Source organism: Phocoena sinus, chromosome 7 (genome assembly GCF_008692025.1).
Source record: "Phocoena sinus isolate mPhoSin1 chromosome 7, mPhoSin1.pri, whole genome shotgun sequence".
Taxonomy (NCBI): domain Eukaryota; kingdom Metazoa; phylum Chordata; class Mammalia; order Artiodactyla; family Phocoenidae; genus Phocoena; species Phocoena sinus.
The window spans coordinates 1,156,898-1,221,264 of record NC_045769.1 but is presented as its reverse complement, the minus strand read 5'-3'; the positions used below and the strand labels follow the sequence as shown (position 1 = coordinate 1,221,264).

Sequence of the window (64,367 nt, the reverse complement as noted above, 5' to 3'; positions counted from 1 at the left end):
CGTGTGGTGCGCGGGCTTCTCATTGCAGTGGCTTCTCTTGTTGCAGAGCATGGGCTCTAGGCACACGGGTTTCAGTAGTTGTGGCACATGGGCTCAGTAGTTGTGGCTTGCGGGCTCTAGAGTGCAGGCTCAGTAGCTGTGGCGCACAGGCTTAGTTGCTCCGCGGCATGTGGGATCCTCCCAGACCAGGGCTCGAACCCATGTCCCCTGCATTGGCAGGCGGACTCTCAACCACTGCGCCACCAGGGAAGCCCCTACTTAAGTCTTTTACTTGTCTTTTTTTAAATTTTTATTGGAATATAGTTGCTTTACAATGTTGTGTTAGTTCCAGGTACACAGCAAAGTGAATCAGTTCTACATGCACATGTATCCACTCTTTTCTAGATTCTTCTCCCATATAGGTCATTACAGAGTACTGAGTGGAGTTCCCTGTGCTACACAGTAGGTCCTCATTAGTTATCTATTTTATATATGGTAGAGTGTATGTGTCACTGCCAGTCTCCCAGTCCATCCCTCCCCTCCTTCCGCCCTATCCTCTTAACCCCTGGCGAAAGACTTAAGTCTTTTACTTGTTTTTAATTGAACTCACTGTATTTCTTTCATTGATTTGAATTCTGTGTTCATAACTTCAGGTGTTTTTGGTAATTTATTTGTATTACAAGTATATTCTCCACTCTGTATATTGGTATATTCTCCATTCTTCATCCTCTCACTAATTTCTTCTGATGAAGTCCTGGGCACCAGTCTGTCTGGGGGCCCATCCCTTCCCTACTGAGTCCATGGGACTTGGGGCAAGACCACCTGTTCCTAACTCCTGGGAGAGTATTAACTAGTCTAAGCCTGTACACTAAGCGTGGTTGTTACATCCATTTGCCCTCAACAGATCCACAAGAACCCAGAATTCAGAAAACCAGCTCACAGCGTTGCCTTGGAAAGAGTTCAGCTTCAGGTAGACGTGTGACCTAAGTTGGTCCATGGTGCTGATAGAGGGAAGTTACTCATTAATGGAGAGATGCCTTCTCCCTTATCAGTCTCACTCATTCACGTTTTCTTTTAGGTTGGCACTGTTCAAGAACTGTTTGTTCTCTCAAAGTCACAGGGGGTCTCCCGTGTCCTATTTGGGAGGCTATCTGGACTTCCCTCCTTGCAGACGACATTTATGCATTCCTTTGCCCTCAGGTATTATCTTTCTTTCTCTCCATTTGTCATCGATTTTAGTCCAAACTTTTCCACCTTTGCAAGGGACATTAGTTTCAGCCCCTGTGCCACTCCAGAATCCTGGCAGCAATGCCAGTCCAGCAAGGGCCTCCCCCTCAGCCAGCTCCCCCAACATGGGGGGGGCACCCAAGGGCAGAGTCCATGGGCCTCCTCAACCAGCGACCACACCACTGCATTCCCCGCCCGCTCCAATGTTTCCAGAGACAATGGGGCACAATTCACCCCATCTCCCTCGGAAATTCTGGCCTAGAGGTTTAAAGCACCCTTATAGGTTCTTGCTGAGGGGCCTTCCCTGCTTCCAGTACCTGCAGTGGCAGCCCTGGTCCCAGGACCACTGCACAGGAAAAGGAAAGTTGAGAACTGCATCTCCCCTCCCCCTCCCCCAGCAAAGGAGGGGGCTACTGAGTAGGGACCCTCTCCTGGCCTCCCTCGTGCTGAGAGGGAGCCAGTGCTACGTACCCTTTAAACGAGCGTTTCGACGACCCATCCAGCTCCCCATCAAACCACTCCTCTGAGGATGAAATGCTACACGATGTATCCACCGGATACGGTGTCTCTTTGCCACTGTTGGACACCGTGGGCTGTAAGCGTGTTCCCTGGTTTGAAGAAACGTAGCTCCGCGGTCCAATCGGGACAGTACCTTAGTTCCAGTCTTTTTACAGTGTCTCAGCATTTTCACCTACCGTCAGGTGTGCAAAGCCTTGTCCGGAGTGTCTCTTCCCATCAGGACCCGTTTACAGCCTCCTGGAGTGCCGGGACGGGATGCTGCCCTCCCTAAACCAAGATGCTTATGGTTGGTCAGTCAAGCGATGGTCATAGGACGTTGTCCGCGCGGCAGCGGTATCTGGCCACTCTGCATATGGCCCTAAAGCCAGCCGTAGGCAAAGAGGCTCCCAGCGCGTGAATACGAGGAACCGGTCCTCCCGCCCCCAGGCAGCGTGCTCCTGAGGGTCCATTTCCAGGTCATCGTGGAACTCCCTCCGTATCGCAGTGTTTCTCTGACATCGCCCAAGACATTATGGTTATCTCCGGCTTCAGGACTATTTTACGTCCTCAGTCTCAGGGACACTCGCACTCAGTGCCCAACAGCAACTGGTGATTGGCTCTCAGATGGTGTGTGCCATCACCGCTGGGTCTGGAGCCGTCCTGGTCCAAAATCCCAGTGTTTGCCACTGGGCGGCACTCACGGGCTTCAGCCATGAGCTCCAGCCTGCCAAGTGTGACTTACAGATTCTTCCAGAGTCATGACTGAGTGGGGATCATCAGGGCCAAGGGCATGGCAGAGCTACTGCTTTTTGCGACTCAGATGTAACCTGCTGTCGTTTAGTCCCCCAGTCAAACATGGCCTTCTTTAGGGTGTGGACTGGAGCTAGCCGGATTCCCAAATGTGGCATTTGCGTCCTCCAAACAACCCAACCATGCACGGTGTTTCTCCTAAGTTCCAGGGATAGGCAAGGACTGCAGTTTGTTTTCAGTTGCCTGTGGGCTGTCAAGAGTGGCTTCTCCCAAGAATTTCACTGTCTGGTCTGGCCCTTCCGTCTTTGCTGGAAACATCAGCCAGCCTCTGTTAATCACGTGTATCAGCATCGCACATGTCAGGCCCAGCTTGCCCTTCAGTGTCTGATGTTATTTTGGCGATACTTGCTCTTTCCAAACAACCCTGGCCATCCTACCCAGACACTTTGGTGGGACTCTCTCACTCAGGCTAGTGCCCTCTGGGGGGCTGTTCTCGTCCCTCATCTCTCTGTAATCATTTGCCCTCCCTCGGTGACCTCCAAGATCACTATCTCCGTATGAGGTCGTCCAGTCTCCTCCAACCCCATCCGTAACGCACAAATACTAAGTGTGCAGCTCAGTGATTCTCATGAAAATCCCCGTGAAACTACCATCCATGTCAAGACTGAAAACACTTTCAGAACCAAAGAAGGCCCGCTTTTTTGTGTTCCTTTCCAATTAATACCTTGCTCCGAGGGTGACGACTATTCTGATCTCTAACAACATAAACTGCTTTTGTCTGCTTTTGAACATTATAAAAATGGGATTACATAATGTACACTCTTTTGTCTGGCTCATTGGTCTCACCGCAGAGCCCGTGAAAGTCATCCACGCTGTTGCATGTAGCAGTGCTTCATTCTTTCCCACTGCTGCCTAGCATTCTACCACATAGATATACAAAACTTATTTATCCTCTCTACTGTTCATAGCCATTTGAGTTGTTTCACCTTGGGAGCTATTATGACTCAAGCTGCTATGAGCAATCTTTTGTATATCTTTTGATGGTTGTAAGTACTGATTTATATTGCAAATATACCAAGTAAACTAAAATTGCTGGGTCACATGTTTAACTTTAGTCGATAATGCCAGTTAAGAAGACTTCATGACTGTTTATACAGAAAATTTCAAAGAATCTATAAAATATCTCTTAGAACAATAAATAAGCTTGGGCTTCCCCGGTGGCGCAGTGGTTGAGAGTCCGCCTGCCGATGCAGGGGACACGGGTTCGTGCCCCGGTCCGGGAAGATCCCATGTGCCGCGGAGCGGCTGGGCCCGTGAGCCATGGCCGCTGAGCCTGCGCGTCCGGAGCCTGTGCTCCGCAACGGGAGAGGCCGCAACAGTGAGGGGCCCACGTACCACAAAGTAAATAAATAAATAAATAAGCTTAGCAAAATTTCAGGATACAAAGTAGGCATACAAAATATTTATATACTAGCAATAATATTTATATATACTAGCAATAAACAATTGGAATTGAAATTTTAAAAGTACCATTTACAATAGCACCAGAGAAATGAAATGCTTCAGTGTACATCTAACAAAATAAGCACAAGACATATTCGCACAAAATTATAAACACTAATTTTAAAATTAAAGAAAGCCTAAATAAATGGAGAGATAATTTTTGGTCACGAATTGGAATATTCTATACTGTTAAGACATCAATTCACCCAAATATGATCTATAGATTCAGTCAATGCAAACCCAATCAAAATTCTCACAGATTTTCTTTTTTGGGGTACATATTTATGAGCTAATTCTAGAATTTACATAGAAACTCAAAGAAACTAGAATAGCTCTGTTATCTATTACCGATTAATAAATTACCCCAAAATTAGAGGCTAAAAAAACCAAAAACAAACAAAACAAAACAACAAGACATTTATCATCTTACAGTTTCTGTGGGTCAGGAATGTGGAAGCAGCTTAGCAGGGTTGTTCTGGCTCAAGGTCTCTCTTGAGGCAGAAATCAAATGTCGTTCTGGGCTGTCGTCATCTAAAGGCTCAACTGGGGGAGTATCCACTCCCAAGATCACCCGTGTCCACAGACAAGACTCAAAAGTTCTACTTCCCAGCTCATTAAAAGAAAAGCATCTTTTCGACAGTACTAATGACATTGCAGTTGACTTCCTCCAGAATAAGCAATAAGAGACAGAAACAGAGAGAGAGAGAGAGAGAGAGAGAGAGAGAGAGAGAGCGGGAGATGGGGAGAAGAAAACCCCAAGGTGGAAGCCAGAGTCGTTTCATAATCTAATCTCAGAAGTACATCCCATATTTCTGTGTATTCTATTCATCTGATTCATTTCTATCCCACATGAATAACACACTCCTCATTCCGTCCCAGGGTTCCCCAAATCTCATCCCATTACGGCATCAGCTCTAAGTCTAGAATCTTGTCATTTATATTAGGCCCACGTGCGGATGAGGCTCCTCAGGTGTAGTTGCTTCATTACGGCTCACTGAGTACAGTCTTTCTCCATCTGTAGACTTGTACAACTAGAGAGAGAAGTTATTTGCATCCCCGCACACCAAGACACAATGGTGGGTCAGGAATAAGACAATGTCTACAGACATTCCTGTACACAAAGGAAGGAAACGGAGAGCACGAAGGTGTCACTGGACCACAGCAGGTTTCAAATCTAGCTGGGAAATTCTGCAAGTTCCTTAATTATGTCTGGACCGCCTGGGAATCATCCTCTCCGGCTCTCCGCTCTGCCCTCTGGGTTCTCAGTTCTGCTGTTTGACCCATCTTTCCTTTCACATGAAAGGTGTAAAATGTTTTTAGCTAAATAGCTCTCTCATCCTGACTTCTGCCAATACCCACAGTTCCGGGGACCGGAAGGCCTCTCCGCGTTCTGATTTATCACCGTCCTCCTCACGGCTAGCTGGTGCTGCTTCCACATACTTAACTCTTTTAAGAACCTGGAAGGTGTCCTGCAAATCTTGGGGCTCCTTGAGGCAACTCCTTCTATCCTTTGGCATTCTGCTGGCAGACAATGTCCTTGTGCCTCATAGAGGTACCATCGTGTGAGTAAAGGGGGCTTTGGGGCGTAGCCTTACTCTCTTCTGAAAGAGTGTTTATGACTGAGGCACCACTTTAGATCCTTCTAAGATCTTAACAAAGGATTTCATGGTCACACCCTTGGCTTGATTTCTTTCCCCGTTTTCCTAGCAGTGCCCTGGATTTGAGTTTTTCTTAGAGCTCATCTCTTTTTTTTTTTTTTTTGCAGTACGCGGGCCTCTCACTGTTGTGGCCTCTCCCATAGCGGAGCACAGGCTCCGGACGCGCAGGCCTAGCGGCCATGGCTCACGGGCACAGCCGCTCCGCGGCATGGGGGATCCTCCCGGACCGGGGCACGAACCCGTGTCCCCTGCATCGGCAGGCGGACTCTCAACCACTGCGCCACCAGGGAAGCCCAGAGCTCATCTCTTAACTGAAGCACCATTTGTCATCTGGAGAAAATGAGAATTTTCAAAACCACAGATTCCTGGCTCCTTTTTGTTTAATAGCATTTAATTTAGTTTATCTATATCCTCTTGCATTTTACCACAAGGATCAAAAAGAAAACAGGCGGCACCTCCAACGCTTTGCTTGGAAATCTCCTTAGCAAGACACCTCAATTCATCAACCGTAACTCCTACTTGCCCCATTAACGCAGGTAATAGCAGTAACAAACTTTCTGCCACCACAAAACTGGTGTCCCCTTCTCTACAGTTTCCAAGAAAACACCCCTCATGTTCCTGTAGGCCCTTATCAAAGACCATGCGGCTTCTATAAATAGCTTTCTCAAGGCACCCTAGACTTTCACAAATACCTCATCAAAGCTCAATGCCTGGTTCTAAAGCCACTCCTACATTTTAGCATTTTGTTATGGAAGCACCCACTTCCAGGCGCCAAAATCTGTTCTAGATATCTATTAATGCACAACAAATTACCCCAAATTTAGTAGCTTAAGACAAACACATTTATTATCTCACAGAGTTACCGAGGGTCTCCCACCTGGGAACAGCTTAGCTGTAACACTTCGAATTCAGTCTAAGTTTTGGCTGAAGCTGCGATCAGCTGAAATACCCACTTCCAAGCTCACTCATGTGATTGTGAACAGATGTCAGTTCCTCACTGGATAACTCACTTCCTTGCCAAGTGGATCTCTCTATATGGTGCTTGAGTGTCCCGACACTATGAAAGCTGTCTCACCTCAGAGAAAATGACGAGGGAGACAGAGGAGAGAGAGATAAAGAAAGAGATCAAATGAGAAACCACAGTCTTTACATAACTAACCTATTCTTGGAAGAATCACATCATCACTTCTGCCATGTTCTACTCATTAGAAGGAAGTAACAAAGTTCTCAAGGGAAGGGAACTGAACAAAAGCATGAAACCAGGAGGCAGAGATCTTCTGGGGGCCTTCTTGGAAGTTGCCTACCGACCACACAAATCATAGACTGGAAGAAAAAATATATATACACATATATATTTTGCTACCGGTCCTTATTTAAAATTATAAACATATATAAATATACATATGGAGAGAGAAAGAGAGGCATTACATAATGATAAAGGGGTCAATTCTCTAAGAAGATATAACAAACTTTAATGTGTATGCACCAAACAACACAGCATCAAAATGCATGAGGTAAATGTTGTAGAACTGCCAGGAGAAACAGATGAATTCATTTTTACAGCTGGAGATGTCAACACTCCTCTATCAGAAATGGGTGAATCTAGCTGGCAGAAAATTAGTAAGGACATAGCTGAAAACAACGCTATCAATCACTATAATGGACATCTACAGATTACTTCATCAACAACAGTAGAAGACACATTATTCTCAAACTTGCTTGGAACATTCACCACGATAGATCACCCGCTGGTCTGTGAAAAAAACCTTAACACATTTAAAATAAAAGAAATCTTACAGTTTCTACCTTCAGCCCACCATGGAATAAACTAGAAATCAGTAACAGGAAGATAGCTGGAAATTTTCAAAATATGTGGATATTAAACAACCTACTCCTAAATAACATATGGGTCAAAGAAGAAATCTCAAGAGAAGTTTAAATATATTTTGAACTAAATGAAAATGAAACACAACTCATCAGAGTTTGTGGAGTACCGTGAAAACGTACATTAGAATACAAGAAAGATCTACTATCAATCATCTAAGGCTACACCTTAGGGAAACAAGAGAAAATTAAATCCAAAGTAAGCAGGAGGAAAGAAATAATACAAGTTAGAGCAGAAATTAATGAAATTAAAAGCAGAAAAACAAGAGGGGAAAATAATGAAACCAAAAGTTGGCACTTAGAAAATATCAATAAAATTGATAAGCCTCTATCCAAGCTAACTAAGAAAAAGACGAAGAGGACAAAAATTACTAATATCAGAAATGACAAGAACAGAACTACAGATACCATGGACATTAAAAGGATAACGAAAGACTACTAAAACAACCCTGTGCTAAACAATCTGACAACCCAGGTGAAATGAAATGGGCTGATTCCTTGACTCAATCTTCCAAAACTCACACAAGAGGAAACTGACAACCTTGTTATGGCTGTCTCTTTTAAAGAAATTAAAACAATAACTGATAACCTTCCAAAACACAAAGCACCAAACCCAGATGGGTTCACTGGTGAATTCTACCGAACATTCAAGACAGAAATTGTGCCAGGGCGCACCGCAAGGAACACTAGCCCCCGTTCGCCACAACTAGAGAAAGCCCGCATGCAGCAACGAAGACCCAACGCGGCCAAAAATAAATTAATTAATTAAAAAAAAAAGAAATTGTGCCAATTCTCTGTAATTTCTTTCAGAGGATAGAAGCAGAGGGAACAATTCCCAACTCATTCTATGAGGCCAGCGTTTTTCTAATACCAAAACCAGATGTAAACATTACATATGAATGGAGGGTGGTGGCAAACTTCAGTACATAACACAAAGAGCTTTTTTTCCCATATAAATTCGTTTATTTATTTGCGGTGTGCGTGGGCTTCTCATGGCGGCGGCTTCTCTTGCTGTGGAGCACGGGTTCTAGGCGCACGGGCTCAGTAGTTGTGGCTCGCGGGATCTAGAGCGCAGGCTCAGTAGTTGTGGTGCACGGGCTTAGTTGCTCCGCAGCATGTGGGATCTTCCCGGACCAGGCATTGAACCCGTGTCCCCTGCATTGGCAGGTGGATTCTTAACCACTGCGCCACCACCAGGGAAGTCCCACAAAGAGTTTTAAAGAAGAAAAAATATTAATGATAATACCTACCTTGCAGAGCGGTTGTAAGGATTAAGTGATAAAATGAGGTAAAGATCTGAGCAGGGAGCCTCACCCACACTAAAGAAGAGCGAGCCACAATCCTCGCTCACAGTATGCTCTCCAAAGCCATGTTGCTTTGACTACACTCTTTGGGCCTGTTAACCAGTAGTACGCGTAGGTCACGGCTCACGCTGAAGTGAAGTTACTAGGGAGGGGTGGGGGGACTTTATCGATTAATGCGTTCGTTTTTACTCTGGATTTTGGCCCTTCAAGTCAATGTGAAAGGACGTTGCTCTGTCATTTCCCTGATTGTCCAGCATCTTGTCGGACGCTCAGTGGCCATTTGCATGTTTCCACGTATCCATTTTTCATTCCTGTCTTTTGCCCACATTTGCATTAGGTTGCCTGAGTTTTACTGTCGGTTTGTAGGAGTTCTTTATATATTGTGAATGAGTCCTTCGTGAGCTACATATACTGCAATACTGCCACAATTGCAGTCCGACTATTCCTCAATGGCTTCTTTTGCTGAGCAGAAATTCTTCCCTTTTTCTTGAGCTGGGTGTGTCTATCACCTCCACTCGTGCAGATGGGAAATGCAGAGGCAAGGAAGTTCACGAATTTCGAGATAGAACCACGACCCGGGCCTGAGTGTCCGAAGCAGGGCGCTCCACTGCGCTGCTCCAGGGTGAAGGCCGCTCTGTCCCCTCGGAGGGCCGGTCCAGGCAGGTCTTGTCACCTCCAAGAGCCTCAGCTTATTCACGCGCAAACTGAGCACATGACCCTCCCCTCTGGAACATTCTGAGGACTGGATGGATATAAACGCTGCGCTCTAAGTTGGCTTTCAATGAAAGGCATCTTTGGAGCATTCTTCGGCTCGTCAGCAAGATGCTAAGTAAAGGAAAACTACAGCGGACTGTCCAAATGCTCTTCTCACAGCAGGTTTGGTGGTTTTCCTGTCTCAGCAGCAAAAGTTCCAGCAGGTTCCTTCAACATTTATTTAACTGCGCTGGGCACAGTTGGGGACAGAACTGAGCCTTACAAGTGACAGGATAAATTAAGTCTCAGCAAAATAAATGTTAAAGTTGAAAGTCAAAGGAAAAAAATAAAAAACAAACGAGAGCAACAGCAGCAGCCATGGACTGCCGGCTGGAGCGATCAGCTGGGTCCCCACACGGGCCCCTTCCGACAGGAAGCCTCCATCTGCCGACCCCAGGTGCCCTTCGGCGGTGCAGAGTTGTCTCTGTGCTTCCAGGACGTGGGCCAGTTCTCAGGGGAGCAGAAAACGCTGCGGTGCGGGGCAGGCTCCCGCTGAAGACGGCCCAGCGCGCCTTCCTCCAGGCAAGGCCCACCCGGCCTGCAGGTCTCAGCCAGGCCCTGACAGTCTCTCCAAACTCAGGAATTCAGCCATGAAATCCATCCCTCCTTTAGAGCTAATGTCCCTGACCTCGAAGGCCAGGCCTTCCTTCTCTGCTTCGGCTGCAAACCGAGGACCAGAGGAAACGGAGTGGGACCCCAGCTTGGGGCGGACGTAGGAGACAGGAAGAGCCGTGTGAGCGCTGTCCTCCGCCCCAGCACCCCTCACTGCTCGGGGGGCCCCCTCGCCACCCTGCTGTCGGCCCACCTGCCCGCCTCTGGGCCCTGCACACACCTGGGCCGCTCTCTCCCTCCTCTCCTGAGGTTCCCTCTCCCATTTACCTCAAGGAACGGGGATGGCCCCTGGCTGCCTGCCCTCACACCTGCCTGCACACCTGCCCTCACACCTGCCCACACACCTGCTCTCACACCTGCCCTCACACCTTTACGGTGTTTTCACAGGCTCTTTGCTTGTTGTCCTTTCCCACAGGGCTGTGAGCTCCATCTTTTGTGAAACTTTCACACACACACATCTGATCATATATATATACACACAAGTATCATCATAACCCGTGGGCTACGGTGGGTGTACAGGTGTGCACACACACACTCACCCCCAAAATGCACCTCTTTACACACCCGAGAGGCAAGTTCTATACATCAGATGAACAGGTATAAACGTGCCCGGTAACAGCCCACCTCCTGCATCTCAGCTTCCCCATCCACAGGGCCCTATGGAACCCCCTCCAGGTCAAAGGCCACTCGGTCTAGGGGGTGCAGGGCTCCCCGTGGTGTGCATGCACCAATGCTTCTTCAAGCGACGATCGTTCACTCTTTCCATGGTCTGTTGCCAGGAGGGAAAATGCTGGGACCAACCTCCTGTCCTGGTTCCACCGGGTCTCCAGTCTTCATCATGGCCACGTCCCACAGTCCCCCCACCCCGCATCAGCGTGGGCAGCCTTCCATCACTCAGAGCCCTTGCCCTCCAGTGAGTAAAGCGGCGCCTTGCTGCCTTAATGGACGTTTACCAACCTCTTGTGATTCTGAGCACCTTGAAGTACTTACTGGCCCTTTGAACTTGTTCTGCAAACCGACTTTTCAGTAACCTGTGCCCATCATTTTCCAACGCGTCACCTCCTTCGTGCCACTTTGTAAAAGTTCTCTACATCTGCAAATGCGATCACTTCAGCCCTTTGTCCGGGAGCCAGGTTTCCTGTATTCCTTCCAAATCTGCTGGTTGTCTCCTGGCTTTGTTCGTGGTCTCTGCGGAGAGAGAACGCAGCCCTTGACGAAGGGCCACAGTCCAGCACCTCTCTGCCTCCCAAACGCTGAGTCACCTGGGGCAAATCACTCGCACGATGAGAAGACAGTGTTTGTTCAAGGATAGGGACTTAGGGAAGGAAAAAACCCAAGCACAGAGCACAAGGCGTTCCTGTGACTCACGAACGTGAAAACAACACTGCAGCTCATGTTCAAGGCACCTGCTCCACCACACACAGGGCGCTGTTTCAGGTGCAACTCGAATTCACTCAGTGACCCCTCTCGTACCCGCACGGGGAAGGTGTTCACGGTACCCTCACTTCACAGGCTCAGAGGCTGCGGGTGTCCCAAGACCACCCAGGGGGAGTCGAGCTCCAGGGACGCTGTTCGCCACGGCCTCGGCTTGAGAGCTCTTCTTCTCCCCCCTCCCTCTCCGCATCCCCGTCTCAATCAGAGCTGAGGCCAGGACATTTCTGGGGGCAAAGGAGGGGGTGGTCTTGTTTGGCAGGGCCTGTTTGACCCCGGTGAGGTCTGGCCTGTCCCACCTCCGGGGTCTCTGAATTGAGGGTCTCACACGGCAGCCTCTCTCTGGCCAGATGTGACCTGAGTCCCAGGCTTTCCCTGTGAGTCACGTGTGGGCAGTTCCTGGGGCCTGGAGTTCGGTGCCCCGGCCCTGAAGCCACGAGGCACCGGCGTGGAGCTCCAGGCAGGCGCTCTGCACCCCTCTGGGTCAGGCTTCTCCCCTCCCAGCAGCACCAGGACTCAGTTATTACACCGCTGTCTGTTTACATGGATCAGACACGCACCGAGCACCTGCCACGTGGGGGACACTCTGCTCAGCTGCAGGGACAAAGGGACCAGCTGTCTTCTAGCGCAGTCACCCTGCAGGTCAGCTGACTGTCCTGGACATCACTCCACTGTCCCCTCCCCTGGACAACCTCTCTGACTGCAGAGCACTTACTGTTTCCACGGAATCACACTCCCTCGTGATGACAGCCATTAAAGCCACTTACGAGCAGTTTATTTTGTGACTTATCAGATAATAATTATTCACACACAACACAGGCACCTAAAAGGCCCCTCAGCGCGGCCGTGACCATTCAGTACTGACCCCGGCTTGATGCTGGGGGTGGACGAGTGACATGGAGGCCTCAGGACACTCGTGGGGAAGCCGCTCGTCCCGTGAGCCTTGTCGGGGAGGAGCGCGGGCAGAGCTGTGCGGGGCACTCGGGGCCTCGCCCTCTGCCCCCTGCTGAGGCCCGAACTCTTGAGACTCAGGCTCCAACAGCCAGTGGAAAGGCCCAGCACCCGAAGGCCCACCTCTGGCCTCTTGAGAGACAAAGGAGCTTTTTATTTTAGCACCCTTTTCTCAGCACTTTCTCATCTTGGCTCCGAGCAGAATTCACAGCAGTAAATTTTCTAAAGTCAATAATGTGGCTTCTTAAAAATGTGACTTGTTTTGGAAGTGCCCCTAACCCGGCTGCTCAGTGTTCGTCCAAGAATTCAGAGGCCTGTCGCCTCTCCCTGGCGGCTTCCTGAGCATCTTTCTACTCAACAAGCGGCCAGTGCAAAGGCTGACCGTGAAATGAACGTTTTCCCTCTACCCGGGAAGAAGGAGAACTCTAAGGGCAGGGGAAGTAGATGCTTTCTTCAAAGGCCATGACTGAAGTCCTCCAACAGTCCAAAGCATCAAAACAGTTCTATTCTCCAGTTGCCCCCCCAAACCTAGATTCTCAAAAACCAAAGCGTATAAAACCCATGCGCTTGACCACGTGGCTTAGGAACGGCTCCCTTCACTGGAATCCTAACTTCCAAGAGCCCGCAGCTTCACGAGGCTCCACAACACCCCACCTTAGAAGATAACACTCTCCAGGTCCCCACCCCAGCTCCCGAGCGGCGGCCCCCCATGTGCACCCTCCCCCGGAGGAAAGGGCCTTCCCAATCCTGCGAGCTGTGAGTGGGCGCTGCCCTCCTGGCTCACAGCGAGAAGCGTGGACACTGCCGACGGGCCAGGGAGTGGGACGGACAGAGGGTGCGCCAATCAGAGGCCTTCCCGAGCGCTTGCTGTGGACCCTCAACCCCCAACGGGGTGGCGCCGGCAGCGGAACAGCTGGGCACCATGGGGACCACATTCCCGTGTGGATGAAGACCTCCTGGGCCGAGAAGCCAACAGGCGGGTGCGCCCGCAGGCGGCCTGAGCCCCGGGGCCCTCTGCTCGCCAGCCTTCCACAGCTTTCCGACAAATTCTTCTTTCACTTCCAAGGACTCCAATGCAAGATGCTTCCTTCCTGTCTCTTCTCCAGCCCCCAGGAGTCTCCCTCGCCTTCTGCCCATTCTTCTCCCGGTGGCCGCAGGCACTCCGGCCAGAGTCGTGCTTTGCCATCCTCTGTTCTGCAACCGGCTGGCGGCCGAGCTTGCGGGGGAAGGTGGCACAGCTTCCCTCTGCCGTGGGCTTTCCAGACCGGCACGCAGGCCAATCTCTGTGACCCTGGCAGTTAGGAACAGAAAGTGACAAAAACGTGTTTCGTCACTGTGAGTGAAAACATACTACGGACAATGGCTAGAGCTTCTTCGTCAAAGGTATGAGCATCTCCTGAGGTAGCCACCGCTCCCCAAGGGTGCCGGCCAAGCCACAGCGAGAGAAGGAAGAAAAGAAGTGACTCTGAACCTCGGCCTCACGGTACTGAGGAAGCTGCAAGGGTTCTGTGAAAGCAAAGGAGGCCTAGAGCCTAGTGCGTAAGCAGAGGCCTAAGTATGTGCAGAAGACCCGCGCGCGCGCGCACACACACACACACACACACACACACACACACACACACACACGCACAGCTGACATTCACTGAGCACCAGACTGGTCTGAAACTCTGAGGCCAACACGGAGCCCGCTGGGGTTCTACAGCCGCGGCCTGGCAGGGAAAGGCCAGCTCCTCACCCGGGCCCACGGCAGCCCTTCCTTTGCCTGGGCTGCTTCCTCCCTGCTGAAGACCACAGACCCTGAACCGGAAGGCCCCGCGGGGACCAAGGGCTGTGTCCACCAGCGAGGAACAGAGGCCTGAGGCCGGGGAGCTGATGGGGCACGACCACCGCTCCTCGGTGACATGCTCGACGCAGGGACAACTCGGGGCACCACCGGCCCGAGACATCACCACGCCCTTGACACGGCGAAGTGCAAGCCCCGAAGGGCCGTGTTTCCATAAACCTCAACTGCGCCGGCTGCAGGGCAAGCGCCTGCTGGCCAAGGACTCACCCAAATGCCCAGATGCTCCCCACAGAGCCTTCCGGGCCTGCTCGGAGGAACCCGCTGAGGAAACGTAACTGCCTGTGACTTGACCTCAAGGACAAGCAGACGTCTCTCCCTGAGGTCAGACCGTGCAGCTCGCCTGGAGGCCCTGTCACTCTGGCTGCAGATCGGAGCTGTGAGTCTGACACAGATGTAGCCCCGAATCCCGACACAGGGCGGGGCTTCAAATGAAGGGTGTTCCCAGTTTCTCCCAAGCTGGTCTTCCCAGTGTCGCTGCCCTCGTGTCAGCCCCTTGAGCCGCGCTAGATGCCTGGCCCTCCCTCCCGGGGGCCGAGCTCCATCAGGACAGGCCTGCTAAGTGGCAGAAGCCCACTCGGCACTCATGAGAAAACAGGCAGAGGGAACGTCTCGTTCTGTTTAAAATCTCACCTGGTCTTCGGTGAAATGTCTTTCATAACCAGGCCATCGAGGTGCTCCGTTCGGCAGTTCTCACGGGGAAGGTCAGCACATCCCAACTCATCTAAGTGGCTCTGCTCGACTCTGAGCTGTGGGGACCGATGAAGCCATGTGCCCTGGGCCTTTCCTTATCGAAGGAACATTCTTCACTTCGAGACTGATATGAAATAGTAATCTTAGTGTTTACAACCATTATCAATTGCTGAGCTGGACCAGCAAGAAACTTCCCCCATAGGTGCTACGCTGTCCTTTGAGATGGACCAATGCACACGTTTCTCAGGTAGGAGGCATCTCTTTCAGAGTCATTATCGAGTTGCCCTGCTTCTTCCAGCCTCAGATTTGGGGACAGCAGCTGCTCTGACGTTAGGAGGGGAAACACGCAGCTACATGTGCCTCCAGGGGAGGGATGGGACCCGAGTAAGGTCTCACAGGCACTTCCAGGAGCCAGCCTGCACCGCTTACGGGTCTAACACAAACACCACGTTAGCAACCGTGAGCTGTCAGAATTACTCAAGGCCACAGAGCAAAAAGTGCACCATGTGGGGCTTCCCTGGTGGCGCAGTGGTTGAGAGGCCGCCTGCCAATGCAGGGTACATGGGTTCGTGCCCCGGTCCGGGAAGACCCCACGTGTCGCGGAGCGGCTGGGCCCGTGGGCCGTGGCCGCTGGGCCTGGGCGTCCGGAGCCTGTGCTCCGCGATGGGAGAGGCCACGGCAGTGAGAGGCCCACGTACCGCAAAAACAAAAAGTGCACCATGTATTTCTATGCTGAGACCTGTTTCTCTTAGCATGGAACACAGGCATGCATGTACACGTATGCACAAGGAGACGTCTAGGGATTGTAATATTCACTCAAAAATGCAAGCATTAAAATCACCCTGCAAGTAATAACATCACTGTTTTAATTGAAGTTAAGGACAAAAGGCGGTCACATTCAGAGATTAACAGGCCTCATCCAGATGGTTAAAACCATCTTTTCCTTCTTCGTTAACCATCTCCAAATTTCAAGTGATTTCCACAAGTTCTCTGGAACCATCTAAAACTGTCCTTTGAGGCGATCCACCACACCACGTCATGGCAAAGCCTGGGCAAACGCACCGCCGGACACACCTCACTGGATATCATCGTCATCAAAGAGATCTTCAAAATCTACAAAATGAACAAAATCACACATTGCTGGGGCACACGAGGTCTACAGCTGAGGAAATAACTATAAAATGAGGTATATGGTCATTCAAAACTAGAGAGAAAACAGTGAACAATCTGATAAAGGACTTTTCCCAGGACAGGCTCTCAATTTTATCCAACCGGGGCTCATACAGTCCAAAGGGACAGTAGTCCAGAGTGCACCTTTACTCTTGTTTCTATTTAGATGACAATCTTAAGAAAATGCACGAGGGTGTGTTCTGGACCACGTGGGCGACCCCTCACAGCCGTGACTGCGTGCCCGTGAGCGCGGCCAGGGCTCTGCTCTCGCCAACGCTGCGTGGAGGGCAGGGGAGGTGGGCTGAAGCTGCCTGCGCTCGCAGCTGTGAGCAGGAAACTGCAGAGCTGGGGGGAGAAAGGCGGTGGAGGGACAGAGCCCCGTGAGAACGACTCCCTTTAAGAGAGTCTGACCTACAGTTAAGCTTGAGAAACAGCCTGAGCCCCATTCCCACTAGAAGAAACGCCAGAAATTCACAGCGCACTGCATCCTGCGAGGGGCTCAAAGCCAAACTCATGGTTATCTGTCCTTCTGTTTACTTCTTTGTATATTTTCTACATCCCCACCACGGGTTATGTGTTACTTTCACAAGAAGAGAAAAAGCCACTCGTGTACCATGCACTGAGAACATGCAGAGTAAACGAAGAGCCATTAGGAGGACGGGTTGGTCCCCACACCCCTGCTCCCCAGGGAAAGGCGGCACCCAGGCACCTCCTGCCCCGCCCCGCCCCCCCACGGCCCCACCGGGCCCGCCTCTGCCACCGCCTGGCCTGGCCTGTGGTCCCGCACCTCCGCCACTGTCCCCCTGCGCCCACCTGTCTGGGCTCTCGCCCCGAGCCGTCCCGGCCCACCCCGTCTAGCGCTCCCATTCTGTAAAACACTGAGTGAGCAGAGCGAACCTGGCTCGGGGTTTGAACTCCACTGCCTAGGGGACGACAGGCCATCAAAACCTATCTGTTCAATCATGAGTGAAAAGGACTACGGACAAGTCCTTCCAAAGGCCACTCGGCTTCATCGCGGGAACAGCTTCCGGCACACCTGGGCCGTCACAACCTGCCGGGCGGCGTCTGCTCTCCTGCGCCCCTTCTCTTCCCTGCCGGACTCGGACTCGGAGGGAGAAGCACCCTCATCTGCTCCCGTGCTCACCTGGCCTGAAGGCCTGGGTCCTTCTCACAGGTGCTCTGTCAGAATTAAAGGGCTGTTGGTGGATATCACGTGACCTTGAACTCTAGAACACAGCCAACTGTCTCTAAGCCCCGGGCTGGCAGGGCAGGAGGGGGGCTTGCAAGGAGACCCTCAAAATGTGAGTGGATCGTGCCGCACTGGGGACCATACACCCCTACCCGGGTGAGGTCCTAGCGGCGGCTCTGCAGCCCGTGCTCCCCACACCTGCTCCCCCGGAGAACTTAACAAACGTCACCCCCCTCAGTCCTGCGGGGACGCTGCCTGGGGAGAGCAGCTGGGCTCCCTGGGAAGGCTGCCCTCGTGCAGCAGCCTGGCTTCTCTCGTTAGGCAACAACTGCAAAGCAGCCAGAAAAAACAACACGGGCTCGGGCCAGAGCGGTTCGGGGCCCCTGAAAACCAATATGGCAAGGCAACATCCTGGCTGCCACTAACGAGTGACGAAAGTTCTCTGTAGTGGCAGGCACCCTGGATGACAGACGAAAGGTAAGAGATAAAATACCACTTTACTCTCCTAAGAAAGCGATCTTGTGTTTCTTATGATTTAACCCTTGGTAGGGATGAATATACCCTATAGGAACAAGGCCTTAAGAAACCAGAAGGGGACACAAGAAGGACCCCCTCAAACATATATGAAGATTTCCTATAAAGTTGGTTTCTCACTGTTTATTTGATAAAACCCCACCCATGTTCCTGAAGCTAGCATTAAGCCCTTACATGCGAGTAGCTCCCGGTGTCAGAGAAAAGGGGCGGAGAAGAGCAGGAGTGTGGCCGCCGCTCTGCACAGGCAGAGCCCAGGGGACAGGAACCCAGTGGCGAACAGGGAGAGGAAAGCAAACCAGCCATCGCGAGAGAGGGGCGACGAGAAAGCCAGACAGACCAGACCCTGCTACAGTTTCAGGTGTCCAAGTGCACGTTCATGGCTCAAACTCAACAACTGGAACATAAGACTGGAAGCCTTTTTCCCTCCTGAAAAGCAGGGCTGCACGGCGTTCCAAGAATGGCACAAGATCTGGCCTGTACTGGTCTACGATCCAAGTCACTCATGTCACAAAGCTGCTCCACGGCATAACTTGCAGAAGAAACAGATTAAAACCGGCCAGCCAATCCCAGCGTCCTTACCGTTAAAAAAGTCCGCGTGAACTGCCTTTTCATTGGCCGCCAAGTCCATCAGGAGCCCGGTGCTGCCTCCTGCCTGGGGAGGGAACGGAAAGCTCATGGCAGCGGGGTTTTCCGAGAGAACGGGTGGTATAAGTGCCACGCAGGCTCCAGACCACTCCTGGGCAGAAAGTGTCCAGGTCGGAGACAACATTTAGTCCAGGGGAAGGGAGGGAGTGCGCGCGGGGCTGGGGAGGCGGCATTCCAAGGAATTACGGCGAGGGTCCCCTCGGTCGGACGTCCTCGACTCCTCTCGCCTTTTCCGTAGAGTCCTGCCATTGCCCCAAACAGCGGCACTGCTGCGCACACCTGGACAAGAGGCCCCGAGCGCGCGCAAAACTGAGCCTGACCACTGCTCTGCTCTGGACTGCTCTTGAGTGTTAAACCATTTCCCCTGAGAAACTGACCTGCTGACCTGGGGTTCTGGGGAGGGGGGCGGGGCCATCACGGGCCTTCCCACTGCCACCACTCAACGGTGGCAGTGAAACAACGCCACAACCAAAGCTGGGCAACGTGGCGAGGATTCTGAGCCTCTTTTAGAGTCACATGGCGACAGCCAGAGCAGAGGCCTCTGGTGGCAGCACCCTGGACGGCTGGCCCTCAGGCCCTGCTGCCACCCTGACTCCCGACTGCCACCCTGACTCCCGACCGCCCCAGGCTGTCTGCCCTGCCTCTTGCTGGCTCAAAGGGCGGAGCACCTCCCGTGATCCCTTAGCAGCAGGGACTCTCAGAGCCTTCCTTCCCTCCTCAGGCGCCCTCCCCTGCCCCGTCCCCACAGGAAGCTGTGCAGATTCTACCTGTGACACAGCTGCAGAGTTTGCGCCTACCTCCCTCTGGAGGCACTGCCTTCATTCAGACCCTCCTCGCGCCCCCTGTCCCCCTGTTTGTACTGCCCCACTCTCTCACCCCAAACCCTCCAGAGCGACGGCGCCACGAACCAGTCACAGCCGTCACTCCGCACCTTAAAGCCCTCCAGCGACTCCACGCTTGCCTAAGGTAGCGCCTGGAGCACAGGGCTGAGAAGCAGGGGGTGAGTGCAGGTGCCTCGGGGGCTGGGGTGCAGAGGGCCCACCTGTCCCAGGACGGCTACAGGCCATGCACCATCTGTCCCCCAACCCCGCCTGCCCGGCTCCATCCCATTCCCGCTCTCCCAGGCACGACGTGCCGTCCCCTAGACCCTGCAGGCCTCGCTCCCGATCCACCAGGCCTCGCCCAGGGACGCCCAGGAGCACACAGAATGGGTCTGTTCCCTCTGAGGTTTGACAAGGAGAAATCGAGGTCCGGACCCCGCGAAGCCGGCCTGACACTCCGAGCACACACCGCCAACACCAGACAGGAACGCCCTGTGCCCAGAGGATGGGGTGACACAACCACCCTCGCAACTGCCCCGCGCGGAGCACAGACCTGCCAGGCGCCCCTCTCCCCCGCTCCGCGGGCTGGCGGCCGCTTCTTTCCCAACCAAGGGCCGTTGGTCAGCCGAGCTCTCGTCTCCCCTCCTCCCAGACGGGGACTCGCCCCCGCCGCGCCACAGCACACCATCCCGGCCGGGGCCTACCTCCTCCCCAGCACCTGGCACGAGCTCAACCCCGTCCCCGGGGTCCCCACCAATCGCTCCTGCGGGGCTCCAGGCCGCGGGCACCGACGCTCACCGCAACCCCGGCCCGTAGCCATCCCGGCCGCCACCTCACTGGGTTCCCGGAGGCCCCATTCTCTCGCCCGAGATAGGAACCGCCGGGACGGCGAGCGCGCCCATGCAGGCCGCCACCTTCTCTCGCCCCAAACCCGGCCCGCGCCCGACAGCTGGCCTTGGCTCCGCTCCCGCCCGGCCCGGCGCCGCCCGCCTTACCTCGTCCAGATCCACGTAAGGCCCCGCACCCTCGGGAAACATCTCGTCCACCGCCGGCTTCATCCCCGCCTGCAGCTCCGGCGTCCCCGACCCACTTCCGGCCCGCTGACTCCCTCTTCCGGTGCAAGCCCCGCCTTGGCAAGTCTAGACTCGAGAGGACGGCCGACTCTATGGTTTCCTCCCCCCACCATCTGGCAGGTCTAGCCGCCGGAGGACCTTCCACGCTATGGTCCGCTCCTCCATTAGTCGGGGCGGGCAGGACTGGCCTGGTTGGGGCTGGGGTGGGCGGGGTCTCCGCGTGGCTGCCGGCACACAAGGGAAGGCGAGACTTCACCGCGGCCCCAGACAGTTTGGACCTAAGGGCCTGACACTGCCAGGTGCCCAGGAAATACCCATTAAAGAATATGCGTGGGTAACAGAGTAAAAAGGCAACCCACAGAATGGGAGAAGATATTTGCAAACCATATATCTGATAAGGGATTAATATACAGAATGTACAGAGAACTCCTAAAATTCAACAACAGAAAACAAGGAGTCTGATTAAAAAATCAGCAAAGGACTGGAATAGACATTTATCCAAAGAAGATTTATAACTGGCCAATAAACCTATGAAAAGATGTTCAACATCACTGATCATCAGAGAAAGGCAAACCAAACCACAATGAGATACCACCCCACATCCATCGGGATGGCTACTGTCAAAACCCCAGCAAATACCAAATGTTAGCAAGGATGTGGGGAAATTGGAACCCTTGTGCACTGTTGGTTGGAATGTAAAATGGTGCGGCTATTGTAGAAAACAGTATGGAGTTTCCTCAAAAGTGAAACATAGATTTACCGTATGGTCCAGGATTCCACTCTGGGCATATACCCTAAAGAATTGACAGCAGGGTCTCGAAGAGATATTTGTACACCCACGTTCACAGCAACATTTTTCACAATGGCTAAAATGTGAAAGAACTCGGGTAGGTATCCACCAACATTCGAATGGCTGAGCAAAATGTGGTCCATCCATACGGTAGAATATTATTCAGCCTTTAAAAGGAAGGACATTCTAACAGCTGCTCCAATGTGGATGAACCTTGAGGACACTATGCTTAGTGAAATCTCCAAAAGACAAATACTGTATGATTCCACTTATATGAGGTACGCAGGGTAATCAAATTCATAGAGACAGAAAGTAGAATGGGGCTGGGGGAGGGGGAGGGGGAGTTAGTGCTTAATGAGGAGAAGAAATAGCCTGGAGATGGATGGTGATGATGGTCACATAACAATGTCAACGCACTTAATGCCTCTCAAAAATACTTAAGGTAGTAAATGTTCCGTTCTATGTATTTTATCATAAGTTTTTTAAAAGAATATGAATGAGAGAGAAGTGAGGGCAGAAGGGAGAGGGGAAGGGATGGTGGGGAAGGAGAGCATGAGATATCTGAGCTAGACTTTTAGAAGTACGTATGCTTGGGGGCTGGGCTGCCAGAGAAGTGGGGGCGGGGAGGGGGAGGGGGAGGGTGTTTCCAGGGAGACGGGAATTGAGCCTAGATTGAGCAGGGATTGTGGCCCTGGGTCAGGCGTGGGTGGACAGCGCAGGGCCAAGGGAGAAGGGAAAGTGACTGGCCGGGTGGGTGAGCCTCCAATGTCACCATGACACGAGTCACCACAAGTGCCCGAGGGAAAGTCAGACCAGTGGAGCCTGAGTCCATGGTACCAGCCAACTCCCCTTCTGAGTAGTTTCAAAGCACAGGGACCCCCATTCCTGTGGAGAGGTGAGGTCTCCAGGAGAGCGGGGCACAGAGTCCACCCCAGGGGACACTGATGTTTATGGAGGAACAGAAGCAGGGCAGTGATGTCACAGGGGTGGAAGGACAGGGTCGGCTCGGGTGACCCCCGAGAGCACCAGGGGATTGGGCTTGTCGCTGGGTGATCCCATCCAGACCATATCCTTTGAGAGTGAAAGGGACCCTATTGGTGACTGCTCCAGGACAGCAGGTGTGAACAAAGAATGTCCCCGGAGGTATCAGTAAACAAAGGATGTTGAGGGCCTCGGCCCCCAGCCTCTGCAGCGGCTCCCACTGTGTACCCTGAGGGGATTCAGGATGGAGGAAAGCAGGATCCTGGCCCTTGGGAGAGTTCAGGTGCATATCAAAGGAGTAATTTCAGTGAGCCCAGACGCTTGCATCCTCCCATACAAAGAAAAGCACTAAATTTATTAACTTGAGATGTCTGGTTTTCTCTAATTAGCAGGAATCTTTTGATGTCCCAACTACCTAGTCTTTTTTGGCAAAAACTATAGATCCTGGCTCCTCCCTTCCCTCTTCAGGACCATGAGACCTGAGAGGCTGTCTCCTGAGCTTAAGTCCTCAGTATGTCTGCCAAATAAAACATAATTCTCAACTTCTAGGTTGTGCGTTTTTTTTCAGTCGACACGGGCATTGACTGCTGGGCACAGCGGGCGTGTGGTCCCCCAGGCCATCAGCGGCCAAGGTAGGGATGAGAAGACAGTGGCTGCCGGTGGTGCTTGTTGGCAGCAAGCATTGAGGGGTGAAGCCAGCTGAGGACATGGGGCAGGAAGTGGAGGGGTCCCCCGCCACCAGGTCTGACTGTGAAGGGAAACCAAGAGGGGTGCACAGAAGGGAAATGAAGCTGTGTGTGCTCAGGTGAACAGAGAGGGTCACAGCCAAATCTGAGTCCTAAATGGGGAGCCAGGTGCCCCCGGGGCCACAGGGCAGGCAGGTAGGGCATCTGCTGAGGTTTGCTTGAGGGTGGGGCTTTCTTCTTCTGAGAACAGAAGGGCAGCTGGGACTTTGAAGACACGTAATAATGCAGCTATGTGTCTTGGGTGGTCATGGGAGTGTCCAAGAGGGGACACAGCTCTGGCCAGGGCACCCCAGGGGCTTCCCCGGAAGGTACATGGGAGGCAGTCCTTCGAGCACTTTTGAGGGGCATCTGGAGCCGTCATTCTCCAATGCTTGACGTAACTGGGTACATGAAAATCCGAGTGGCATGTAAATGACCACACACACACAAACACACACGCACGCACACGAATTAACACACAGGTCAGCACCATGTCCAGGGGGTGAGGGTGCCTTTCGTCTGGTACGTTTGGTCAAGGCCCAGCTCCCACAAGTGGACTCTCATAGGAGTCGGGACGTGTGTGTGTGTGTGTGTGTGTGTGTGTGTGTGTGTGTGTGTAGTTAATTTACAGAAACCAAACTCAGACCAGCTCAAGGGGGAAAAGAAACAAAGAACGTACTGGCTTTTCCCGAAGCGACAGGCTAGGCCAACAGATTCTTCCTCATTCACATTGAAGCCTGGACACAGGGAGGGAAGCTACACGTTGGCCACAGGAGGTGGAGACAGAAGTGAGGGCAGGAAGCCTTGCTGGACGGCTGGGGCCAGCGGGCAGCCACTGTCTAGGCACCGTGGCCACCTCCCCTCCCCCTCCCAGGTCCCTCCCAGCACAGCTGGGTGTCCATGCCAGTGTCCCGGGAGAGAAATCTCAGAATAACCCCTACTTCTCACTCACCTTAAAGGACAGCCTGCAGACCCTGGAGGCTGCACACAGGATGGAGTTCATTCCCATCACATATTTCCAACGAACAGAACACGCAGCACACGAGTTTCACAAAACCTTACAAAATTCTTATTATGTGTAATGGTTTCTATGGTTAGCAGCTAGTACAAATGCCAGTGTCTAAAGTTAAATAGGAAGTATTTTCTATTATTTTATTTTAAAGACAAGCAGCTTGCAGCCCATTAAACCGATTTCTTCTCCATCTGATGGGGTGGGGCCCGAAGTTCGTGCGTCCTGGCTCTGCCCAGGGCAGGCAGCCCCACTCCCCCCAAGTCCCCTAATCTGCACTGCTGGTGGTCATGTTTTGGGGGCCCTTCTGCCTGCAGAACCAGCGCCCAGGCACCCAGCAATGCCCACAGACAGCTGCCCTGGTGTGAGTTGAGCATGAGGGGTGGAGCCCTGGCAGGGCGTCCAGCCCAGGGAGGCCGCTGTGGGTCTGCCTGCTGTCCAGCTCGGTGGCCAAGGCGGTGGGGGGGGGGGGGGTTCCTGGGGCACAGCTGCCTGGATGGGACCTGGGTCCCGTCAACAAGCCAGGCAGTTAGCTGGTGTCTGCTTGCCTCAGTTTCCCCACCTACACTCTGGGGATCCTCCTAGGGTCAGTGTGAGGACAGGGGGAGTCACAGTTGGTGCACAGTTGGTGGACAGAAACCATGCACAGGCCTTTCTAAGAAGTGTTCCCTGATGGGCAAGAGGGGCCAGGCTGATTTGTCAAATGAGAGAGTAAGTGGAGCAGAGTGGAGATGCTTCTCCTAAGAAAACCAAGAAGACCACCACGCGCGTCGTGCATTCAAGTCAGGAGTTTATTCAGTACGAGGCCGGCCCGACTCCCACGGGCTGGGGGCCCCCTGCCCCGGATGCTCACTCCTCCCTGTAGGGGACGTGGAAGCCCAGGGTGGTCCCCAGCGGGAAGTGGGCGAAGAAGGTGCGGGCCATGTCCTCCAGCTGGGGGTAGGCCCCCAGGGCCTGGAAGTGTTGCACATAGTTCCAGAAGTCGGACGTGGAGAAGGGCCAGTAAGGCATGGCCGGCAGCTCCGCGTAGGGGTCTAGAGGGAGGACAACCGTTGCTCAGGGGCTGAGCCACCCCACCTGCGCGGAGGCACTGAGCCTGGACATCCGAGGAGCAGCTGTGGGTAACACCAGCCCTGCCCCTCAGAACTCCTGGCCTGGGGGACAGAGGAGGGGAGAAGGGCGGAGTCTGGCCCATCCTGCAGACACTGAGCGGGATGCAGGGCATCCGGGTGGGATTCGGAGGACACCACAGCCCCCAGCCTTGGAGTCTGGATGCTCTGCACCAAGGTGGGACTAGGGGCCTGAGATGAGAATGCTGGGGTCCTCGGGGGCTCAGAGGGTCTCTCCTGCCCGGTGTGTCCCCAGTGGCTGGAGGACAGGGCCCAGGGAAGAGGCTGAAGTCCCTCTGCCAGTGCGGCTCAGCCTACACCTGAGCCGGGGCTCCCACTTCCCCTGCTCTGGACCGGAGGCCAGCTCCCACCCGGCCACTCTTCTTCCCCCACCGCCCCCAGACACGTGAGACCAGAACCAGGAAAGCAGTACGGTACCTCCTTCCTCCTGCACCGGCTTGGCCCCTGCGAGGGAAGGGAGAGAAGTCACCCCAGAGGCCCCCCAGGAAGGACCTCACCACCCACCCGTACCCCAGTGCCTAGACAGGACAGCACAGGAGGACAGGCAGGCAGCCCCTCACCTGCCAGAGGTCCCAGCAGGAGGCAGAGGGCCAGCCCAGGCACCAGGCAGGTCCTCATCTTCCCCAGGTCTGTCCCCCACCGACCAATGGTGCTCAGGTCCACCTGCAGCAAGAGGAACCCGGACAGGTGAGACCACCCACCCCTCGGACCGCCACTTCTCCCGCCACCCACAAGTGGGCCACTCCTGGGAAAACAGCTCTGGTAAAAAGAGAAGTTGCCGGTGTTTTCATGACAATTTCAATTTCAGTGGCTTCAAACCTTTCTTCTGAGGCTAACCCCCGAGGCAGAATCAGTTGGCCTTATTTAATTTAACTATTTAAGGAATGCACCCCCACCCCCACCACCCCCCACCCCCGCATATGCCCTCCCCAGAGGTTACCTCGCAGCTGCTGTCCCCCAGCCGTGTAGCCTGACGGGCGTCTGCTGTCAGCGCACAGGCTCCTCTTTATAAAAGGCCAGGGACAAGGGGCAGACGTCACCTCCGTGAACCTTCAAACTGAATATTCCAGCCCCGCCCAGAGGACTGAGGGCTTCTGTGACCCTGCTGGCAGCCAACTCCCAGGAGTCCACTTTTGGGAATCTGATCCAAAGATCAAATTGGGAGAAAAACATTTTTGCACAGGCCTAAGGTTTGAGGACTGAATTCAACATTGGTACTCAAAATAAACCCAATTTCCTTTCTACCAGGAGAGAAAGACATTCGAAGTCTGACATTGGGGCTGCAACGCCCCCCTTGTGGGAGCAGGGTAATCATAGAGCTGCCCCGGGGACAGGCAGGAAGCGGGGTGTCCAGCCTGATGTCCCGCCTCCAGACTGGCGCCTCTGGCTTATAAGCAGTGATTAAGTCTGTCGCCACGCAAGACAGCTACTTAGCAGGTGACCATTACAGGTTACTCAGGTATGAGGGGACTATAGCCCCCAGATGCACAGGAAGGATGTCTTCTGGCAGAGAAGCCCCAGCAGAATTTAGGGGTTCGAGTCCCCGGCTCCACCAGAATCTGCTCACACGTCCCCACCCAAGTGAGGAGGGGCTATTCTTCCCCCCAGAATGCCCAGACTTTCAGAGATGGGACCCGAGAGTCCTCTGTTCAACCTGCCTGTGATGCGGCCACACACCAGGCTGAACTTTGGGTTTTATTTCCAGAAGTCGGACCCTGTGCCTCCAAGAGAGAAATTCTTTTAGGGAAGCTGAGCTGGGGTCCTCAGGTGGGCACTTGGTAACTGTGTCGGCGTCCCCAGAACCTCTCCCAGGTTCGCTAGGGGGCCCCCAGGATTCAGCAGAGGCCATGCTCACAGCTGGATTCAGGACAGAGAAAGGATACAAAGCAACATCAGTAAAAGGAAGAGGCTGGTGGGGACAAGTCGGGGACCAGGCGTGAGCACACGACACACTTAGCTCTCTGCCACCAGCCATGATGAGACTGTGAGGTGCTGTCTCCCCGGGGAGCCCGTCGGAGACACAGTGCCTGGGGCTTTTCCTGGGAGTGGTCGCGGGCACCTGTGCCTGGTGAAGGTTCCAGACTCCCAGGAGGAAGCAGCACTCCGCAGGAGCCTCACTTGGCACAAACGTCTAGGGGCAGCGAGGCCGTCTGCTCCACGAGGGGGCTGGGGCCCCTCCCGGGAGCTCCCAGCCCAGGGCCAGCCTCGCGGGCGGGCCTGTCTGAGGGGCTTTTCTGCACAGCACAGATGCTTTCTGGTTCTCTATCTGCCCCTGGCTGGGAATTTTAAGCTCTGAGTGCCTCATTTCCTTTTCCCAAATTCACCAGCACACTTAGAAGCTACCAGCCAACCCAACAGTCTTTACTCCTTATTCCCACTGAGGGACTGTGACAGCAGCTGCCTGGTCACCCACAGCTGTGCCTCCTGTAGGCACTTGGCTTCGGGACTCGGTCTTGCACTTGGTGCCGTGGACGACGGAGGCCCTTGACCACTGCGAATGGCGCCACTGATGTCAGAGGCCAGAGAAGCAGCTCCAGAGCCCCTCCTGATCTCTGTAATCCCCTGGGCCCCTCTCCCGGCTCCAGTACTCCACCCAACAGGGCCACTCGGAGCGTAAGGGGACACAGGGTTTAGGTAGGAACAGGCCTTATGCAGTGCGGGGAGCTGAGGATGTGAAGTCTGGAAGGGCGGGCGGGAACCAGCCTCCGCGGGGTCTTGCGTCTGTGCGTTTCGGGCCCAGCGTTGCGGTGGGCCTGGGACCGCCGGTGCTCTGCGGGGGAAGTGTGCAGCTGGCCGGGGCGTGGCGGGGAGCGGGGACCAGCCGGTCTTGCTACCGTCCTCACCGCGTTGTCCATCACTAACGGTTCCATGTCTGAAGACGATGTGCGAACATCCCTGTGATGTTAGGGAAAATGAAATAAAATTACAAGTACTTATTTTATAACTGATTACTTCAAAAAAACCACTATACATAGAAAAAGTCCACAAGTAATGAGCAGTGATGATGTTGGGAGCCATGGGTATATATGTTTTTCCTTCTTTGTGGGTATTCGTGTTTTCCTTAATTCATTACTTTTATTTTTTTAACTGAATTTTTATTTTATATTGGGGTAGAGTTGATTTACAAAGTTGTGTTAGTTTCAGGTGTACAGCACAGTGATTCAGTTATACACACACATATTTCCATTCTTTTTCACATTCTTTTCCCGTATAGGTTATTACAGAGTATTGAGTAGAATTCCTCCCTGTGCGGTACAGTAGATCCTTGTTGATTATCTATTTTATATATAGGAGTGTGTGTATGTCAATCCCAAACTCCTAATTTATCCCTCTCCCACCTTTCGCCCTTGGTAACCATAAGTTTGTTTACCTTTATAATGGGAAAAAAAAATCTTAAAAAAACCCACCACCCTAAGCTCCCTGTTACTTAGCTTTCTGATCTGCTGGCCTGGGTCAACCTCCTGGGTCTTCCATAACCACCCCCAGGTGTGTCCACCCCCAACCTTTTCTTGCCCCCTGAGTTCTTCAAGCTCCTCTCCCTTGCTGACTTGCTGACTTGCACACAGAACGTCTTGGGCACCACCTGGAGGGCTCTACCTGGAGGGGCTACACCTGAAGGGTCCCACCTGGAGAACCCCAACTGGGGCCCACTCCTCTGCCCCCTGGAGGATGGCCCCTTCACCCCCTCACCAGGTAGCCTTCCCCCAGTGACCCTTGGTGGGGCTCTGCACACCCAGCCGTGTACTGTTCTTTTTCGACCCCAAAGCAGTGGTTCTCACACTATGTATAGATCACCCAGGGATCCTGTTAAAATGCAGTTCTGATTCAGCAGGTTGGAGGTAGAGCCTGGGACTCTGCATCCCTCAAGGCTCCCAGGAGATGTCTGTGCTGCTGGTCCCAGAGCACATTTAGGGTAGGGAGGCACGCACGAGCAGGTTCTCCACCTGGGCGGTGTCAGAATCACCTAGGGGACATGGCAGAATGCAGATCCCTGGGCCCCTACCTCTCAGAGTTCTGATTCAAGAGCTCAGGGGTGGGCCCAGGACTCTGCCTTTCTATCACATTACCAGGGGTGCGCTCAGCAGATCCAGGGCCAGGCTTTGAGAGCTGCTGTCCAAAGAAGTTCTTAACCCTGGCTGCACATGGGGACCACCTGCAGAGCTTTTAAATAGTCAGGATTTCCAGTCCCCAGGCTCCTGAGGCAGGATGCCAATATAATGGTTCAGGGGTGGGACCCAGGTTGGTGGTGGTGAAATCTCTGAAGCCTGGTTGACTGCCCCTGCCCCTGCCCCTGCCCCTGCCCTGCCCTGCGCAGCACCCTCCCTGTGGACGCCTCGGAGGCCTCCAAAGGTCCCACCTGCCTGCGGTGAGAAGCAGCTCTGGTTGCAATATACGGGTCTTGAGGGACGAAGTGGACAGAAGCTGCCCGTCTCCCGCTTTGCTACCCAGGCAGAGAGAGGGGCCGGGCTGCGGGGCTCTGCCAGCTGTGCGGGCAGGCGGGGCCGGGGCGGCCGACCTGGGGACCCTTCACCTCTGCAGCTCCACCTGCCCCAGGGGCGGCCTGGTTCCCGTCCTCCCGGGCCAGTGCCCCAGTTGCTCCCATTAGGAGGTCTCGGGGCGCCCCCTGCTGCCAGCTCGGGAGCACCAGGTGTGGCCTCCGGCTACGGTGCCTGAGCCCCGCACACACCAGAGCCTGCGCCCCCCAGGACAAGCACCCGGCCCACCTCGGGTCTCCTGAGGGCAGGAGGGCGCTTGCGTCACAGTTCTTTCAGCCGTCCCAACGCAAGCCAGAGCCCTGTTCACTATGAAGTCCTAAAGCCACAGGTCCTCCGGAACACAGGCCCCCCTGCCGGGTGCTTCTGGAGGCCCCTCCTCCCTGAACCCCCCCCAGGGCCACCCTCAGCGCGCCTCCACACGCCGTGTTGATCTGCTTCTGGAAGGGTCCACGCTGCTCACCCAGTCCGCTCCCGGGGCCCCTGTGGCCAGACCGCTTTGCTGTCGGACCCCGAAATGTGCCCGCCGCTTCAATGCTGGGGAACTTGCTCCCCAGTCCAGGAGCCCCGCCTCCTCTGGAGCTCCGCCATCTCCCAGCCCACGTCACTCTGTCCCACGTCCCTGGTCCCAGCAGGTGACGCTGCCTCCTTCTTGGCTCCGTGTTTTGCCCACTTCCTTTCTGAGCCTGAGGCTCCTAAGAGAATCCGAGTGTCCCGGGCCTGGAACAGCTCCTGGCCAGGGTGCAATGGGCTGGCTGAGAGCACGGACTGAGCACCTGGGTCAGGTCAGAGCTTGGCCGGTTCAGCTGGTCAGTGTGAGAGCCGGGTCCTGCCGGCCACTCACTCGGCTGTCCCTGCGCCCAGCTGCGCTGCCCTCACTCCCCACCATGACCCAGTCCCGCTTGAGAAGCGCCCGCCCCTCCGTTCCTGCTCGGGGAGGGGACGCCTCTCACAGACACATTCTTTTGTTTTGTTTTGTTTGTTTTTTACATCTTTATTGGGGTATAATTGCTTTACAATGCTGTGTTAGTTTCTGCTTTATAACAAAGTGAATCAGTTGTACATATACGTATGTCCCCATATCTCTTCCCTCTCGCGTCTCCCTCCCACCCTCCCTACCCCACCCCTCTAGGCGGTCACAAAGCACCGAGCTGATCTCCCTGTGCTATGCGGCTGCTTCCCACTAGCTATTTACCTTACGTTTGGTAGTGTATATATGTCCATGCCTCTCTCTCACTTCGTCCCAGCTTTCCCTTCCCCCTCCCCGTGTCCTCAAGTCCATTCTCTAGTAGGTCTGTGTCTTTATTCCTGTCTTACCCCTAAGTTCTTCATGACATTTTTTTCCTTAGATTCCATATATGTGTGTTAGCATACGGTATTTGTATTTCTCTTTCTGACTTACTTCACTCTGTATGACAGACTCTAGGTCCATCCACCTCACTAAGAATAACTCAGTTTCGTTCCTTTTTATGGCTGAGTAATATTCCATTGTATATATGTGCCACATCTTCTTTATCCATTCATCCGATGATGGACACTTAGGTTGTTTCCATCTCCTGGCTATTGTAAACAGAGCTGCAATGAGCATTTTGGTACATGACTCTTTTTGAATTATGGTTTTCTCAGGGTATATGCCCAGTAGTGGGATTGCTGGGTCATATGGTAGTTCTATTTGTAGTTTTTTAAGGAACCTCCATACTGTTCTCCATAGTGGCTGAACCAATTCCCATTCCCACCAGCAGTGCAAGAGTGTTCCCTTTTCTCCACACCCTCTCCAGCATTTATTGTTTCTAGATTTTTTGATGATGGCCATTCTGACCGGTGTGAGATGATACCTCATTGTAGTTTTGATTTGCATTTCTCTAATGATTAATGATGTTGAGCATTCTTTCATGTGTTTGTTGGCATTCTGTATGTCTTCTTTGGAGAAATGTCTATTTAGGTCTTCTGCCCATTTTTGGATTGGGTTGTTTGTTTTTTTGTTATTGAGCTGCACGAGCTGCTTGTAAATTTTGGAGATTAATCCTTTGTCAGCTGCTTCATTTGCAAATATTTTCTCCCATTCTGAGGGTTGTCTTTTGGTCTTGTTTATGGTTTCCTTTGCTGTGCAAAAGCTTTGAAGTTTCCTTAGGTCCCATTAGTTTATTTTTGTTTTTATTTCCCTTTCTCTAGGAGGGGGGTCAGAAAGGATCTTGCTGTGATTTATGTCATAGAGTGTTCTACCTATGTTTTCCTCTAAGAGTTTGATAGTTTCTGGCCGCCTTACATTTAGGTCTTTAATCCATTTTGAGCTTATTTTTGTGTATGGTGTTAGGGAGTGATCTAATCTCATACTTTTACATGTACCTGTCCAGTTTTCCCAGCACCACTTATCGAAGAGACAGCCACATTCTTTGTTCCCAAACCCACAGGCTCTGATTGTATTTGTCATTTTAAGAAAAGGATTTAATTAAGTACCATGAAAGCTAATGAATGTGAACAGAGTTTTGTGCGTGAAAACTCAGTTGCCTTGGAAGGGCCCGCTCGAGGTGAACATTGCCGGAAACTACTGTCAAGTGTGGGTTGGAGAACTCTGGAAAGCTGGAACCGGGACAGACCCGAGCGTTCTGAGGAATCAATCCCACACCTGACATCACGGACGGCGCATCCGAAAGTGGGCTCCAGGGGGCGCCACGCTCACTGGAATCCGAGGATAGCTGGTCAAAGCCCGCGAAGGCAGAGGGGAGATTCGGGAGTTACATGCCTAAGGCCCGTGTGATTCTTCATAAAAATCATTCCTTCCTTTAAATGATCTGTGAGAATTTCTGACCAGGTCCCGGTTCACTCCACGAGAAGCCTTCTGAGCGGAGGCGACCCTGGCCTGGGGTGGAGTGAGGCCAGGCAGCGGGGACCCATCCGGTGCTGGGGTGGACCGGTAGAATGCAGGACACCCCGATACTCAAAAGTATTCATTGATTATTTGAGATTCTGATCTAACTGGGCCTGTATTTGTATTTGTGAATCTGGCAGCTCAGAGCCATGTGGCCCTGCCTGGCCCGTGGTGACAAACCCAGGCTCTGGCCCAGAGCCAAGGCTTTAGACTCCAGCAGGCGGTGAGAGGAGGCTCCAGCTCTGGGGGCAGGGCAGGCATGGGAGGGTCTTTTCCAAGATGCTTCTTCCTGGAGCATCACAAAGGTCCTGGTCATCACGCGGGATGAGCAGCTGGGCTGCAGCCCTGAGCTCCCCTGGTCAGCGAGGCTCCTGGTCCGAGACACCCGGAGTCCACGGCTGTCTAGGGCCCAGCTGAGCTCGTAACAGAGAGAGCCTGATGAAGCCAGAGAGGTGGGGCAGACCTTCCTAGCAGGGCCCTCTTCCTCTCAGGCTTGGAGCTTAGGGACCTTGGGGCCAGGGATGAGGACATGGGGGCAGTGCCCCAAAGCCCCAAGACTCAGAGAATGAGAAGCATTGGCATGAGATGTGAGCTGTGACAGACGCCAGGAGCCTGTGACGCGTCTGTGACACGGCGCTGGACCGGCCGTGTCCCCAGGCCCCCAAGGTTCCTGTGCAGCGGTCGTCTTCCTGGAAATACTCCCCAGGAAGGCAGCCCAGGGCCTCGGCAGCACGGTGGTGCGGGAATCGTGTCCAGGCTGCAGGTGTGGCCCTGGCTGTGCGGGAGGAAAGGGCCCTGGAGGGAGGGGTCCGTGGTCGCCACCTGGGACGGTGATGGGAGACGCAGGACAAGGGGCTGCCCACTCACCCCCCCGCCTCCCAGGGTACCGAGAGCTCCCAAGGGCCACATCCCAGCACCGCAGGGCTCCATTAGCGTCGGCCCAGTGTGGGCGTAGCCAGCATGCTCTGTCTGGGGCGTGGTCCCAGGGAGCAGGGCTGGGAGTCCGCGTGGAGCCGTGAACAGAAGGGGCGAAGCTGGGCCCGGGGCAAGCCATTGCTCACCCGGGGCTCCCAAGTCCTCAGACCAGAGGAACGGCTGATTTGAGGTCTTCTGTCTCGTTGGTTGGGGGTTGCCCTTGGGAGTTAACTCCCCAAACTCCAGGTGAGGGGTGCCCGCTGGGGTCCTGCAGGGGTCTGGTGCTGGGGTCTCAGAGAAGCACGGAGGGAATGGAGGGGGTTCGCAGGCGAGGGGCTGCAGAGCAGGTGAGGCCTGGGAGGAGCTGGGCGCTACGACTGAGGCTGAGTGGAGGGATGGGCGTGAGGTGGGCTGGAGACTGCCCCAGACCTGTGTATCCCTCAGTCCTCCCAAGGACGCAGTGCAGCGCTCTGAGGCCAGACCAGAGCCACACCCGGGTTCATACTTCCCTCGTGGCAAAGTCAGACTCAGCGATCTGTGTGCCGGAAGGTGCGGTGAGCCTCGAGGGCACCCAGGTCACCTCGTTGTGTGATAAAACACCGCGACACTTACTCAGGTGACCCCATCCCTGGGTTTCCACCCGTGTCATCTGCTAAGGGCCTGGCATCGTACGGCATTCTCTGTGCCAGGCCCCTCTCTGGACCATCCACCGAAATCCCTGCCTCCCAGTGCGGTCAGAGCTGTTGCTTTTGTCCCCACTCACTGGGGAAGAAACCAACCGAGGCTCTCAGAGTTGGGGACCTGCCGGAGCCACCAGTAAACTGGAGGCCCAGGGGCAGCCCCGCTCGGAGGGTCAGACCACACTCGTTCCTGCGCCACCCCCCGCCCCGCCCTGGGTGCACACCGTGCCCCTGCGGAGTCTCATTCAGAAGGCCTGGCCGCGAGCCCCGGCATTTCGAACACGCTCCTGGCGTCACGATGCCACCTGTCTTCTGAGGGCCCCTGGGCTCCGAGGAACTGGTGCATCCAGCTGGCTGCCCAGACAGAACCGCCCGGCCCGACCCGGGAGGCACATTCCCCAGGTGCTGCTGCAGCCTCCCTGCAGAGGCTCGGGGCCCACCCTGGCCACAAGAAGCGCAGAGGGTTCTGTAACCCGTGGCTCTGGAAGGACAGCCGAGGGTTCCTGAGATCGGCGGAGCCGGATGGCTGCTCCCTGGACAGTTACTCACGTTCAACTGTGTCCAGCACTGTGGTGTCTGGACCGCAGGGCTAGGACGCCCGCCTCAGGCCTGTCTCACTGAGGGGCGGGGAGGCCAGCCAGGTCCCTCCTCTGGCCTGGCTCAGGTGCCCCCGCCCACCCCCTGCCCCTCTTCTCCCAGGCTCTCAGCCCCTCTCAGTTAGCAGGCAGAGGCTCGCTGGCAGCCCTCAGGGTGGATCCAGCCCAGATGTCTATCCCTCAGAGGTGCGAGTTTTCTTTCACTGGATTTGGACATCTTGGTGGGAGGAGGCTGGGGGCTGCATGGCAGGCACGCTCCAGCCCTCTGCAGGCCGCGTGGGCCCACTCATCTCGTGACCCCCCGGGTCTGCGGTTTGCATGTCCTGTCCGCTCTCTGCAGGCAGTGGGTGGGGCACAGGGGGACCCTGCCTCCCCAAGGCTGGAGGAGAGAAGGACGTTCGCGGGAGCCAGGTGAGGGCCTGGTGGGGCGGGTGGAGAGGAGGGCGGTCTGAGGCAGACTGGGGGTGAACGTGCAAGATGACCCCTGGGCTCCTTGACGCACCCGGGGGGACCCCGGGCTTTGGGCTGCGTGAGGAGGCAGGGTCTGGGGACAGGCCTCTGGCCAGCCCCTTTCCAGGGAACAGGGTCTGCCGTGCCGCTTGGTGTCACTTGGGGCTGGGGTCGCTTCCACAGCATGCCCTGGATCCCCGTGGTGGCTGATCCATCTTTTAGGTGCAGTGTCCTGGCCCCCATCCAAAGGCTGGGGGCGTCTTGGAAGGACTTGTGCTCTAGAGAGATGGAGAGTGAGCCTCAGGCAGAGACGAGCTCAGGGTGGACCATGAAGGGCCTCCATCCTGCCAGCCAGATGTGTGGGAGTGAGGGGCTCCGCCTCCCGGGCTGGCCCCAGACTGAGGCAGGATGGTCCAGTGGTCAGAGCCCAGGCTCAGAAGGGGTCCTACTGCCTGAGTCTGGCCTGACCTCTGACAGGCTATGAGACTGGGCAGGACACACCCCGCCTCAGGGCCTCAGATTCTCACCTGAGAAATGGGCAAAATCATGGGATAACATCCAGGAAGCTCCGGGCATTTGGTGAAAGCTATTACAGTATCAATATTAACAAGATTAAAGGTGTGAGCCTACATTTAAGGGAGCAGGAAAGAAAAAAGGCTTAAAACATTAATATTATCAGTGCCGGATGAGACATTGTGTCCACGAAACAAAATGGGATGTCACAATGAAAGTAGCATCCTGAAAGCAAGAAACAGGATTGACAATTCAAAATATAGTAATTTAAAATTTTAAAAATCAACAGAAAGATAGGAAGGTAGAGTAATGGAAATCTCTCGTAAAATACAACAAAAAGACAAAAAAAGAAAATAGCCGAGGAAAGATGGGAACAGTGGAGGATAAATTCAGGAGATCTGACATAAACGTCAGCAGCGGTCGCACAAGGAAGTGTCCTCGTGGGGAAGGACTGAGCCTCCAGAAAGACAGGGCTGCACCCCGTCCAGTGAGAAAAGAGACCCACAGAGGCACAACTCTGGAAATTTCAGGACACTGGAGACGAGAGGAAAGTCTACAAGTTTCCAAGCTGCAGGGACAAGTCACGTGAAAAGAATGGGAATTCCAGTGGTGCCAGATCTCTCTGGCCACCTAGGAAGCTGGGCGACGCAGCAAGATGGCCCCGGCCTTTGGATGGGGGCCAGGACACTGCGCCTACAACACGCATCAGCCACCACTGGGAGAGAATACAGGCATTTGGGGACCTACACAGACTCAACATTTTATCTGCCAGGCTCCCTGTCCCGTGTTTTTGTGACACAGTGTACTGAGAAGCTGCGGAACACAGAAAGTCGGTCTCACACCTCCAAAGAGAGGTGAAGGGAAGCCCCTGAGCGACAGGTATCCTGCAGGCCCAGGGAACCAGGACTCCGGGGACAGGGCTAGATTTTCAGCAGAAAAGGAAATGGCAACAGTAGGTTATCTGAGCATTTGAGCTCTTGGGCAGATATGGATGGCATTTGGAAATTCTGATAGAGCATTTATTGAGTAATTATAAACGGGTACATGGAAACTACACTTTCCCCCCACGCTTTTTTTTAAAAAATAAAAGCAAGGCAATAACTAACTCTGGGGAGAAAACATACAGAGAATGAAACACCATCAGAATGCACAACTTAGCCCAGTAGCACATTTTCTTTACCTGGTCGTAATCCCTTGAGACTGGAATATTGATTTTTAACCAAACTTTGAGATGTATTGGGAGGCCAGAGAAGGGAGAATCAGAGTTGAGAGAGGAAGCTATCAAGATATAAGTTCTAAGATGATAAAGAAACAGGTGTGTGTTAGTTACCTGCTCCAGTGTAACCAATCACCTGCAACAACAGACCCCAACCCACAGGCTCAATCTGAGTGGGTTGGGAATCCAGGGACAGGACAGCGGGGTCTCCCAACTCGGGGTCGCCCACAAGGTGTCGCCTGGGGCCGGGCTGGGGAAGGAGCCACTTCACTCGTAGCGCTGCTGCCTGGACTCAAAGCCCTGGTGGCTGTAGGTTTCCTGCCCCACGGGCCTCTCTATGGGGTAATTGAACTCGGGGCCGCTGGGTTCCCTCAGAGGGAAGGTTCTGACCCCCGAGAGAGAGAGGAAGAGAGGGTGAGCACGACGGGCATCTTTCTGTCCCCTAATCCCAGAGGCGGTTTGCTCACCACGGTTGCCAGGCTCTCTGTATTAGGATCCATCACCAGCCCCCACCCACACTCACGGGAGGGCATGTGCACCCACAGGCAGGGATCACTGGGGACCATCTCAGAGGCTGCCCACCGCAGGGTGTGGATCAGTCCAGGTCTCCAGGGAGACAGAACCAACAGGATGTGTCTATACAGACAGAGGGAGAGAGGCATACTTTAAGGAGGTGGTTCATGCGATTGCAGGGCTGACAAGTTCAAAGGCTGCAGAGCAGGCTGGTAGGAGGGACGCCCAGGGGAGCGTCAAGGCTGCAGGTCTGAGTCCACTGATGGCCTGGAGGCGGAATGCCGTCTTCTTTGGAGACCTCAGTCTTTTCTCTTTTAAAGCATCTGCTTAGCCCACCTGCACTGTGGAGGACTGTCTGCTTTCATTTAAAAAACACTTTCACAGTGATGTCTAGGCTGGCATTTGAGCAAATACCTGGGCACCTTGGCCGGCCCAGGTGACACACAGAGGCAACCATCATGGGGGGAACCCTGTTCTCTGGACAGAAGCAGGTGAAGACCAGAAGAACGGCTGGTAGAGGTGAACGTGGCTGCTTCCAGGGGGGACAGGCTGGGCATTTCTCCCCGTGCACGGCGAGTGCGGCCTGGAGCAAAGGAGCCAGCAGACCTGGAGCTGGGTGAGGGCCGTGTGGCACTAAGGCCCCTCGGCCATACCCATCCCCTCTGCCATCCTTACCCGGGGGAGGGCTGGGGACAGGGTGATGAGGGTCTGGAGAAGATGCGCTTTAGAGGGACACTTGCCTGGAGGAGGAAGGTATGGGGTGGGAGGGTGCTATGCCCCCCTGGACCGTGGCAGTGACAGGGAGGGCTGTTGTGCAACCGTGGCCAACTCGCTCCGTCAGGCTGCGCCTGGCACACTAAGTGTCCACCCCACGGGTGGGCTGAGTGTCCACAGGCAGTGCGGGGCTGGAGGGAGGCACCGTGGCTTCTGAGACATCTTCGGGGCGGGCTCCAGCAGGAGTGGGGAGGTCCCGCCGAGGCTGGCCGCTGTGTGGGAGGGGTCGCGGAGGGGCTTCTCGTTCTGGGGGAGCTGCGGGACACCTCCGGAGGCCAAGGGCCAACCTGTGCTCGCAGAGACGGGGTGATGGGACAGTCAGCACCAGCTGGGCCCTGCTGGCAGCCGGGGCTGCCAGCATCACTTCCTCCCATGCTGGGAGAGGGGACCCTGCCAGCAACAGACCCCAGGGGAGGGTGGAATCTCCTCCCCCAAACCCAGGCGGACCTGGTCTTTGTGAGGCTTCCATGCCAGCCAGGGATTCCAGGTCCCGCCATGTTGAGGCTCCTAATTGCAGGAGGGAGACCCAGGCTGGGCCAGTTTCTCCGCAGCCTAAAATAGATCCATTGTTTACCCCTATTCATCGCCACATAAAAGCCGGATTTATGGGAACCGGGGCTCGGCGTGTTTCTCAGCCCGACTGAGGCGTCCGGGCAGCGGGGCCCTGTCCTGCCGCCGTCGGGGGCTCCCGGCTCTCCTGCCTTTGAGGGTCTCTGCTGGGAGCTGGGCACCAGCCATCCTGGCGGCCACCCGCCGGCCTCCTCTGTCTGATCCTTCGGCTCTTCCTTCCCTGGTGTTGGTGGAAACAGGTTGATGACAGAGCAGCTTGCCTGGCTCAGTTCTCGCCGGCTGTCCTAGATTCCTCGATTCATCTGAGAAGCAGGTATTGTGAGCCCGCGACGCAGGCAGCCAGGAGGCCCGAGCTGGGCCAGAGTGGCGGCTCGGAATTAAAGGGCTGCAAATGGCTTTTGAAGCAGCGCTAAATCCGGCTCCTTGGACGGCCGGGAGGCAGCCCATGGGCCTTGAAAGCTGAGCCTCACCGCCTGCTTTGCTCCCAGGGAGATGTCAGCCGCTGGCCCCTTAAGCTGGCCAAACAATGGGAACACACTGCACACAGAGAAATATCTTTAAAGTGAAAAAGAGAGACAAGGTGGTTACCACCCCCTCTCCACTCTGCTTCTCTGAGCGACCCCTCAGTGCTAACGGCCCGGCGTGGACAGACCCTCTCCCCGTCCCCTCCCCACCCAGCCAAGCACCGTGTGCGCCCAGGGCGCCCAGAGTTTGTCCTGCTCTGTAAACACACTCCCCACTGCTGCATTTTTCTCTCTGGACCCCTGCCAGGTCTCTGTATATCAGATTCTCCCGCTCTCTGCAACAGCCGTTAATACTCTAGCACGGAGTGCCTCCGCCTCACGCCACGGAGGCTGGGGTGGAATAATTCTCCATGGCGAGGCTGTCCTGTGCATGGCGGACGTGTAGCAGGATCCCCGGCCTCCACCCCCTGGTGCCAGTAGTATCCCCTGTCAAGACAACCCAGAATGTCTGAACATTGCCACGTGTCCCCAGGGGCACACTCACAGGAGACCCTGGCTCTACTGTCAGCCCAAAGCCACGTCTATTCGACAGTTCTCCTGTGGGTCCCAGGACCTGGCCGCTCTACCAACCATGCAGATGCCTGGAGCTGTATCTTATATTCACAGTTTTACTTTATATGATTGATTCCCCAAATGGGATTACCCCCAAAGGCAAACCTTCTTGAATTCAGGGAGCTTAAGCATCAGGACTTGTGTGAGCCTGTTCCAAAGATCTGGGAAGCCTCAGCACTGAGTTCAGACAGTCCCACGGTTTTGTAAATTTTGCAAAGAGCAAGAAACCAAAGGTTAAGCCCGTTACCTTTGCTCTGCTGCCCGTGTCCCAGCTGCTGGGCTGGCTGTGGGTACTCCGGCACTGTGGAGGACATCTTCAGCAGCCTGGGTCTCGTGGGACCCATTCAGGACATCTGCAGTCTGCACCTCTGGGCAGAGGTGCGTCACCATTAGCCGTCCTGGGCTGGGGTGAGCTTGAAGGACTGGTCCCGCCCACACCGTGCCTGGAATCGTGGCAGGGAGGGGCAGGGCCAGAGGTAACATCCTACAGCGCACGGAACAGAAGCACGAGGGGTGGGGGAGGAGAGGCAAGGTGAGGTGTGCAGAAGCTGCTCAGGAAAATGGTCTAAGGTGGAGGATGCAGTTCTCAGGGATGCTCGGACAGGACACCAGTCCTTTCCTGCCTCAGGCCAGGAGTGTCAGCTTGCCTGGGCCGAGGGATGCCCAGAGACTGGGACACGTGCTTTCTGGGTGCGTCTGTGGGAGTGTCTCAGAAGAGACTAGCATCTGAATCGACGGACTGAGTAAACGTCATCCTCACCAACGCGGGCAGGCATCCTGCGATCCACTGAGGCCAAATAAGACAAGACGGCAGAGGAAGGGCGACCTTGCTCTCTGCTCGAGCTGGGACACCCAAGGACATCCGTGCTCCTGGTCTCAGTATTCCGACTTGGACCGAATTGCCTGAAACTCCGGACGCACCATTAGAAACTCACCGCACACCTTTTTCTTTATAGAGAAATGTGCAACATAGGGTCTCAGAATCCCCGTGTTTAGGGCAAGCGCGTAGGGCAACGACACCTGTGTACGAAGGTATGCGTGATGGGCGCCTCCACCTATAGCACCGCGTCTTGGCCTGGCTGACACATCTTGTCCTGAGTAAGCCTGGTGGCTCAGATGCAGACGAGAGGGAACGTGAAGTCCATAAAGTGATGTGGGCTAAAGTCAAGGTGAGGCAGTCCCTCCTGGGGGTCGGGGGGGGGTCCCCTCACTGCCTTTCCAGCTCCGGGCAGACCGGCCCCTCCCCCACCCACAGAGGCAGCGCCGTCTGTCTGTCTGGTGTCTCGGAGCCGCTTCCCTGTCACATCTCCTTCTCGGACTCCTGCTGCTGTCGGCCACGTTTAGGGACCCTCGTGAGGACACTGGGCTCACCAGACAATCCAGGACACCCTCTCCCTCAGGAGCCTTCCCTTAATCCCAGCTGCGAAGTCCCCACACGGTCTCGGTTCCGGGACATGGACGCCTTCAGGGCCAAGGTTCCCCCACCACGAGGCCCAACCCACCCTTTGCCCGGGCGGCTTCGAGGTTCAGATTCAGCCACGGGGCAGAAAGGCCTTCTTACGATTGGAGATGAGGGGAGGGGCGGCGGCCACCCTAAGGGGCCTCATGGGGGGCCCGCATCTCCGGACGAGGTTTCCAGGAGGAGGGCAGGGGCGGGCCGGCCAGGGTGCTCAGGAGGGGAGACAGGCTTCCCCGCGCGTGGGAGGCTTTCAGAAGGGGGGGAGGGTCAGAGTGGAGGGAGGGCAGGCAGGAGCTGGGGGTGGAAACGGTGAACAGACCGCTGGCAGGCAGTGGGGTCTCGGGTCAATGGGCTCAAGAGGGAAGTGGTGTGTGTGGCTTCGGGGTGGGGGGACCTTGGGGACCACAGCGGGGAAGGCCTGGGACGCAGGCTCTGGGGACGGGCAGGCTGCGGGGGGAGCCTGCAGTGGAGAGAAGGGAGAGGCGGGTGCTTGTGGGCCAGGGCAGCACCTTCCCCGGGAGCTGGGGCTTCGCTGATTCCAGGCACCTCCTCCCGGGAGCCGAGTGCCAGCCCACCCGGCGCGCCCAGGGCGGAGCCTGCCCCCGCGTGCGTGCGCGTGTGCGTGCGGCGGACAGGCGGCTCTCTCTTCGGGCGCTCTCTCTGCTGCGCGCCCCCCTTCCGTGCGAGGGCTCCGGGGCTCGCGGTGACCGATTGCTCTCTTGGCCATCAGAAAATTTCCTTTCAGGAAACTGATTTTTGTTGAGTTCCCCCAAAGTGGCCAGTGGCATGGTGACTGATGGCCTCATTTCCTGAGGAGTGACCGGGTAGGGGTGGAGGGAGGGTCTGGGGTGGGGGGCATCCATGGCTGGAGGTTCCTTGGCCGGCTGCCATCAGCACCCTGTGCCCAGACCCACCCAGGGATTCTGCGCACCTGTCCCGATGTGAGTCACAGATGGTCAACTCCGGAATCCAGCCTGGGGGACGGAGCCAGAGAGGCCTGCTGAGGGCCAAGGCTGGGCCAGGGCTGGGCTCCTGCAGAGTGGAGGCAGTGGGCCTGGGGACAGGAGAGGGTCTGCAGACATGGCCACTGGAGCTTAAGGCGTCGGAGGCCAAACCTTCTGGGCATGGCCATGGGGCGGGGCAGCAGACAGAAGGAGCCGGAATTTGTCCGGAGGGCGAGGGGCCAGCAGACCCCGGTGGGAGACGGGGGTGCAGAGGGCTGGAGCGCTGGCCTCACCCTGTGGGGTAACCGTGCCCCGAGGGCCCCAGAAAGGGACAGTGACTCCCTGTTAGGGGTTGGACTGTGTCCCCCAGAGAGATAGGCTGAAGCCCTGGCCCCCAGCATGGGACTTTACTTGGGAATAGGGTCGTTACAGATGTGATTAGTGAAGGTAAGATGAGGTCACCCTGGAGGAGCTTGGGCCCAAAGGGGATGTGACTGGTGTCTTTCTAAGAAGAGGGGTGTTTGGACTCAGGCACACAGGGGAGAGGCCGTGTGGAGGCGGAAGCAGAGATGGGAGGGGTGGGGCCACCAGAAGCTGGAAGAGGCAGAAAGGACCCTCCCCTAGGGATTTTGGAGGAAACCTGGTCTGGCCAACACCTTGATTTCGTACTTCTGGCCTCATCACTGCGAGAGAATATCTTTCTGTTGTTTTAAGCCCCCGGGGTCTGTGGTGCTTTGTTACCCCAGGAGACTAACCTACTCCCTTCCCCCAGGCGATTTAGGAGACCTTCATGGCCTCTGGGGTGACTCTCAAGGTGACTAAAGTCTTTCCTGGGTGGGCTGCGTTCTCAGAGATGCCTGATGGGGCTTGGTGCTGGGCCATCTCCATGGTAACAGAGCACGTCCAACCATCAGGTGTGGACGAGGCTGCCCCCAGACGACGCTGCTCCTCCCGCCCTGAGGGGAGGGGGATGTGGTTCCTGCCGTGACTTCCCCCGCCAGCCTCCTTGACCTCCCTGACCCTCGGGAACTCTGGTCCAGGCATTCTAACCCTGCGGGCCCTTCCCCCTTTGCTTCCTCCCTCCGTGTCTCGCTTCCCAAATTCCAGCTGTTTGGGGCCACCGCAGTGCCCAGGCTGGCCATGGTGCTCTGAGGGGTCATGCTGCCCGCTCTGTCCCTAGTGCTGTCCCCACCCTGAGCTGTCCACCTGGAAGACTGCTCCTCCCTCCAGGGTCACCCAGGCGTCCTCCTCTGGGAAGCCTCCCGGGCTGCTCCAGCCAAATCTGAAAGCATTCGTCACCCAGACGGCCAGCAGAGGCCTAGAGCTCATTGAGGATGGGAAACCACGGGTCTATCCTAACATACATAAATGAGTTCCTGGCAAGTCTGATGAGAAAAGGGACATTAACACACTTTCAAAGAATCTCCTGCAAAACATGTCCTAATTACACAGCAAAATGTACAGTTACATAGTAACATAGCAACTTGGCAGTTTGGAAGCTCCGAGGACAGCCGCTCAGCTAACAAAGTGCACACCGTCCGTGACGGGCAGACCAAAGCCACGTGCCAGCCAACGGGATGCAGCTGAGGACCGGATGGGTCTGGGAGTCCTGCCCTAGCGCGGTGCCTGGACCTGACGGGAGGAAACAGCGGACAGGCCCACACTGGGGGCGGCTATGGCACGACTGCCCGGCGCCTGGAAAGTGGCAAGAAGATCGCCCAGGTCCAGACAAGACTGAGCAGCTCGGGGGACCTGACAGCTGATGTAACATGTGGTGCGACGGGGTCCTTGGGCTGTAGGGACGTCGTGGGGACAGCAGCCAGTTGAATAGTCAGACTTTGGGTGACAGCAATCCCAGCATAACCGCCCTGGCTGCGGCTCCGGTGGGGACGTGCCCTCCACTGTCCTGTGGGGCTCAGGGCTCAGGCAGGCACAGGGAGGGTGGTGACCGCCGGGGGCTGTGTGAAGGCAGTGGGCAAAAGGACAGACAGACACGAAGCAGGGCGGGACACGAAGGGCTGGGGAGAGAGGCAGTGTTTTCTCTAGAGCCGCAGACCGAGTGAACAAAGGGAGCCTGGGCCGCAGGCAGGAGGCGGGCTTCCCGGGCGCCTGTACCCTCACTGGGTGGCCCTCCCGGGGCCTCGGCCCCCTGGCCTGAGCCCACCACTCAGGAACCTCTGCGACAGCCTCTGTGCTGCCCCAGCTCCGACGCGCACCCCGAGCATCTCTGGGGTGGCTGTGGGCAGAAACGGGTCAATGGAACCGTCCCCCTGCCGCCCTGTGCCTTGACCGATGCCACCCAGTGAAGCTGCCCGGAGCGCCCTCGTCTGGCGGGAGGTGAGCCATCAACCCATGGCGGGGCGTCTATGGAAGGGACGGCTCCCCGTCATTTCACGCAGCCACGGTTCAGGGGCCAAGGGGCATGCGACCCATGATGCCCTGAGCTGGCACTTCTAAAAGCAGTGCCACCAAATCACATAGAGTAAGTCCCTGCTTTTCTTAATTTGCAACGTTGATCACTCAAAACTGCACCACCAGAAATAGACCCACAGACGTAGAAAACAAACTTACGGCCACCAGAGGGGAAAGGAGGGTAGAGGGATAAATGAGGAGTTGGGGATTAACATATACACACTACTATATATAAAACAGATAACCAACAAGGACCTACTGTAGAGCACAGGGAACTCTACTCAATATTTTGTAATAACCTATGAGGGAAAAGAATCTGAAAAAAATAGATGTGTACGCATAAACGAGTCGCTTTGCTGTACACCTGAAACTAACTCAACATTATAAATCAACTATGCTTCAATAAAGAACAATTTTTTTAAAAAAAGCTTAGCATATACCAAAATAAAATAAAATAAAATGTGGCTCTAAGCGCAAAAAAAAAAAGAAAAATTACACCACCCGGCAAGGAGGGCCAACATGACCTCTCACTTAGGCAGCTCTCCGTGTAGGCTCTCGAGAACTGGTCCAGACAGCTCCTCTGAGAGCGTCCAAGGCGGACACGTGGCTGGTGGGGCCCTAAGACTCCCTGACCCAGCCAGGGGCACAGGGGAAGCTGACCCTGGTTCGGTCAAGGGCAGGCAGGCAGGGCAGAATCGTGCAGGGCAGCTCGTGGACCAGGGTGCGGGCTCCGTGGCAGACAGACGGCCCGAGTCGGAGTTCACCCTCTTCCATCTGTCCCTCCTTCTCCGGCCTCCTCCTTCCCTCTGTGTCTGCTCTCCCTCCTCTCTGATGCCTGCCACCCCCACCCCGAGCTTTGTCTCTGCCCTCCGGCCACTGGCTTTGGACACAGCTGTGACCGGCGCTCACGGAGAAGACTCCACGTGCCCTCTGGCTCCAGGCTCAAAGGCAGCTGACCGACCACCCTGGGTGACTCCATGCCCTGGAGAGACTCCAGTGCCCCTCACCTTGGTCATGAGCCTGCCAGGGTCAGGGCTGTGGCCACAGGAATGGGCTGTCTGGTCTCTGTCCTGTCCTGTAAGGTAGGTCACCTGTGCTCTCCCACATACTCACCGCCTGTCTGCTCTGGGATTCCCCCTGTTAAACAAAGGCACTATGACCTGGAAATGCAAACCTCTGTCTTGTTATCAAGGAAGCATGCTTGCTGGGCCTCTGCCCGCAGAGCCCTTTGAACGCCACCAGGGTTGGCCGTCGGGGGTGCCTCCTCCCACCCTCTGCTCCCAGTCTGTGCCAGGTGCTGACCTGTCACACGACTGGGAGAGGGACTGAGCCGGGAGGACCCACGGGTGCGGGTCCCTCAGATGGCTTTGGACGGGTGACCATACAACCCGGCCCCCCAGGAGCAGCCTCTACACGTCTGCCGTCCTGACGTGATAGCTGAAGTGCGCTGGTCAGTGGTGAAGTGTGTGCCATCCCGAGGTCTGGGCATCTGGGATGTGGAATTTAAACTTGATGGCCCGTGAGAACCTGCTGAGAGAGGCCAGGAGGTGAAGCCGGCCACTGCCCCCATTCCTGCACTCCCTCCCCTCCCCTCGCCGCCTGCGCAGGGTTGGAAATTCCGCCTCCTCTGAAGCGAGCTCTGATTTCTCAGAGGAGCCCCTCAGCTCCAGGCAGGCAGCAGACGGTCTGGCTGTCTCATAGCCAAACTCTGTCAGTCGAGTGTCTGCCAGGGGCTGTGTACCTTCTACTCTGAGAAGAAATGCCGAGACATTACAGTGATTTTCCCAAGAGGCAGAAGGTTTAGTTTTCTTTAGTCTCAAGTGGCAAGTGGTTAAAAATGTGATTACAGACAGGGTTGTTTATTAAACTGAGATTTATTTTGCTCCTTTATTAAGTCAACATTGAGTCAGCTGAGAATTTGATTTTCAGGGCTGATGTAGAAGCTCGTTTATATAATAATCGTGACAAAGGTGAATCGGTTATTCCTGTATTTTCATTCTCTTAGTTTTGGTTAATAGATTAAAGATTCAACTGTGATCCAATTATGTTCTGGTTGCTGGGTAGGTTTCTGGTAGTAGTTCCTTTAATTATGCCACGATTAATCAAATCCTGGGGCTTCGTTTGGGTTTTTGTTTTTTGTGTTTTTTTTTTTTCGGTACGCAGGCCGCTCACTGTTGTGGCCTCTTCCGTTGCGGAGCACAGGCTCCGGACGCGCAGGCTCAGCGGCCATGGCTCACGGGCCCAGCCGCTCCGCGGCATGTGGGATCTTCCCGGACCGGGGCACAAACCCGCGTCCCCTGCAATGGCAGGCGGACTCTCAACCACTGCACCACCAGGGAAGCCCAGTAAGTCCTTTTTTATTCAGCAAAGGGCGACTGGGGCAGGTGTCTGTCCTGTGCAAACCACGCTCGTGGCCACCTGATACCTGATCCTAGTTGCCATAGTGATGGCTGCAAGCAGGTCTCAGTCCGGCCACACTCAAGGGGAGAGGATTGTGCAAGGCTGTGACTCACGGGGGTCACGTCACGCTGTGTGACACATGGAAAGGGAGGGGGTGTTGACTCAAGGGGTATTTTGCTGGGAGGGGCACAGGGAGAGCAAGGAGCCGGAGGGGAGGGGTCTGGGCGACAGTGGTAGGTAAGGCTGAAGCCAGGAGCATACCCGGTGGAGGAATCCTGACTGCATTGCATAAACAGAGGGAGCCAGTCATTGTTTTTAACATTGATATGAAGGTAGGTAGATAGTGGGACTGTAACACGGAAGAACCTCTGTATTTTATCGCAAGTTCAACACTGAAGGGACGTTGCCTAGAAGCTTAAATGACACATAATGGCCCATCTCTGGGAACCCTGCCTCCCAGGTAATGAGCATTAAGCTAAAATACCTTTGCTGAGCTCACAGGAAACATCCTGACCAGGCCCACCTATAAGTGACCTCAGGCAGGAAGAAATTAACACATGCCCTCGGGAGGCAGACCGGAAGCAGGAAGTGTTCGATTTTACCCCCTCCCCTCTGAGTATAAAAGAAGCCCGAATTCTAACAAACTGGGGGAAGACGGCTCTTTGGGACACGAGTCCACCATCTCCTCGGTCTGCTGGCTTTCCGAATAAAGTCCCTATTTCCTGCCCCAACACCTGGTCTCTTGATTTATTGGTCTGCCATGAGGCGAGCAGTACAAGCTTGGAGTCCATAACAGGACTGGGCCAGAAATATGACTCCCTTGGGTTATGGAACCTCCAAAGGAGGAGCCCCCCACCCCTGCCCATGGAGTCCAGTCCAAGTGGCCTGGGCAGCTCCCATCGCTGTCCTGACCTGGCCACATTCTTGCAGTAGTAGTGTTGGGTAGAACCCATGGCTTCAGATTACTTCCCCGCGTCATCCAGACCTTCGGGAAGTGAGCTAATCAGACTCTGGCAGCTGGATTTTCTGGCCCCCCTGGGATAGGGCTCTGTTGTTTACCCGGGTGAGGCATCCATCCCACCATGGAAGTCTTTAGGTTCACCGTGCTTCCAGGAATTTCAATCACATCTCCGTCTGGGGCTCTCTGCTCCCCGCAGACAGGTTTCGCTTACAAGGACAACTTCCATCAACCAAACATTCCTGCCACAGAGAGATGCCCTTGGACGAGGCACTGGCATTTTCACTCCTTTCTCCTGGGCGCCCCCGTGGAAAGAGAACAGGCTTTCTTCCTGATCCCAAGCTTATCTTTGACACACATGTTTATCCGCGGGCTAGCCAAATGCAAACTAGCCTTTGCCAAGAGGAAAAGAATGCATAGCAAATGGGAGATGTGGGGGAAATCAAGACGATTTCAGCGCTTACTTCTCAAGCATTCTTAAAATAACAAAGAGGTTTTGGGAACCAAAACGAGAATCTCCTAGTTCTTTGTTTATTCTTATAATTTGCCTACTTGGCATATTCAGAAGGTCCAGGATAATTGCAAATGTCTCCTTCCCCCATTTCATTTGTGTCCCCCGCAATGGAAATACTGTTATTATTCAGTCATGATAAATATAATACATTTTTGACAAAAAGTTGGTTGAACTTTACAGAAGTGTATAACGTAAAAAAATGCAAGTCCTCCACGATCTTACCGTTATCTAGTTAACCACAATTAACAACTGTTGATGTGTTTGTTTGTGTAAGTGAATTCATTTTTTTTTTTTTTTTTTTTTTTTTTTTTTTGCAGTGTGCGGGTCTCTCACGTTGCGGAGCACAGGCTCCGGACGCGCAGGCTCAGCGGCCATGGCTCACAGGCCCAGCCGCTCCATGGCATGTGGGATCTTCCCGGACCGGGGCACGAACCTGTGTCCCCTAGCATCGCAGGCGGACTCTCAACCACTGTGCCACCGGGGAAGCCCTGAATTCATTTTATGTAACTGAAATCCTCTCCATATTTGCTTTGCACACTGTTTAATTTACTTACTATATCTTGGACATCTTTCTACATGCAGGGACAGCATTTTAAGGTTCTGTTTTGGCATTAACTAAACTTACAGTTGAAATAAAAATTAGGGACGTGGATTTTTACCTGATTGTGGGAATTTTTTCTTCAGATTTTACTTCCTCTTGCTAATGTTCAGAGTTCAGAGAAAGAGAGAACACAGTTTGACTCAAAATGCATCACAAACAAGCCAGAAGAATTTTCTGGTTTGTAAAGACTTTTCTGCCTAATTTTTTAAAAAAATGAGTGGGGCTAGAAGTGATGATAAATTGGACCCTTCCCACTTTCCACTCACCTCCCTCATGTCTGATCTGACAGACTCGGGAGAGCGGGAGGGAGGGTGGTATGACAGGTGGGGTCTGCTCCCAGGTAGTGGCTTTCCGAATAGATGCAGCGCTCGGGCTCAGGGCCCGGGCAGAGGCTGGAGCTGCTGCAGGTGGAGACACATCTGAGCAGATGGCAGGATGTCCTGAGGCCTCCTTGGGGTGGGGCCCCAGGAACCCATGCAGAAGAATCTGGGAGAAGCTGTTTGAATAGAGGCTTCCTTGAGCCCCGTTCATGCTGAGAGGAAGGCAACACGAATAAGTCCATTCCAACCCTTTCTAACAGTTGCGTAATATCCCACTACGTAAACGTTTCTTCGTTCACTCATGCAACGTGTGTACTGAGCGTCTCAAGAGTGACCATCCCTGTTCCAAGATGTGGGAATGCAGTGGGGAACCACAGGGACAGATGTGCTCGTCCTTCTGGAAGGTGTATGTCACGGTGTGTGGGAGGGTGACCGGAAACGAGTGAATAACGCTTGCAGAATATTAGTGGGTGCCGTGGGTAAGAATAAAGCAGCAAAGTGGGTCAGGACTCGTGTGAGTGTGTGTGTGTGTGTGTACTGGGAGAGGTGCAAGGTGTTGATTTTAAATAGCACAGCCAGCGAAAGCCTCTGAGGGGTCACATTTGAGCCAAGACCTAAGGAAGCTGTGGTGGTGAGCGGGTGAGAGAGCAGATTCCAGGAGAAAGGCACCCCAGACATATAGCAGAGCATGTGCAAAGGCCCCAAGGTGACGGCGTGGCCGAAAAACAGTCAAGGGTCCTCTGTAGTCAGGGTGACTGAGCGAGGGACAGAGCTACAGGAGTTAAGGTCAGGGGGTAAATGGACAGGCCACACAGGGTCTTAAAGGCAACTTTTGACATAAAATAAACACATATTAAAAGAGTACAACTTGATAATTTTTTACACGTATAACTCGTAAAATCACCACCACAGTCAAGATATGGACATATCCATCACCACTAAAAATTTCTCTGTGCCCCTAGTAACCCTGCAACCCTTCCCTCCCACTTCTCCCAGGCTGGTATAGATCTTTTTCTTTTTTTCAAATGGGTATCCAGTTGTTCCAGGATCGTTTGTGAAAGCTTTCACCACTGAATTATCTCTGCACCTTTATCACAAGTCAGCTGCCCGTATGTATGTCGGTCTGTTTCCAGACATTCCGTCCTGTTGCGCTGACCCGTCTCTATGCCTACATCACAGCATCTTGGTTACTTTGTAAGTCTTGGAACCACGTAGCATTAGTCCTCTGACTTTGTTCTTCTTTTTAAAGTTGTTTGGGCTCTTCTAATCCCTTTACATTTCCATACGAATTTTAGAATCAGCTTGCCATTTTCTTTCAAAGATCCTGCCAGGATTTCCGACTGGGATTGCGCTGACGATATAGATCAAAATGAGGAGAGCTGATATCTTGACCGCACTGAGCCCTCCAGCCCGTGGACATGGGGTATTACTCCATTTCTCAGTCCTTTCATTTCTCTCAGCAATGTTTCGTGGTTTTCAGAGAGCAGGTTTTACACAGTCAGATCTGTCCCAAAATATTTCATATTTTTTGAGGCTATTGTAAATGGTTTTTTTTTTTTTTTTTTTTTGCGCTATGCGGGCCTCTCACTGCTGTGGCCTCTCCCACTGCGGAGCACAGGCTCCGGATGCGCAGGCTCAGCAGCCATGGCTCACGGGCCAGCCACTCCGCGGCATGTGGGATCTTCCCGGACCGGGGCACGAACCCGCGTCCCCTGCATCGGCAGGCAGACTCTCAACCACTGCGCCACCAGGGAAGCCCATAAATGGTTTTTTTTTTTAATTTCAACTTCCAAATGGTTCTTCCAAAAGAAAAAACAGTTTCTTTTGCTATGTTGATTTTGTACCCTCCTGGGAGAAGGGCCAGGTCTGGGTGGAGCCCAAGCCCAGTGGGTTCTGGTCACAGCCTCACCTGAGTGGCCCTCTGGGAGCAGGTACTGTCCTCCATGAAGCTGAGACTTTGTTTTTCCCAACCGGGGGCCTCGCTAGAAACAGTGCGTGTTTTTCATGGTGTATCATTTCAAGAGGATTCACAGTGTGGCGTAGACAGGAAGTGGGGTGTAGAGTTCTAGCACACACTTGGGACCTCTGGTCTGTGGTGACCTTGAGGGGTTGGTCCAAGGCCCCAAGGAGGAGGTTTAGGGATGCAGCTGCTCAGGGGGCTCTGGGGGGCCGAGAGCACAGCCTGGATGTCCACGCTCCCCTCCTGGAAGGTAATCAAGCCTGGCCCGCGTGTCCTACACCGGCCACGTCGCCGGGGAGCCCTGAACCCTTTAATTACGGACAGCAGCTCCTTTGGCTTCCACAGGCCGGGAGTGGCGGGGGGGTGGTCCTCTCAGAAAATGCTGGAAAATGTGACTTTTCTCTCTCCCTCACCCCTCAGGGATGCAGTTCCCCTGAGAACCATGCAGAGGTCTTTGCTGGCAGCTAAAGAGTCCTGATGCTGTGGCTGCGTTTGGGTCTGATGGGCTGTGGGAAATGACATTGAGTGCACCCCACAGCCACCGCTTTCGGTCCAACCACCTCTGCCTGGGCTGCACCTCTGTCACCCTGCTCCCGCCCCCAACCCCACTCTGCCAAGCATCCTCCAACCAGACCAGCTCTTCCTATTTCTTTCTTTTTTTTCTGGGCTATTTTTAAAAAAATTTTTATTGGAGTCTAGTTGATTTACAATGTTGTGTTAGTTTCAGGGGTACAGCAAAGTGAATCCGTTATCCATATACATCTATCCACACTTTTTGAGATTCTTCTCCCATATAGGTCATTACAGAGTATTGAGAAGAGTTCCCTGTGCTACACAGTAGGTCCTTATTAGTTAGCTATTTTATATATGGTAGTGTGTACGTGTCAGTTCTTTTCAACGCACTCCCCTGCCACTACCTCTGTGAGCCGGGCACCTGGGCCCTCACTGTCGCCCACGTCTCTGCCCCAGGTGAGCTGACGCATAGCCCGTCGTCTATATCACCCGCCCCCTGCATCCTGCTACATCCTAGATCTAAACTCTGTCTCAGCCTACGAACAAGAGCCCCTGGTACAGTACACTGGAGCTTCAGAGGAGACCCGAGTGGGCACTTTGCAAACCAAGACGCTGTTTCCAGAGGGGCAGCAGCCCAGCGTGGGAGAAGTAGGGTGAGGCTCAAAGGGAGGGTCATCAGATCAGCTGGGGCAGTGCGGTGGGCGAGGGGAGGGGTGTGAAGAGGGAAAAGGGGAGTCCTAAGGACAGGACCGGCAGGTGTGCAGAGGCTCAGGACGGGCGCGCTGAATCGCGTCTGCATCAGGAGCGGCTGGCGGCTGCTGGTCCCGGGTCCCTGATGCTGGTGTGGGGTCCTCGCCATGCTTTCCCAGATTTATTTCAATCTCCCCAGGAACATGGACTTGTCAAGCGCTCTTCAGAATGACCTGGCAGGTTTTCCCCAGTGGACGCCACCCTGATTAAAAGGAAAATTGAAAATCTTCACACCTTCTGCTTCACCACAATCAGGACTGTGAGCCCTGGAAATCTCTCAGTCTCACAGCCTTCCACAGGGTGGGAATGGCAGCAGGTCAGAAACTCGAGGGTGGGGAAGGTGAGGATCTCGGTGCCAACAGCACAAGGGGCCTTGAGCCCCTGGGTCTGTTTCCTTTGAACAGAACCCCCTCGGAGGCGTCCCCGGGACACTGGGGTTCACGGCCGGGGGGCACCAGCTCCCCTGAGGCTGAGTTTTGCTGCTACAAAGGCAGTTTGGGGATGGCCCCTGAATACCCCACCCCTTTGGCCCTGTGTAATTCCAGCCCTTGAGTGATGCAGGCCCGTGCCTTGTTTCTGAACAAGAAAGGACAGTACAAGGAATGGGATACCCCTTCCGAGCTTGTTTGCAGGACTCCAGCTTCTGTCTTGCTTGCCCTCTTGAGTTCTGATGCATTATTTTCTAAGGAAGCCGCCTGCCCTGCTGTGAGCTGTCCAGCAGAGGGAACAAAGGGTGGACTCCGGCTGACAGCCTGCAAGGAGCCGAGTCTGGGCAACGACCACGTGAGTGAGTGTGAAAGTGGACCACCTCCCAGCTGAGCCTTCTGGTGAGATCACAGCCCCAGCCGACTATTCTACTGCAGCCTCACGAGAGATCCCAAGCCAGAGGCACCCACTCAGCCGGCCATCCAGTCCAACCTCCACATGGCCCCTCCCCCAGAACGATCCAGAATCCGAATCGGATCCCATCCCTGCCCTGCCGCTAACAGCCTCACAAGGCTGCCCGTGGCCCACAGCAGAGTGGCCACCTGACCGCAGCGGCCGGGGAAGCCCCCGTTCCTGCTGTCCGCCTGCCACATTCAGGTGCTGGATACATCTCTGTTTGTGCGTGACAGACCAAGTGATTCCTGGGAATAACCGTGGGGAGAAACCCCGTACCTACGTGGAGAAGCACAGAACAACTTAGAGACATTAAAGAACTCTTACATAGACGTAAAGACACACTCTGCATACCAATATTAATTCTTTCCTAAATTAACGTATAGCTTTTTAACAGAATTCTACAACAATCTCAGTGAACTTTCAGATGGACTTCAGAGCAAAGCTGTAAAGTTTAAACAAACTGATTTATAATTATTGTTATAAAACAATAATTACATCTTCGAAAAGTCATGAGGAATGACCAGCCCCAGCAGATGTTAAAGCATTGGAATAATGCAGTAGTGAGCCTTGCGCAATACTGGCGTGAACGTAAACTTCTAGGGCAGTGGGACAGAACAGGTGATCCAGAACCCAAAACTGGTACACCAGGAAACTCAGCCTCTGCTGCGAAGCCACCCCAAGTCAATTGGGAGCAGACATTTAGTCAATAAATGATGCTGTAAGAAACGATACTGAGATAACCAGTTAGGTATTTGGAACAAAATTTGAAATTTTATTTTTCACCTCACAGGGTTTTACAGGGGGAAAAAGTAGAAGAAAAAAAATGCAGAAATGCAGTAAATTTAACCACTGAGGGAGCCAGGAAGGAGATCTTGTCAGGGCTGCAGGCTCTGAATCTGGCCCAGCCTGGGAGTAGCGGGTGCTGCGGGAGGAGAGAAGGAAGAAAGACAGATCTTGACATGACTCCCCAAGCCTGTGATAACTGACTGACTTAAATACGAATACATTTCTAACTTACCGGTTTGAAATGAAGGTTCGGGGGCAATATTTAGGAAAAATACGATACTAAAAAGGAATCCTTCTTTTTAATAAACAAGTGCTCCCATCAGTGTGTAAGGAGCAAAGTTTTGAAAGTTTTGGACAAAGCTGTACGTCCAGTGTATTTATACTTTTCATGTTAGGCAGGTGCCTCGTGACTCCTCCATAAGGAATAATCCCCACTTCATCCAGATAAATTACTCGCCGCCTGCACTGCTGATTTCTGTGGGCGGGTATTTGCCATTCGCGTCTTGGTTCGTGTGAGCGCGTTTCCGCAGCGTGGACTCCCAGGCATGGAGTCGCGGGGTCGTAGGGAACACATTGGTCAGTTTCCCCTGCGGTCGCACCAACTGACCCCGCCTCGCGCAGTCCTCCTGTTGCCCCGTCCCCGTCCTCCCGGGGTTGGGGGCGGTGGCGGCCTTGGTGGGCGGGCAGGGTAGCAGAGGTGTTTCGTCTGGTTGTACTCTGGCTACTGGCGCGATTGGGCGCTGCTGTCATGTTCTGATTGGCCAGTGGGATCCCTGGCATTTAGTTTAAATTCATCACTTACACTCACACGGGATTGATCTTGGTTTCTCATCAACGTCTTCTTTGCCTGTTTTCCACATAGGCTGGGCCAGTGTCCTAACTTGAACCGGGAGGTCGCCCTCCTTCTACATGTGCAGAAATGACCACATGTTCCAGAGAGCAGGCAGTGTCTACCCCTCCGGCTTCCCCACACAGACATCTGTCCAGCACACACTTGGTGTCAGTACAGGGACAGTCTCTCCATGGGCCACATGAACTCTGACATTCTGAGAATCACCACCAAAACCTCCAAGAAGGAGCTGGTCTCCTCCCTGCTTTCTCTGCTCAGGCTTTAAATGTCCTGCTGACTCAGTTTTCAGCAGGGCTTGTCCACTAAATGCTCCAATTTATAAAGACCGTTTTCCAGAATTAGTAAAACTGCGATATCTGTATTTCCGTTAGAACCTCACTCACGCTCACAGTAGGAAAATTAGAATAACCCCTAAAAATGAGAATAAAATGATAATATAAACACCAGCCACCCCATCCCCCAGGTTATCACCAGTGATTTTGGGTGTGTATTTACCCAGACTTTGATTTTTACTCCTTTTATAAACCCGATGCCCCACGTTGCGTAATTGCGTACTCCTTATTTTGCTTTGTAGCAGGCGTTTTTCCTCTTAGGCTATATTCTGAGCAACTTTGCAAGTCGATCAGCTGCATTTACATCATGATTTTTAGGGTGTCTGGTACCCTTCGTGTGGATGTACCGTGATTTATGCCATCCCTCATTTAGGCTGTTTCCAGGCTTTTATAGTTGTGAACAATGTTACAGGTCTTTGACTACTCGTCTGCTCGGTTCCTTTTCATGGTTTTCTAAAGACAAACGGCTGCGTAAAGCCATTTTCCCCACGTATCACCAGGTGGTCCTGAGCGTGTTCCACTTCTCATTCCTACAAGCAGCATGAACACACATCAGACCTTCCGGCCGGTGCGACAGACAGAGAGCTACGCCATTGCTGTCTTTTCGGTACACGGGCCTCTCACTGCTGTGGCCTCTCCCGTTGCGGAGCACAGGCTCCGGACGCGCACGCTCAGCGGCCACGGCTCACGGGCCCAGCCGCTCCGCGGCATGTGGGATCTTCCCGGACCGGGGCACGAACCCGCGTCCCCTGCATCGGCAGGCGGACCCCCAGCCACTGCGCCACCAGGGAAGCCCCCATTGTTGTCTTAAAAACGATGTTTCATATGTTCATTGGTCTTATTTTTCCAATGTCCCATTGCTTCTCAGAGCTCTGTCTGGAGAGTTAATGTTTTCTAACCGATTTGAAAGAATTCTCTTTCCACGATGGCTGCAGGGGAGGCATGACGCCTTCTGCGGGCGACGTCTCACGGGAGGTGAGGATGCAGGAGGCTGGGGCTCTGACTGCTGCCTGGAAACTGCCTCCCAGCCCCTGCGCGTGGGTCCACATCACTCCAGGGCCAACTGCAAACCTTTAAAACCTGTGTTTTGCATATTCTTTCTGATGCTAGTGAAAACAGCAAGATCTATGAATGTTTTCTGATAAATGTTGACCAGAGATATTGGGTGAGTCTTTGAAATGGGACTAGAGAACTTCTGACCCATGTCAAGTCAGTCGCCCATCCCCTACCCCGCAAGACCCCTCTCCCTGCCCCCAAAGTCAGAGTGCTTGGTTGGTGGGCAGTACGGGGTGATTCAGGACCACCCCTCCCCTACTCGGGTTCACCAAGTGGCTCCAGGCTGACGGTGTCCCTGGGTGGACACTCATTCACTCATCCAGCCAACAACTGCAGACCACTGACTGTTAGGACAGAGGGGACAGAGCCGGGTGCAAGGCCAGGAGCACCTGGCACCTGCCCACCCCAGCCCCTGACCCCCCTGCACCCCCTTCGCCGTGCGTGAGGTGAGGGGAGGTGAGCTCAAGCCCTGGCAGCTTGAAGTCTGTTGTCCCTTAGAGAGACCCCGAGGCCCTTTCAAGTCTACACCCGTGTCTCCGTCAGCTGCCACCTCCTCTGTGCCTTTTCCTAGGGACCAGTTTGGGGAGAAATTAAACCCATGTTATTTCATCTCCTTGTAAACCCTAGCTGTGTTTTCTGATGTGTTTTACTAGAAATAGACTATTTTAAAGCAGACGATGGCATGGATCCAGGGGACTCTGTGCGTCATGCTGAGAACGCAACCCCAGTCGTGACCATCTCCTCAAAGCCCAGATGTCCTGGGTGGCGACACTGCAGGTCACAATAGACCTCCAGGCACAGATGGGGTTCACTTAGTGGATGGCGAGGGTGCGGAGGCTTCACCCCACTGACGGGAACAAGCGTTGTGAGTATTTGTCACCGTGTGCAAGAAACCTTCAGCAGACGATGGACATGGGGGTGTCTTTACACAGAAACTATTAAAAGATAAGTTGTAAACAGGGAAATAGTTTGGGATAAAATTCTCTTGTCTATTTCTGTTGAAAATGACATAAACACTGAGAAGCTGATATTACATCATTAAACAATAAGCACCCACATAACTACCTCCCGGGCCAAGGACTAGAACATTGCCAGAATTTCAGGATCCCCCTTGTCCCTCCCCACCGTGGGTCCCTCCCCACTATGGGCCCACACACACTGAGGCCCCTCTCTAATCCCAGCGCCACACCCTCTGCCAAGTGGGGCCATTGCTCAACTTCTAGACAAATAGCGCCCTCCCTCTCCTAGGGTTCTCACCCCGGTTTGCACCCCAAACAGGGAGGCGGTTTGCCGTTCTTGAGGTTTACGTGAAGGCTTAATCTGTTCTTCCATGTCTTTCTTCTCCCTCCCAGCATCTCGTGTGGGGGATTTATCAGAGTCTAAGCCTGTGGGTAAACGTCCATTTTCATTGCTGTACGGTACTCCATCAATTGTGCGTCAGTTTACTCTGGGTGATATCTGCTTTGTTCTCGATCCCATTGTTGGTGGCGCACACAGTGTGGCCGTGAGCTTTCCCACACCTGTATCCGGGGCCCAGGGGCGCATCTTTCTAGGTGGACACCCAGGGTGCAATCGCTAGCCATACAGCATGTGTGAGCTCAGCTTTACTGGATAAAGTCAAACACCCAAGGTGTCCAAGGGTTCCCCATGCCCCATAGACTTGTGTGGGCTTTTACATTCTAGTCACTCAGTAAATTGGTTGGTGTTGAAGGTTTTCTTTTTTTCGATTTCTAAAATTTTTAATTGTGGTAAAACATACTCTCTTGGCCTGTTCGGGCTCTGCTATAACAGAACGGCACAGACTGGGGGCTTATGAACAACAAACAGTTCCCACAGTTCTGAGGCTGGAAGTCCAAGATCGAAACAGAGAGGAACCCTGGTCTGGTTCCTGGATGGCCGTCTTCTCTCTGGGTCCTCACATGGGGGCAGGGATGAGAGAGCTCTCTGGGGTCTCTGTTGTAAAGGCACTCATCCCATTCCTGGGGGCTCCACCCTCGTGACCTAATCACCTCCCAAAGAGCCCACCTCCTAACACCTCTGTCTCTGTGATGACTCCAGGGACCTCATAATAAGTGGAATCAGTCAGTATTTGTCCTTTGGCGACTGGCTTATTTCACTCAGCCTAATGTCCTCAAGCCTCCTCCGTGTTGTAGCAGGTGTCAGGATTTCCTTCCTCTTTAAGGCTGAATGATGCTCCCTTGTGTGGATGGACCACATTTTGTTGACCCGTTTTTCTGTCAATGACACTTGAGTTGCTTCTACATTTTGACCATTCTGAATAGTGCTGCTGTGAATAAGGGGGTGCAAATATCTGTTCCAGACCATACTTTCACCTCTTTTTGATGCATGCTCGGCACTGGGGTTGCTGGATCCGGTGGTAAGTCTATGTTTACTTTCTGAGGACCCTCCATACTGTTCTCCACAGTGGCTGCACCATTCCGCATTCCCACCAACAGGGCACAAGGGTGCCCCTTTCTCCACATCCTCATGTCTGCTTTTTGATAGTGGTTCTCCTGATGGGTATGTTGAAGTTTTAACGTGTGCCTTGGGTAGGTGTCCCTAAAGCAGAGCCTGAGGTGGGTGTTCTTGTGGTTCTAAGGAGATGGGAGAGAGGGAAGCAGGAGGGGCAGAAGACGGAGCTGGACAGGAGGTGGTCTAGGTGGGGTCGGGCCCTCCCGGGTCCCACAGGGAGCTCCGGGGTGTGACCCGCACGAGGAGCTGCTTCCAGCACGAGGTGGAGTCTGGCCTGTCGGTCATACCCTCACGCCAGTTAGCTGTCGACCCCAGTGGGCCCCAAGGTGAGGTGGCCTCTGCTTGGCCTTAGGTGATCCTCCAGGGAGAAGTCACCTGTGAGTTATCGGCCAGCGTGGGCTGCAGCTGAGGGTCAGTAAGGGGCCCTGACCTGCTGCAGTTACAAGCCCTTGTTGCCAGTGAGTCAGTGCATCCCGCCTGACCCACCCACCGCTGGACCTGCTCTGCTGTGAAGCACCTGTTCACGTACTTTGCCCGCTTTGCGTTGGGGCATCTGTATTTGCTGTTGACTTGTCCTTTCTCTATTCTTTGCCATTGCACACATGGCAAATCTATTCTCCGTGCTTTGGCTTATTATTGACTTTCAACCCGTAGAATGAATGGATCAGTCTCATTGTAAAGACATCCTCCCCTTTCTCTCCTGGAATCAGGAAGGGATTTGGAGCACCCCGTCTCCTTCTGCCTGTGCAAACAGAGCCTTTTCACCACCACATCAACGCAAATATTGTGAAATCTGATTAAAGTAAGAAGGGAGAAGACATTTTTCACGATACTTTTGGCTGGAAAATCATAGTTAAAGTAACTCAGTGTGGTGCAGATTTAATGAAGACGGGGTCGCTCAGACTGGAAACGGTATTAGTCTTCAGGATTCGGCCTCCTGGAAACTCACTGAATGTGACAGTCGCAATTTAAGGGCTTCAGAATGAATTTTTTTTTGCGGGTTAGGCTTTCACGTGGCTATTAGTTTGATGAATATCAGAAGTTATTGGCATCCCCTCTGATTTTCTGCCTTAACAATGTCTGATGGAAGAAAAAGCCTCCCACTTCACAGTGTTATTGATGAGAGCGTAACCAGAGAGCTGAGGGTCTGGGCTGACCCCTTAGCTAAGCCCCTGGCTCCTGGACCCCTCTCTGCTCTGTGCCCCGCAGCCCTTAGGCCAAGCTCACTCCATCAGAGCCCTGCCCAGGCACTGGCCACAGCTGACCACAGAGCGGGGTGCAGACTGGCCCCTCACCAAGCTCACTGTCCCCAGAATTCTCGCTACTCTATACGTTGGAAAGGTCCAGGTGCGTCCACTCCCCGTGGAACCCCTGTTGCAGGGCGTGCAGGTTTTCCTGATCACAGCCTTTGGCCGTAGCCATGACCCAGCATCTGCCGTGGAAGATTCCTCGCTCGCTTCTAAGCCAGGCGGACGTTGCCCGGTTGTAAAGCAGCGCTTCTCAACCTCCAGAGGTGCCGACAGACACCGCTGGCTGTCACAGCTGGGGTGAGAGTGTTTGGTATCTAGCGGGTAGGGGTCAAAGGTGCCCAGGACAGCTCCCACAGCAAAGAACAATCCTCCCAGAATGCCACTGGTCCAGGCAGGGAAGCCGGCTCCACGGCAGTCACAAATGCCCAGAACCCAGGCACCATCTCTCGCTCTGGTCTCCCAGTCACAGGCCTCTGGGAAGTGCTCCCTTAACCGGCAGGGTTTTCTGGGCTTTTCCCTCTCCACTCCCCCAGACTCTGACTCGACGGATAAGGATCCGTGCACGGGCTGGCAAAGCTGGAAAGAAGATGTGGCTTGAACGCGGAGCCTCCTGCCACACCCTCGTCTTGACCTTGGGACCTGTGTGGGGACAGCTGGGTGGCTGGTGCACACCCTGAGGGGCAGGCCACAGGGCAGGGCCACCTTCCGGGGACCCTTGCAGTTGCCCTGAAAGCAGCAAGCGGGCACTGGCTTTACGTTTACACGACTAGAGGGCCCTGACCTTGACAGTGGGGGGCACCGTGAGCGCCAGGCCTCTTCCCCCAGGACCCTCCCCACCTTCCTTCATTCTCATGGCTGCGTGTGACCACGTGAGCCATGCTAATATAATTTAAGCAACGGCTTTAATTAAGTTCCATTAATTTCCCAAGACCCTGTCTTAACTGGTATCATAATTCAGTCTGTGCGTTAACAGTACAGTACTTGCTGCTGCCTTCTGATAATGTGATACATAATCCATATCATATTGAGAAAGACGCGTCTTCATTTCCTACTTTCCACGAGAAGTTTTATCACCTAAGCCTGTTGTTGGCATTCTGAAGCGTGTCTGCACTTCCTCCGAAACAAGGCTCCTCCCCTACTGTAGGGGCCGACCCCGGGGTCCACGCCCAGCAAATGGCGTCCGGCAAAGTGAAGGCAAGCCCCAGCCAGACGGCTCTCTCACCTCCTGTCCTGGGAAGAGCCAGGTGCCGCCGCGTGCCCTGGAGAGGCCCTCCTGGTGGATAACCGAGGGACGCCTCTGGCCCACGGTCCAGGAGGCTCACAGGCGACCCCACGAGCCAGTGGTAAGTGGCTACTCCCCACCCACCCCTCAGATGAGAACGCAGCCCGGCCAGCACCTCAACAGCAGCCTTGTGAGACCCGCTGAGCTACGCCAGATCCTGACCGCAGAAGCTCTGAGATGACGAAAGTCTATACTTCTAAGCTGCTGAGTTCCAGGGTGATTTGTTACACAGCCGTTGATTATTAATACAGCTGTCAAATTTCACTAAACGCCTTTGGAACGTCAGTTAAAAATATCACTTTTTCTCTCCTTATGCTATTAAAGCAATGAAGTATTCCCCCCTATTTCCTGGACGAGAGGCCGTTTCGTCGTGGATGAGTTTCATGTCCTGAAGGACACACTTCCCTCTGGTCACTCTCCATCCCTGTCATGTGGGTGTCCGTTGGCTCCAGCTGTGGACGGGGGAGGTGCGGCCCACACCATCGTCTGGCGGCCAAGCCTCACCGGCCAGAGTCAGTCACAGGGGGTCCGACTGCACAGGACCTGGGAAAGGCAGACTTGCAGGGGCTGAGGCAACCAGAGAGCCAGGGAGACGGACCTCTGATGGAGCCAGCAGGCCCTGCCCCACCCTCTCCCCTCCGAGCCTGCTCCCAGCTGCTGGCCCTCAGCCTGGGCGCAGACGCGGGCTCCACGGCCGTGCACTCCGGTTTCCAGTGTCAGACGCTGTCCACTGCCTCTTCGCTTGAGGAGTTGAAGGTCTGCCCGTCCTCCCCACGCAGCATGCTGGGCCTCCCCCACCCGCCTGAGTTATACCGCAGTTGAATTCACTCCACGCTCACGCCCGCATTATGACAGCTATGGAAATATTCTGCACCACCGAGCCATGGGCCAAACTATGATTATGCGGCTCTTCTGACACTGGTCTTTTTGGGTTTGTTGGCTTCGTTTTCTATGCTTTTCCATTTCACAAATGCTTCCCCAACCCAGACAGACCCCCTCCTGGGGAATGCATCAGATATGTGCTGGTTCCACATTACGTCTTTCCTGGACCATCTGCCCTCCCGTCCAGCTGGCCTGCTGTCTGTCCAGAGCAGCCGCCCTGGACCACCCGTCGTCCCAGGAACTCCCTCCACGGGAAGCAGGAAGCCCTTGTTTCCGTGGTGCCCATTTTTCTCTCGGTTTGTTCCTCCGTTTGGTGACATTTGCTGTCCCAGAGCCTCCTGAGAAAGGGGCAGACGGGGCTCTTTTATTCCATCGATTGTGTGTTCATGCCTCTAACCCATATGATCTGGTGGGTTTTCACTATTTTTCCTTCTGAACTTGTGATTCTATATTACTTTGTATTTTCTGTGAGAATCTCTTCCCCATCTTGCTGTGTCTCTTTCAACTTCTTTGTGATACCTTTTATTTTACTGAGTTTTAAAATGCAATCAAATGTGTGCCTTTAGAAACTGGTTTCTGGCCTTGTTATGCTAAGAAAAGATTTTCCCTCATCATTATGTTACATATCATTATTTTTATGAATTTTTAAAATATATAAATCTTGTACCTATCTGAAGCTAAGTCTTCAAACATTTTTTACTTCTTTAGCCATGAAGTATTGTCCATAAACATATGAAAGCACTTTCATCTGACAATAATTTTAAAAATTCAGCCCGCAGTAGTGAGCAGGCATTTCTTGCCTCCCAGACTGGCCTGCATGACAGAGGTTGGTGCCACTGATGCCGACAAGGTGGGAGGCCACACACGCTTGTGCACATTGATGGAAATACGACTTGACAGCGCCCTTCAAACTTTAACTTATGAACGCTTTTGACCCACCTCCAAAAATGTATCTCCAGAAACACTCACCCACGAATACAAAGATGCTTATTGCTGCATTATTTTTGATTCTAAATAAGTAGAACCAAGCCAAGTGTCCATCAAAATGATGCTGGTTGAATAAACCACTGCACGTCTATAATATACTGCAGCTCTTGAAATAGATGGAAATACACGATGTGTGTGTGTTTGCACGTATATATAATTTACAGTGTGTGTATGCAAAAGCATAGCGTAATGTATTTTATATAAATTTACACATATTACATATATATATATATTTGAGCTGCATCTACATTTATCAATGTGGAAAATTACCCAAGAATTTCTGTGCAAGCATTAATTGATAGAATAGTGCTAATAATATAATTCCACTCTTAAAAAAATTATATCTTCATATACTCAGTGCAGAGTTTGAAAAGAAATTCACCAAACTCTTCTCTCTGGCTGTGAGATGTCCAGTGATTTTTTTTCCCCCTTTTTTCTTACACTTCCTGAATTTTTTAAAAATTGCGATGAGCGGGCTTCCCTGGTGGCGCAGTGGTTGAGAGTCCGCCTGCCGATGCAGGGGACACGGGTTTGTGCCCCGGTCTGGGAAGATCCCACATGCCGTGGAGCGGCTGGGCCCGTGAGCCATGGCCGCTGAGCCTGCGCGTCCGGAGCCTGTGCTCCGCAATGGGAGAGGCCACAACGGTGAGAGGCCCGCGTACCGCAAAAAAAAAAAAAAAAAAAAAAAAAAAAAATTGCGATGAGCAAGGGTTCTTTTAAAAAACTAAAAGCAGCACGGCTTTCTCAAAGGAGCTATTAAGTTTTAAACCAGAGTAACAAGAGACACGAGAGACATCAAGTAAAGAGGGTTTTTTCTCATCAGAGAGGAGTAGCGTCCTGGCAGCAGGAGAAACACCACATGTGGCTGGCACAGCCCGTCCAGCCATGCTGGGTCCCCTTGCCCCTGCAGAGGGAGCTGGCCTTGGTCCATCGGTCCCTCGG

At 53.9% G+C, this 64,367-nt stretch overlaps 2 protein-coding genes across 2 annotated transcripts; both read right to left on the bottom strand.

Annotated features, from left to right (window-relative positions):
* Nucleotides 1-15,926: 15,926 nt before the first annotated feature.
* COPS9 (COP9 signalosome subunit 9) lies at nt 15,927-20,566 on the bottom strand. Its single transcript, XM_032636858.1, has 3 exons — nt 20,438-20,566; nt 18,556-18,628; nt 15,927-16,196 (listed from the first exon to the last, which is right to left on the bottom strand). The coding sequence occupies exons 1-3, from the start codon at nt 20,498-20,500 to the stop codon at nt 16,159-16,161; spliced, it is 174 nt and encodes a 57-aa protein (XP_032492749.1). The 5' UTR covers nt 20,501-20,566; the 3' UTR covers nt 15,927-16,158.
* Nucleotides 20,567-24,814: 4,248 nt separating this feature from the next.
* OTOS (otospiralin) lies at nt 24,815-26,170 on the bottom strand. The gene is made up of 4 exons (XM_032638470.1): nt 26,091-26,170; nt 25,711-25,813; nt 25,568-25,594; nt 24,815-25,054 (listed from the first exon to the last, which is right to left on the bottom strand). Exons 2-4 carry the CDS (start codon nt 25,766-25,768, stop codon nt 24,870-24,872), a joined length of 270 nt encoding a protein of 89 aa, XP_032494361.1. The 5' UTR covers nt 25,769-25,813; nt 26,091-26,170; the 3' UTR covers nt 24,815-24,869.
* Between the last annotated feature and the right edge of the window lie 38,197 nt (nt 26,171-64,367).

What these genes read in the sequence shown, in the direction of transcription:
- OTOS (XM_032638470.1), bottom strand. Translation starts at nt 25,768, where the DNA reads ATGAGGACCTGCCTGGTGCCTGGGCTGGCCCTCTGCCTCCTGCTGGGA. An exon ending in CCTGCTGGGACCTCTGGCAG is followed by an intron (nt 25,595 to 25,710) that starts GTGAGGGGCTGC and finishes CTTCCCTCGCAG; the next exon opens with GGGCCAAGCCGGTGCAGGAG. An exon ending in GCCGGTGCAGGAGGAAGGAG is followed by an intron (nt 25,055 to 25,567) that starts GTACCGTACTGC and finishes TCCTCCCTCTAG; the next exon opens with ACCCCTACGCGGAGCTGCCG.
- COPS9 (XM_032636858.1), bottom strand. Translation starts at nt 20,500, where the DNA reads ATGAAGCCGGCGGTGGACGAGATGTTTCCCGAGGGTGCGGGGCCTTAC. An exon ending in CTTACGTGGATCTGGACGAG is followed by an intron (nt 18,629 to 20,437) that starts GTAAGGCGGGCG and finishes TTCCCTCCCCAG; the next exon opens with GCAGGAGGCAGCACCGGGCT. An exon ending in TCACGCGGACTTTTTTAACG is followed by an intron (nt 16,197 to 18,555) that starts GTAAGGACGCTG and finishes TTCATTTTGTAG; the next exon opens with ATTTTGAAGATCTCTTTGAT.